Raw genomic sequence first — 72,089 nt, forward strand, 5'->3', positions numbered from 1 at the left:
TCACAGACCAATGTTTTTAATCAATGCATCAAAAAGAAAATTGGTAGTTATAAATGATCGAACTAATATTAAATTAGTATGTGAATTTCATGAAACTCTACCTGAAAATACAATATGCAGTTCAATTTTAATTGTGGATAAATCATATATTTATGATGTAAAAAATGAAAGAGTGATAGAAAAATTTTAATAGGAGAGAATAATATATAAAAAAATAGACTACGTGTAGATTGTTTTTTTAATTTCAAAATTTTGGTTTGATGTTAGGTTTATTTTTTTTCACATGTGTTGACTGCAATTATTATTAACTTCTAAATTAAAAAGTCCCCAAGGCAAGGTATGGATTCCACACTCGAGAATACACCTCTTGTCGTCGTGTGGATCCAGGGCTACTTTTCTTATTTTATTCGTTGTAATCTCATGGTTTGAGCTTTGTATTCTATTATCCTCTCGAAGTATCCTCGACTGTGAATGAAGGCAACAAATATAATCCTGGAATGTTAGTTTGTTTTCCACGGTATCTTTGCACGTTCCTTTTGCTTTCTTCGTGACGCTGCTTTCTGTTCTGAATGTATACATCTTCGAACGCGAACCAGCAAACTCAACAATAATATTACCGTTACATTCATCTTTTAATTTGCCGATAACCTTCTTGTTGCGGGAAGGAATTCCAAATCTGTTAGGTTGAGGGTAGGAAGAAGTGTCGAAATACCCAAACATGGAAGGATGTTTAAGATCTTCGTAAAGGTTAGATGTTTGTATGTCATAAATAAAACTATCGGTGTCCATGTACAAAATTGACAGCTTATCATTATAGAAGGGTTTCATAATATTATAATGAAATTCGAACATGTACAGTTTTGACAAGTCGAGAACTGTTGCACCAACGTAAATAGGTTTTCTGAATTTTATTAATTTTATATCTAGATTAAAAAGTGTTAAATTCTCGTTGTAAATTTTTCGCGATTTGAATCTAGGATTAGATACCAATTTTCTACATTTAATGTTATCTGAAACCAATTTTATGTCTATATGCTTTCTGACGTTCTCCATTGTTTTTCCATAAACGGCATTATTCATTAGTTTATAAAAATCTTTATCTAATTCTGAAATGGCAGCTGTTCTGTATCTCGTATTGGTCTCAATATAACATTTTAACCATGAAGAGTGTTTGAACTTGAGAATTCTTCTCACATTTACTACCTGAACACCTTTCCCAATCAAAAACCGGAGACTCTTGTATTAGACGACATATCTCTCTTTTCTCTCTAAAGTTAACATAAGCTTGCTTTGATTAGAATCAGGTGGACATTTAATTTCGGGAGCCGGAGGTAAATCGGAAAAAGTATCATGCAAATTATTTGGAAATTCAATATCTACCTCAATGAACAAACCAAATTCACAATCATCGAAATGATTAATATCCATTGAAATATGATTTATCCACTCGAATCCTCCGTAGGGAAGTTTTTGTATCATTGCGAATCCATAGAGATTGTTTACGTCAGCGTATAATATGTAATTCGATGGTCGATTTGCATCGTATTGATTCCCAGACATGTGAATATTGTTTGCCTTTGCGTGTCTCTGCGAGCATTGAACCATCCCCCCACGTATCCCCCTTTCTATAAAAAGTATCATGTCCACGTCCGATATCAATTCCAACTTGATCCTGGTCTGGAGCAACATAGCAGACCACGCTACACCAGGAAGACTGTAGAAGTATGCTGGATCTAATTTATAAATATTTATTGCTGTTTTTCTAAATACCTGAAAAACATTAGCAAGTATTGTTACGTCTAATTTGAGATATGCATCGTGATAATCGCCGAGAGTATTGCATCTGAATTCCTTCCATATTAATTTCGCATGTTCGTATTCTTCATTCGTAATTTCGGTTTTTTTCAGTTGACTGAAGAATTCTTTTTGAGGTGGGAGAGTGCCATCGTCAAATTTAGATTCATCGGTTACATATTCATAAGGATAAATGCCTTTACGTTTAATCAGTTCTACGTGTATGTTGGGAAAACTAGGTTTTGTAATTTTAAATTGTTCGTCAGTAAGTTTACTCGCTAAAGCATCGAGACTTGCCGATAGGAATCTAAAAGAATCTAGAAACCTCATCTCTATGATTTCATTCGTTCCTGGAATTTTAACTTTTTTACTTATAGAAATATAACGTTCTTCGTTTTGAGCAAGAATATCTATTTTTTGCATATCGTATCCAAGATTTCTAATTAAAAAGTGGAAGTCGCAATTGGATCCATTATCAAAAAATATTGGTACGAATTTAGGCTTTTGGATCTTGAGGTTGCAGGTGTTACAGATTCCACTAATGTAGTTTCCGGTGAAATGATTATGGTGAAATACTTTCCGATTCTAATCCGTGAAGTGTTGGTCACACACCAAACACGTTTCAATGTTATTGTAAGATTGAAGTTCATCGCTAGATAATGGAAGCATTGATTTCGATTGGCATAAGAGACTGCCAATTTTCTTAACCTCCTCCACCATCTTTTTAAAAAAGAGTTCAATAACATTCGGTCCGCGATATATATATGGTTTATCTATCCTATCCTGCCAAACAACAACATATCCAAAACTATTTGGATCATGAAGCTGGTACGGTGTTGTGGAAGAAAATTCGGGATCCGGATCGCAATAAGACAATGGTTTGAGAAAAGCCTCAAAGTCTGCAATGATAATGGCTGGATGTTCCAACAAGGCCTTGTGCATTTTAAATTCTTCGAATTCATTTGCTTTGAGCATTAACATGCGAGCCGGTCTGTTGACTCCACAGTAGATTTTATGTTCAGCAAGTTTTTGTTTGGCAATTTCTTGATTTTGGAAATATTGGTAATTACGTCGATCACGATCCTCGAATACGGTTAAACACCTTGGACAAACTTCGATGTGTGCAGGATGCTTGGTTGTTTGGCTTCTGACTAAGCGGGAGAGTGACCGAATTAGCGTATAATGATGAACATTATCGTCAGCAATAAGAAGCAGATTGATTTCCACGTCTTCGTCATCAACAATATTAGTTATCCTAACGGGATGCACAAAATGCTTAACTGAACTATACGAATATACATTTATAGCTAATCGTTTTCCTTCTCCATTTCGTACCCTGTTTTCAAACTTTGTTATGTCAGAAATAGCAACAGGGTATTCGATGCCTGTCATAGCATATTCAATCTCATCGATATATTTCTTATAGTGACTAACCTGTTGCGGATTATGTGAACAATGAACCGGGTGAAGCGCCGCTAAAATGCACCACATAAAACACTTATTGTCGGTGTTATGAATATTCAGCATGGCTCTCTTATGCTGAATTTCTACTGGAAGTGGAACGTAGCTGGAAGCAGAAAAAGGTGTAAATTTGTTTACATAAGCGATTAATCTGTGAGGACTTCCGCATAAAGACCAACCCGAACCCTCACCCTCGAACTCGTCGTGTTTTCTAATCAATTCACTAGTAAGATTAGAATAAAAAACGTTCAAATTATCAATGTCTGCCAAATAAAGAACTTGGTTTTTCGTTTTGTGGAAAATAATATTTCTTGTACCATTGGTTTTCTCATATTTACAGATTAGATCAATATATACTTTTATGGAGTTGTTTTCCAGTTTATTTTTCAAAATATTTATGATAGATGTTTTAATTTTATTCAAGAAACTAGAAATATCACAGCCTGGTTTCGAAGTAAAAACAAAATAACAGAAGTTGGTTGTTGAATGCAGATCTAATCGGCTTTTGGTCATTAGACGTCTTAATTTGTTTGGAAGTAGAAGCTTCAGTTTCAGGATGATCAATTTTTCTTTTCAATGTTCCATGTCCGGTTGATGCCTTGCAAATTTTCATGTGTTTACTTAAATGTGCAATGCAAATTATTTTTTCGCATTGAGGACAAGGCTTAGTAGGTAACAAACGATTTATTTTCGAACCTGTTTCACTACATCTTGCCCTATGCTTGCTAATATTAGTTTTGGAGATTGATTTCCCACAAATAGCACATTCGATGAAATTGGTAGATGACATTTTTTTTAATATGCTTTTCTAGAGAAAACGCAAATCGAAAAAAATAAGTAAATAACAATAAGACGCACAATCGACTCAAAATTCAATGAAATAATTACAATAATTGATAGAATGTAACTTAAGAAAACAATAGTTATATTTATAATAGAATTTTTCAGCTCAGGTATTTATATATAAATTTTTTCGGGAAAATACAAAAAAAAACACGCACAATTAAGTCAAAATTCAATCTATGTGAAAAACCACTTAAATCACCTTCAAAATAAAATAAATATTTGTACTAAGTATAAAAAAATAATTAATAATTACGATAAATTTTTAGCTACGTTATTTATATAGAATTTTTCCGAAGACAACAAACAACATCTAATCACATCAAAACTAAATCGGATCAAAATTACTATAAAAAAAACACTTGAAAAACCTTTAAACTTGAAATAATAAATAGTACGTAGTTTTAAAATAAGTTAAAAACTTAGCTTTTATCAAAAAATAAGGAGCACTGCAACAACACCTCCGTACTCTTCAAACACTCTCACGATACTGACTAATCTGTAATGCGAAACCCGTTTAAATAGCCTAAGCGCAAAACCATGTTGAAAAACAGAAAACACCACGTCAGATACAAGTCATCATAACATTACGTAATAACCTGTTTGCATAAACATGATGCAACAAGTTAACTTCTGTACCATTGTAATATTGCGTAATGTTATGTAATAGCCTGTTGCATAAGCATGATGCAAGCAATAGTTTACCCTTATAAAAATACAATAAAAGGAAGCTTAATATGAGAGCATCACAATATTATGTAATGTTACGTAATTTAACTTGTAAGAAATTATGACACTCGTATCAAGTACGAGGTGAAAAAATCACAGATTTGCAATAGTATAAAATCAACAAAACCATCGTCAAAATACGTTTACCACTGTGGTTAAATTAATAAAAACCAATAGACCTCGACACTCGTACCAAGTGTGAGGTAAAAAATCACAGATTTGCAATAGTATAAAATCGACAAAAACATCATCAAAATAGGTTTACCATTGTGCTTAAATTACTAAAAATAATAGGCCTCGTACCAAGTGTTATTCTGAATAAACCCAATTATACTACTTAAATCATTACACAGTTATGTAAAATACCTGGAAAAGTCAGGGACTTTGCAAATTGGGTGTGAACCCTCATCTGTATCAACCCCACGCACATATGTTGGTTGCTTTTCGTAGGCTATTTGAATTGTTTGTTTCTGCATACATGTAGTCTACCCATATCATACAGTTTTTCTGTTCGCTCTCTGACAGAAACAAATGTCAGTGTCAGCTGCAAATATTTGACATGTGGTTGTATACATATAGGTTAGAAAATGCTGTTCTTCAACATTGCGTAGCAAAATGAGCAAATTTCTCTAACCACCCTCTCCCATACAGCCCTCCACCCCCACACACACCCCCACACACACATATATATATATATATATATATATATATATATATATATATAATATGAGAGAAAATTTATGAAATTTCCCCTATGGGTATGCCCCACCCCTCAAAAAAATCCTGGGTACGGGCCTGATAGGAATTATCACATTCATAGAAATGCTTCATGTAAAAGAATCAGACGTTGCAGAGAAAAACCCATTTACTTCCAATATAAGCAGACGAATACCACGTAGCGGGGCCGACACCAGCGCCTCTAGCGGATCATAATGCAGAGGAACCGGCAGAGAGCGCAGAATCCTGCCGTTTTCCAGGCGCTGTACCTTGGTTAACATGGCGTTGTCTTTCTTTTTACCTTTTTGTCTCTGACTACTAGCGACGAGATTAACGAGTATTGAAATGACACGCTGTATTACAATTAATAATAGTTAATATTAACACTAATAAACATAAAATAATATAAAATACATTGGAAACGAGTCTAGAATTTTCTTCTCTTTTTAAAATTTAAACAGATGGAAATCGTGAATGGTGGCCAGCACGCCTTACCGGGATTTTTCTTTTAAATGTAGTGCGTGATGAAGGATTGGATTTATTCTTCAAAACGTCAACAATATCGTTCCATGATGAACGCGGGGATCTTAATTAAGGGATGTAACTTGCCCCTCCCGAATTATTATGAGATGGTAAAGTCAGCCCCGAACGGGCCAGGTATGAACACAAAGCTTTAGATTAAAGCAGATACATATTTCTGAGCAGGATCTGGCAAGGTCTGCCAGGGTCAATATTTCTAAACCGAGCGGATATGCTACGATATATTTGCTCAGCTTAAGAAGAATGGGCGTTTTTCGTGAGTGTCCCTTCATCGATTTCATCATATCATCACTCATCCACATCACCGTGATTAAGCAAAACGGCAGAAAAGCGACGTAATTTAACAAAAAAAATTTAAAAAATAAACATCCAAGAATAGTACCTATTTTAGTTTAGAATACATCGAAATTTCAGACTTTCTTCAGTTTTCCGTTAATATCGAAAAAAAATTCTGTTCAGTTACGTGATTTTATTATTGTAATGTTGATGGTGTTATTTTAGAAAATTAGTCCAATCCACATTTCTCCAATTCTCTCTCTTTCTCTCTCCCTCATTTCCCCTCTCTCCTATATGTTTCGGCATCTCCCCTTCGTTTTCTCGGTTTCCTTCTCTGATGGATCGGTGACCAGGATCGATATCGCAACCGAAGTTTCCAGATTCGAGTCTCGTCTGGACATGGGTGTTCTTTGCGAGTATCCCTGCATCAGTTTCATCTATTCATCACTCATCTTCATCGTCGCCAATGTTGTATCTTTCTCTTTTCCGCTTTCCAACTCTCCCTTTTTCTCATCTCTTTCATTTTCTTCTCTTTCTTCATGTATTTCCCTTTCTTTCTTTTCCCCTCTGTCTCTTTTCTTTCCCTGTCCATTACCTCTCTTTGTTTCTCTCTCTCTACCTGTTTGTGCTGTCTGAAACATCACAGCCTGGTAAGCAGTGGCGTAAATAACACCCCCGAGAGCTTGGGGGTGGGGGGCACAGTAAGAAAGAAAAAATAAGAAAGACCGATAGTTCACAAAAGTTTCCCTTTCGGCGTAAAAATATATTTTCAATCAAACATATTATACTTTTATGCCCCTAGAACTACTCGTATTAATCACTAGAAAAGTATAAAGTAGATTACCAGATTAGAAGAAAATCATCATTAGCTGAATAGTTGACTTCCCCGAAGGGTAGATGACATGCGAGAAAATGCGCTGGCAATAAAGTAAACAATAAATTTCAGACTATGAAACGAATCAAAGAAAGCTTCATCTTCTTAGTTCTTAAGCCGCACGGCCCTAACGGAACACACAGACAGGCAGTTGGTGGAATCCGCTACTAATAGTAATATAATTAAGCCTTGTTTCGATATTAAAAACACTAAGTTGCTGACCAAGGCAGATTTATTAAGAAATATAAACACTTAACAAGTAACGTTTCAACCCTGTATCAGGGTCTTCCTCAGACGAATAACATTTCTTCGTCTGAGGAAGACCGTGATACAGGGTTGAAACGTTACTTGTTAAGTGTTTATATTTCTTAATAAATCTGCCTTGGTCAGCAACTTAGAGTTTTTCCGCTACTAATTTCTGGAAGAAATATGAAGACATATCTTGCACTATATCTACAAAAAATTGTTTGTTTTCGGAATGTAGTGTCCACTGAAACCAAAAGATTGATTGATTGAATTGTTGTTTGAAGTCCACTTTATGCACAGTAAGGCTAATCGGGACTGGACCTATAGTTTAAAGTGGGATCCGAACCACTGTGCCATGTGCCTCCACCGGGAATCGAACCCGGGACCCCTTGATTACAAAGCAACAACGCTATCACTGCGCCATCGGGGATGCCCGAAATCAAAAGAAGAAAGATGTCGAACATCAGCGAAGTTGCAGAATTCCTCTCGATAGAAAACAAACGTATACACTGCTTATATGCTGTATTTGACCCTCTGGGACACCTTCATCAGCTGAGGTCATTTTCCAAGGTAAAATTGATAAACAATTACTTGAGAAGCACAATGACTAAGTGGACTGGCGCTATTAAGTATCGAAAGCAATCGGACTTCTGGACTTGAGAAAGCCAGCTGAAGAATTTATTTCCATTAAAAAGCTCAGAGGACTGGTAATGGGCATTTAACAGTATCGTACTTTTTGTAGTAAGAGTGTATTTTCATATGTAATTATAATATATAATTTATTACCGTTTGTCTGCTGTCTATACTTTCATACCAAGTTTTCCACTGATTCAAATGACATATATGCATTTTCATATTTGTTTATACCTAACATAAATATAGGCGTGAAATAATATTTTTATAAACGAAAGATTAAAAAAAAACTAATAGGGGCGCACAACTGAAAGTTGCGGGGGGGGGGGGGGAGCAGAGTGTGTTAGTTACGCTACTGCTGGTAAGTGTAGTCTCCTCTACAATCAGCTTCCAATCCTCACCGTTCTCTAGTCCTCGACAACTTCATACACTTATCTCAGTCCAATTCCCTTTCATTCTTCTCTGATGTACCTTTCTCTTAATGTTCATTTAGGTGTCTGGCCTTCTGCCATATTCTCCACCTATTTTATAGCCATCCATCTTTAATTTGAATTGCAAAACTATCAAAAACTACCTTCCGTTCATGTATCTATTTTATCTATCTTAGAGAAGTGTCATACTACCGATCTCGAAAGTACAGTAAACGGATGTGTTTCTATTTACGCAATGGCAATTACAATGAATTTATAATGAAGCCAGACAGTGAAAATGGAATTATTCAGGGGGAAATCTAGCGCAGACTGAAAGACTAATCAAATACCAATTTGATGCAGCATCAATGATTGGGACTGGCCCATTCATTATTCTGTCGACGTCCCAACCGCAATTATGAACAATGAATGAACAATTTTGGATTCAAGCAATTTTCCAGATGAAATTGCACAAACACACTTATACGAAATAGTGCGCACATGCGGGGATGCATTTAATGTTTTATAACTGGTGCGAAATGAAATGAACCAATGAGGAATATAATGTTTTACAAATGGAAAATTTAATATCCCTAAGATATGGGTCATTCCATGTCAGATCGACTAATTTCAGAAAAGTTTCCATGTCATAGTTTTGGATTTGGATGAAATTTGGCACTCTGGTTCCGTCACGTCTGGAAGGTCACTAGGAGTCCTGGTTTTATTTCCTGTACGTGTTTGTCTAATTATTATTTCAGTAAGGTGTCGGTGTGGCTCTTTTTCAGTAGACAGTTTAGTGACATTTTCATGCATTTGATTCATTGTTCGACAAATAAAGAAAATACGGTCAAAGGGGGACTTAATTCCCACCATGCCTTCTGAACGCGTCATCGATAGAATAAACTTGTGTTCAATATTGTGACTCTTTTTACATTCCATTCCTTTCAACTATCCAAAATCCTCTCTAGAATATCTGAGGGATAGAGACCTTACTTGCTCGAGAACCTCACTGATGGCCGACCCTCCTCTTTGCATAGAGTGCTACACTAACTTCTGGTCCACAGGGACTCCCTAACTGTCACGATGATAAACGACTAGAAGTGCAGAGAAAGGAGAACACATTTTGTATGTAAAGGTCAAACGTCTGCCGCTGCTCGAAAGCGCAAAGAACAAAAGAATGTTAAGCGTGAAAATGTCTGACGATAAATACCATAATTAAAAGTAATTATTCCTTTATGCCGTCTGTGCTGGAATTGGACGCAAAAAAATGACTAAAACTGAGAGCGCTGGCAAATGTCAAGTCACAAAGTTGTTGCAGCTATTTTGCAGAAGATGAAAGGACTACCTGAAATCGTGTTCCTTTCTCTCTCTCTCTCTCTCTCGCTCGCTCTCTCCCTTCCCATCTCCCTCCCTCCCTCTGCATGTGTTCTCTCCCTACCTTTCTCTGTTTATCTCCTATCTCTCCATGACTACATCTCTCTCTATCTCTTCCCCCCCTCTCTCTCTCTCTCCCTCTCTCTCTCTTTCTTTGGCCAGTAAGGGCTCTAACCTACAAGATCGCAGGCGTTTGAATCGTTTAATCAAATTCTCAGTTTAGCATTCAATAATGCATTTTTAATGCTCGAGTCTTTTATATGCTTAAGTATATGAAATGTATGGTTCAAACTCTTTCAGTTTCGTTAAGCGTTTAGAGTTAGTTACTCAGAAGGGATTGTCCCTGTTCTATTTTAACACATACTCTCGAGACCAGATAAATGTCATATTCTTAATTTTAAGTAGTATTTTGTGACAGCATTGTATTGGAGGTAAATTTTTAACGTATTCTTAGAAATTAGATTTCATAATATTCTATTTAATCAAATAATGAGTTACTTACCAAAATCTTACTATTTATTTCAATTAAATTAATAATACTAATAATAATAACATAATCAAAGAAATATTGATTTCGTTTCAGAACTATTGCCAATGCCAGAATCGAAGTCCTCAGGTCAACTAGTCTTCAGCCCTACAGAACAACCTTGCGAGAAGTGTGAGTAATACCATCTAGCTATATGTTGGGAAAGAAATTATTGTTATTCTTTTAGATAGCATCAATAGTTGTTCTTAAACGTCCATGATACAACATATTGATTTAAATTAAAAACCATTTTTGAACAATAAGGAATTTGCTTATAGGGGGCATTATAAAACATTAATTCAAAAATTATATAGAGCAAATTTGTTCCAACCGAAAATTTAAATGCTAATTTCTCTCTACATTTTAATCTTATAAAACTAATAAAATAAAATTGAGAAAGGTTCGTTTGTATTTCATTAAGAATTTTCATACTTAATTCATTCATGATACACCGATAACAAACATAAATGTCTAGAACATAAAATACATATAGTGAAAATGTATCCCGATTTCCCTCCAACATACGTACAGTGCATGCATTTAATGTGCAGTTCTGCTCCTTCTTCAAAGCCGGCCCCCGTGGCGGAGTGGTTAGCACAGCGCGCTACGACGCCAGGGGTCCTGGGTTCGAATCCCGGGTAAGACATGGATGGTTGTTTGTCCCAATGAGAATACAGAGAAAATTAATAATTAGAGAAAATTGATAAATGTGAAAATTGAGAAAAATATGAAAAACGGGGCATACTGCCTATATGTTAGCACATCGCGCTCCGAAGCCAGGGGTCCCGGGTTCGAATCCCGGCGTAGGCATGGATGTTTGTAAGTGTCCATCCTTAAATTTCATCATATCATCACTCATCCCCATCTTCGCAATTAGTCAAAAGTGGCCCAAAATGTAAGTAAAATAAAGCAAATCAATCATGCCCCTTCTTGAAAGTGTGGATAATTATAATTATTACCATGATGTACATGCTCTCTCTTACAGCATTCTTATAAAACTGCCAAACTTACGAGGAATTGAGCCCGGAGCTTTCGATAACCTAGCAGAACTTCGAACCATGTAAGTACTGGAGCTAGTTTCCTCCTAAACAATGAAGGCGCGCTAAAATTAATGGGTATTTTATCTGGGCTAAAATAGCACTTAGGCCTGTATTTATTTATAGTTTTTCTTGCTTTCTGAGGTGGGGGACTGAGTTGGGGCATCCGCGTCCTTTCCACCTCTGTTCCTAAATGCATATTAACATCCTTCAGGCTGTTTATAAGCAAAAATTGGCATCAATGAGTCCCACTTATTTAACTAACGCATTAAATAAACATTTCACTTTCACAATTTGACAAAACAAATCTGCTTCCTTAAACAGCATGCATGCGAATTTTTACTTCCTTCATTTATTGCTGTTAAAAATATGTTAACTTATTTTAGCTCTGTTTTTATCTCCTATTCTCAAATTCCATTATGTTATTGTCAACAGAGGGCTCTGTAGGTATAAAAATTGTATAGCATATGTTATATGCACTAATAATGCTTCCTAGTTTTAACGCTAGTGTTAGCTAATCGAAGTTTATTTACGGAGCGAACCACAATATGCCAGGAGAACATCAATTAATCATTTGGAAAGCATAACAGGCAAATTTGCAAAAAAGGTGTAATCAATTATTTTTATTATTCCGTTATAAAATATAAAACTATTTATCCGGTATGTTAGTTTACTCAATCATTTTTCTGTTCTTCCCAACAGATATGTGTATCAAGCTCCAGCGCTGAAAACACTAGAAGCACAAGTCTTCCAAGTAAATTTACCGAAGTTTAAAAGTCTGTAAGTATTGCGGTTAATTTTGGATGGAAGTAAGGATTGTTTTCAGATGGTGTTAAGGTATTTCATAGTAGTTTAGAGAAGTCAAAATATGCCAAGGGGAATTGTCTACAAGCTGCTGCTTTCTGCTGAATTCTGTAGCTTGCTCGAGACTCAAGGCACAGTCTTATAGACTTTAATTAATGAGATATGCATAAAATTTTCACTTATTGAAAGAGCAAAGAGCTACCATGTGTTGAGGATGTTCCTTATCATTGTTTTAACCTTTACGAGTCTCATTCATAAAATAAAGTTAGTGGTTTGAGTTTTGTTGAAGTCCACTTTTGTGCACAGGGTAAGTGGACTTACATTTTATAGTGGGTTTCAATGAATTTGTTTTTAAGTTCACTTTATGCACAGAAAGGTTAATCGGAACTGGACCTACAATTCAAAGTGGGATCCGATCCACCATGTGCCTCCACCGGGTGTCATGTGCATACATGTGTGTACGAATGTGTGTAGTGTCTGTATGGTGGGGGGGGGGGGGCGAGGGCGTGTAAGAGTCGCTCTGCTTGTCAATAATCGACCTGCGTGGCGGAGTGGTTAGCGTAGGACGCTGCGACGCCAGGAGTCCCGATGAAAGACGTGGATGTTTGTCTTGCTGCATTCAGAAACTATAGAGAGAAAATTAAGAAAATCTGAGAAAGTAGATATTAAGCAAAACATAAAATATGGAAACTGTAAATACAGTAATTGACATTAAAAGAAACAGTCTGACTGTTACGCTTGAGACCTGGGTTCGATTCCAAGTAACGTGATCAATATCCGTGCAGGACCAGCTTTGGGGTTCACGAAACTTCTAACGGAATTCGATACCAGGGAGTAACGCTGAGGAGACGGTACAGGGGATACAGGGGGCTGGACAGTCGTGCCGATTACATCACCTCCGCAAATAGGCCGAGATCATAAAAGTTTCCACTCTCCTTATGGACCTTCTTGGAACGTTGTTTATTGTATTTGATTATTGTTATTTAGCGTCACATTTCTTCCACTTCTAACTAATCGCGACGACGAGGATGAGTGATGAAATTAAATTTGATGAAGGGACACTCACAAACAGCAAGGTGGGGAGAGTTTTAATTATGAACCTTTTACGCATATAATATTGTCGGTAATGTACATGTTAACGATGTATTTAATTAGCAGCATTGCAATAATCTGCCCAAGAAAAATAAATATGTTCACTTTATTTATGTTTTATTTTCAGGCGGATTGTACATACAGGGTTAGAAAAAATTCCAGACGTGCGAGACCTAGTAACAGACTCCATTTTGCATATTGTGTAAGTATTCTAACTCTAACTAACTAACTTTCTAACCTTCTTAAGGTTTATGGCTGCAGCAACACAAGCCTTCCATCTGTCCTTATCCTGGGCAAGATCATTCCAATCTTTTCCATCCTTACCGAATTCCATTAGGTCCATATCAAAGTTATCGCTCCATCTTCGTCTTTGCCTTCCTACAGGTCTCTTACCATCAGGTTTCCCAACAAGAATCCTGTAAACTGTTCCTTCCTCTCCCATTCGTGCCACATGGCCTGCCCACCTAAGTCTTAATTTAATCATTCTAATAATATTAATTAATAAAAATTGTGCAGTTGTAAATTATGTAACCTCCTCCACTCACCTGTCTCCTCAGCCATTTTAGGTCAAAATATTTTTCTAAGGATTTTATTTTCAAATACTCTTATTTACGTTCCTCTTTTATTGTAGTGGAGCAAGTTTCACATCCATATAATACTACAGGCTGCAAAACATATTCAGTGCATTTACTTACCTGTGTATAATTCTCACACGGTTAGTGTTGCCCACGGGACGAGACGGGACAGGCTTTTAAAAATTCGAGACGAGGCGAGATTGATCATATGTCCTAAGACAAACAAATATTTTCGAGACGAGACAGCATTTCCACGAGACGAGACAGGCCAAAGTCTCGTCTCGTGGGCAACACTACACACGATAATGACATCACACAAATTATATTTGTTTAAGAACAGATTCATGAAAAATAACTAATTATGTGTTAATCTGATGTGTCAGCACATGATGCACTCCTTTTTATTATTACTTTCAGAGATTTGGACAACAATGAGATAACAAAAATTCCAACATCAGCAATAAAAATCAAGGCTCTGGAGCTGTAAGTACTATAAACTTAGTAACACTAGTAGTTTTATTATTGTAATTATAAGGCAAGAATTACATATGCCACTCTTATGTATATCATTTAAGCCAATGGAAATGTGAATACAACACAAAAGCGTCCCCTCACTGGCACTCGGGAGACCCAGGTTAGGATTCCGAGTTGGATGATGTCATATGGGAAATTTTCCGTCAATGTCCCTGTCCTCCCTACGTAATTAAAGAATGTTCGGAAGTGCTTAAGTTCCCACTCCACACTCTTTCCAACCTAGCCTTAAAAACATCAAAACTTCCTACAAGATGGAAAACAACAGAAATATGCCCGATTCCGAAGGCTGCTAATAAGACAGATACGTGTATATGAAATTTCAGGCCAAATTGCGAAGCTATAGGCTCCTGCAAAACTTCTAGAGCAAATAATAGATATACAAACATATATATTCTCACGTCAGACCTATCGCCGGACCCTGCGGCTGAGTGGTTAGCACATCGCGCTGCGACGCCAAGGGTCCCAGGTTCGAATCCCGCTCGGGCATGGTTATTTGTGAATGTCCATTCATCAATTTCATCATTTCATCACTCATCCCCATCTTCGCAAATTAGCCAAGAGGCACAAAACGCGAAGTAAAATACAGAATAAATCAAATCAAATCAAGGGTCAGACCTATCCTCTCTGCTCAGCAGCATGGATTTGTACAAAGCCGCTCAACTGTCATCAACCTTGTTGAACTAACGAATTACATTGCATATAGTATAGATAACAAAGGACAAGTTGACGTTCTATATACCGACTTTTCAAAAGCCTTTGATACGATTCACCACGACACCCTAATGCTCAAACTAGCCAATATAAGCCTTTCACCTCCACTCGTACGACTGCTCGATTCGTCGCCACAGGTCCTCTTATTACACAGCTAGCTCTGGAGTCCCACAAGGATCGAACCTTGTCCCCTTATTATATTTAATTTTCTTTAACGACTTACCAGATGTGCTCACAAACTCTGAAAAACTTATTTTTGCCGACGATGTAAAAATATTTTTTAAAAAATTAAAAACAACGGTAACTGTGACCAATTGCAAGAAGAACTTGATCAATTACTTAATTGGTGCGAAAATAATAAAGTTAGCCTTAACCTCAAGAAATGTAAAGTAGTTTCATTTAGGCGTAACAGTGTGGAAATTCTAAGAGTGAATAGCTTTACCGATCTTGGAGTCACTTTCGACTAAGCTTTCAATCACACATTGCGCTTATCCTCAGCGAAGCCCATAGAAATTTAAGATTCATAATGAGAATGGGCAGCCAATTCAGAAAGAGGGAAACTTTCTTGTTGCTGTGCTATGCGTTTGTGAGATCGAAACTGGAATATGCCTCGATTGTTTGGGAGCCTCTAGTCAAGAAAGAAATAGACAAAATAGCACCTCGGGTAACACGTTGCGTGAAATGTTGAATGTTCCGTCGCTCGAAAAAATAAGACAAATGCATCAACTGACTTTCTTATCCAAACTTGTCAACGGAAAATAGATTCTCCAGCTCTACTCTCACAATTAAACTTTTATGGTCCAAACGCTATTTTAAGACCCAGAAATAATCTCTTTAAAATCTCGCATGGAAGAACCAACATAGTTGAAATGGAACCCCTGAGGAGAATGTGCAAGTTGTTCAACTCAGTGTCTAGTAATAACCCTAGTATCGATCTTTTCAGATTTAAAAGTCATTGTATTTTCTGAACACTGTAGCCTATACAAACAGGACATAATTAAGTTTGGTATGTTCATAATCTCACCCTAAATTAGACATTATCTATATTTTTGTTTAACCTTATTTAATATAAAATACTGTTTCAATTTCACTGTCGTATGTTTATCATTGTGTCCTATATGTGCAATCTATTACACTACTATTATTTACATGTATATAAGCTGATTACCTCTGTATAACAAATATACAAATATTACATAATCTCTATAAATTCAAGCAATATATGAAATCAGTCATGTTTATAAGTATGTTGTAGATTGAAATGTCATATTTCTCACTTGATTTAATATTATTTTTGTATTACTTTCTTGTTTACATAATACTCTGTGAACACTGTAATTGGGCATGTGCCTGTGTATTCGAAATAAATAAATAAATAAGCGGCTCTGAGTCTCACCCAACATCTCATGACTGGGTACGTCGGAGGTAAATGCAGCAGAAGCGTGGTGCTGATCACATCTGCTCCACTATGGGCGAGATGGAGATTGTGTGTGATCCTACTTCTGATCCGCCTTCATGTCCAGTGCACAGGGGATATCTTTACCATTAGTCCATGCTTTATACTTTCTAGCCACGGCCCTGTTTATAAGTACAGTGCGTTCCTTTTGGCTCTGTGCCGAGATAGCGCGTGAACAACTTTGAACAACTCTTATAGCACAGGTTAGTACTCGTTATGCAATATAAATATATGTCTACATGCTAAAGATATGTGCGTAAATAAGCGAAGCGTTGTTGGACGAAAATGCTGGCATCTGCGCCATGTCATGCTATGTCACGCGCTATCTCGGTCCAGAGCAAAAGCATGCTCCCATTAGCAATAACTAAAATATATAGCCTATTCCAACATAAGGAGTAAGACATTATCTACGTCACTAACTAACTAACTAACTAACTCCCTAGCCTTCTTAAACCCGAAGGTTCATGGCTGCAGCAACACAGGCCTTCCATCTTTCCCTATCTTGAGCAAGTTCTATATACTCTTTTCCATCCCTATCGATTTCCCTTAGGTCCATCTCAACGTTGTCCCTCCATCTTCGTCTTGGCCTTCCTACAGGTCTCTTACCATCAGGTTTCCCAACAAGAACCCTGTAAACTCCTCTTTCCTCTCCCATTCGTGCCACATGGCCTGCCCACCTAAGTCTTCTTGATTTAATTATTCTAATAATATCTGGACATGAATACAAATTATGTAGTTCTAAATTATGTAACCTTCTCCACTCACCTGTCTCCTCATCCCTTTTAGGTCCAAAGATTTTCCTAAGGATCTTATTTTCAAATACTCTCAATTTATGTTCCTCTTTCAATGTAAGGGACCAAGTTTCACATCCATATAATACTACAGGCAAAATTACTGTTTTGTATATTTTAACTTTTAGTTTCTTAGATATTAAACGAGAAGACAAAAGTTTAAGAAGAGAGAAGTAACATGCATTTCCTGAATTAAGCCTACTTTTTATTTCCTCTTTAATATAATTTTCATTTCTTAATATTACTCCTAAGTATTTGAATTTGGAAACTGGTTCAAACGAGTTGTTATCAATAATTAGATTTTGATTATTACCTAACACATGGTTTCGGACTGTAAGCATATATTTAGTTTTCTCTTTGTTAACTTCCAAACCTATCTCTTTAGCAGTTTTGAAAAATATTTTAGCATTATTCTTAATTGTATTCACATCATCCCCCAGTAAGTCTACATCATCTGCATATGCTAACAACTGAGTCACACCATTTAATTTTAGTCCTTCTTTAGTTTCTTTTACCTTCCTTACAGCATATTCTAAGGCAAAATTAAAAAGCAATGGAGATAATGCATCTCCTTGTATTAACCCATCATGAATTGTAAATTTGTCAGACATATTAATACCCACAAGAATTTTACTTTCTGTCTCACTGGTGCATATTTTTATCATACTAACAAGCTTCTTAGGTATTCCAAACTCTACTAATATATTATATAATTTATCTCTTTTGACCGAATCATATGCTTTTTTGAAATCAATGAATAGCTGATGGACATTTTGATTATATTCCCACTTTTTTTCAAGTGTCTGTCTGATGTGAAAAATTTGATCTGTAGTTGACCTGTTACGTTTAAATCCACATTGATAATCACCTATAATTTCATTAGCATATGGGGTTAGTCTTGTTAAAAGAATGTTAGATAATATTTTATATGTTGTTGAGAGTAGAGAAATTCCACGGTAATTATTGCAGTTCATTTTATCACCTTTTTTAAACACAGGAACAATTATGGATTCTTTCCACTGTTGAGGGATTTCTTCTTTATTCCATATTAAACAAATTATTTTATGAATTTGACATATTAATGAATTTCCACCATATTTAATTAACTCAGCTGGTATTAAATCAATGCCAGGTGCTTTGTTATTCTTTAGCCTTTTAATAGCATCTTTAACTTCAGTCAAGTTAGGTTCTGGAACTAAAGGTTCTGCTGTGTGTACTTCATTTACTTCTGATTTATCTCCTACATGAACACTTAAAAGGTCATTAAAGTAGTTCTTCCATCTATTTAGAATATCACTTGGGTCAGCTAGAAAATCACCGTATTTATCTTTTATCAAGTTTACTTTAGGTTGCCACCCCTTTCTAAACTCATTTACACCTTTATATAAATCTCTGATATTTTTATTTTTGCTGTTTGTTTCAATTTCGTTGATTTTGCTTTTCAAGTAATCTCTTTTTTTACTTCTAAATGTGCGGTTAACTTCTCGCTTTATTCTATTATAATTGTTTAGATTTGTATCATCAGAGTTATTTAACCACCTAAGTCTAGCCTGATTTCTTATTTCTATTAGATTATGACATTCATAATCAAACCATGGCTTACTTTTTCTCGGTTTATGGTATCCTATACTTTCTTTAGCTGCTGATTCTATTGCATTACGTATGTGCTCCCAATTCTTATTTACGTCTGTTTCATTTATATTTTCATCATCATTTAAATCCTGCAAAACATCAAATCTATTTGACAGTTTAATTTGGTAATCTTTCTTAATTCTTTCATCAGTAAACTTTCCTGTATCAAATTTTAGAACTTTTAGATTTTGTTGCTTATGATTTATCACTGAGAGTCTTTCTCTTAATTTAGCAATTACTAAATAATGGTCACTGGCACAGTCAGCACCTCTATGTGTACGAACGTCAATTATACTAGTATGCCTTCTCTTATCAATGAGAATATGATCTATCTGATTATGAGTTTTACCATCTGGAGAAGACCAGGTATATTTATGGATATCTTTATGTTTAAAAGTGGTACTTTTCACAATTAAATTCTTTGAGGTTGCAAAAGTAATCAATCTTATACCATTATCATTACTTAATTCATGAAGACTTTCTTTACCAATCGTGGGTTTAAATGTCTCTTCTTTGCCAATCTGTGCATTACAGTCACCTAACAGAATTTTCATATCATACTGAGAAAATTTATCAAAGACCTGTTCTAACTCTGTATAAAAATCATCTTTAGTATTAGCATCTTTATCTTCCGTTGGTGCATGTATGTTTATTAAAATAATTTTACAACACCTACCCTGTAAAACTGAATATGATATCCTATCATTAATAAATTCTACTGTTTTAAGAGCTGAGGTAATTCTATTATTTATGAAAAAGCCTGTTCCAAAATTATGATTTTCAGTACCACCATAGAAAAAAGTATAATTTTTAGTTTTACAATTCCCTTCTCCTGGCCACCTAACTTCCTGGACAGCTACTACATCTAATTTATACTTAACTATCTCATTAACTGTACACTGAAATGCCCGAGGCCGGTAAAGGCTTAGAACATTCCAGGTGCCTAATTTAATATCCTTATTCCTAATGTAGATCTTATCCTTAGTCCAGGGACCTCCCAAAGTAGTCCCCACCCGGAGATCCGAACGGGGGACTATTTTACCTCCGGAATATTTTACCTTGGGAACATCCATGGCCTTATATTTCTGTTTCTTGACATTTTCTTTTTACAGTGCAGAGTTGTCAGCTCTACGCCTAACCCCCAATATGAATGGAGGAACTATTACACAAGACAAACACAAACACATTAGACAGCACAATTACTACACAAGACAAACACAAACACATTACACAGCACAACTACTACACAAGACACACACAAACACATCACAACTATGATACAATATAAACACAAACACACCACAACTACTACACAATATAAACATAAACAAACTATACACCACAACTACTACACAAGACAAACACAAACAAATTAGACAGCACAACTACTACGCAAGACAAAACAAACATACTAGACAGCACAACTACTACACAAACATACTAGACAGCACAACTACAACACAAGACACATACATACACATCACCGATACTACACAAGACAAACAGAAATACATTAGACAGCATAACTACTACATAAGATAAACACAAACACACTAGACAGCACAACTACTACACAAGACAATCCCAACCACACTAGACAGCACATCTACACCTATTAATGGAATAAAATAGTTATCACTTGAACAACAAAACTTAAATGTTTAGAGATGTTCGGAAATTAATGAAAATACAAAAAATGCTAAAACATGGTAAGCAGTCTCATTTTTAACAATATTTAATTTAGTATCTATATTTTAACGTGTTATTTATATTTTTCTTCCATGGCACTGCTCTATAAAGAACGAACCACTATTTATCACCTAATTAACTTTGACAGAGCTTATGGTTCTGGTTGAAAGGCTAGATGGAGATTTCTCACTGTTATTCGCACTCTACCATTGCAAATTAGTTTGGTTGGTAAGAATTTTTTTGCTGCCTGAATGGCCTACCTTTGACATTATTTTTTAGTAATACTGGGCAATTGGGGATTATGAGCCCCACAAACCCCATTAGGCAAGCAACTTAACAAAGGTTTCTACAGTTTGAAGTACGATATACTCCATGTCTGTCTTCCTTCTTTTAGGCTTATCGAAGCCTTCAATGACAGAAAGTTGCCGGTTTCTTTCACTTGCTTTGCTTTTCTTCTCCTTGTGCCTCTCGCTTCCATTTTGCTTAATCATGGAATCCTTCCCCTTCATGTTATTTTGCTATTGCAGTGATAACAAAATGATATTTGAAGCATAAAGTCCTGTAGAAGGAAACTCCCGTGCACGATCAAATGCATTTACTGCATCAGAGAATAGTTATTCTTTATGTTCGTGAATACCGTATTTACTCATGTATAAACACTTTTTTCCAAACGTTTCGCCCCCAAAAACTGTGGTGCATATTATGCACGGAATAATTCAGACAGCCAACATGAAATCGTACAGGGTCGTTCCATGATTTTGGGACACTTGCACTTGCATCTACGTCACAGTATATATAAATGTAAAATAGGAATATGTTATGGTGCTACCATTTCGAAACAAGACTATATATATTCCCTCCTTCTAACCAGATTAGGAGAAAGGGAAATTCCCGTTTTATCTAATATGGTAGACAGGTCATAAATCATCCCATCTTGTGTTGCGACGCCGTTAAGGGCCTTGCAATCTAATCAAGGTGCCTCGAGTTCGATCCCGATGGATGATTAGTTCTGATTAGCCCATCTGAGCATAAAGCAGACTTAAAACAAACTTTGACTTTGATAAGCAGTCAGGCGAAACCGGAATACACGGCGAAAGGATGGCCCGCCAACCGAAAATATCCTTCACCTTCAGCTTATGAGATATCTTGACCTGGTACCTCAGATCTCCTTTGCTTTTCAAAATCCCGAAAGACTCTTATCTCCCTCTCAATCCAGTGCAATGTTGAATATATGCCAATGGGAAATATTTTAACACCACATCCTTTGCAGATTTGTTAAAAAATTGTAAATTATGTGAGATTTGAATGGACTTTATAATCATGGTGACTTGACTTGGTACTATTCTTGTTTCAGGTTGAGTATTAACTACAACAAGATCAGAACAGTTGAGAGTCATGCGTTTAATGGTACGCAATTGGGAAGGCTGTAAGTATTTTGATCCATTTTTTTTTTCCAGTTTTTTCATAATTCATAAGAACTGGCTGAGGTATAAAAATAGTCCTTCCTACACTCTACCAACGTTTTCTGTATTTTTTCGACAGAACTCGATTGATTTGCTCCCCCCTGGCGTAGTGGTAAGTCGTTACCTTGTAATCAAGGGGTCCCGAGTTCTATACACGGTGGATCCCTGTTTAAACTGTAGGTTCAGTACCGAAATTTAACTACTCGTATCTCCATAAATACACATTTAAGCGCTTTAAAAGTTTTTGATATCAACTAAAAACATGAAATGTTTGCGCACAAAATAAAGATTTCCAAAAATTCGAGAGATCTCGTGTACCAGATCTGAACATATTTGATTGATTTAGATATTGCTATTCATTCATGAAAATTTTGCTGAAAGATATTGCATTTTTCATTGTTATTTCTTCCTATGGGAAAATACTTGACATTTAATTGTAAAGAAAATACGTCCGCAAGCTTAAGCGTGCGGGGCAAAATTAAGCACGCGTATTTATAAAATCATAATTGTTAGAATTTTAACTTAATTAAAACTAATTGTGAGTCGTAAAAATAGTTATGCGCAGTGCTCGAAGCTGAAATTGTTAGGTGGGGGGATGTTTGCTTGAGCCTTGGGGCTATAGCTAGGGGGATGGGGTGCTTCCATGTTTTAACATGGGGCAATAGGGGGAGGTGCTTTGTTTAATTCTTCCTATGTGGGGGAATATTATCCCGCTGCAGTGGCGTACGCAAGGGGGGTTACGGGGTTTAAACCCCCCCCTTGAGCTTGTGAAATATGAAAAATGCTGAAAAAAATTAAATGACCAATTTTTCACAGTCAAAGATCTGGGACAATAATATTACTATTACTACTTCTAGTACTACTACTACTACTACTACTAATAATAATAATAATAATATAATAATAATTTGAATTATTATTTCCATGCAGCATGGAGAAAAGCACAGCATTCCAAACACACGCGTCATTCAGAGTGATGTCTTGAAAATAACCACTAGTTTATGAGGTTAGGTTAGGGTAACTATGATTTAAAAGAGAAAAAGGTTTTTTCTATCTCAGTTGCAACAATGTTCAACACACTGGCGTACGCAGGATTATTTTTTCTGGAGGGCTGGAATAGTAAATGTGGATAGCAAATGGCTTCGATTTGGAGGGCAGTATGCATAATAAAATATTTCGTATTTTTGGAGATTTTCAGTCTATTAAAATTGTATTCAAAGACAAAAATGGTAATCGGGATTCACTTTAAAAGAGGTTTCGCATTTACACATTTTGATTTTCTTAAAGTTCTTAACGGATTTTTATTTGAAAATTCTGATTTTATCAAAATTTCAGTAGGGGCTGGAACACCGTCGGCCACCCCTCTACGTACGCCAGTGTTCAACGAACATGTATTTTTTTTGTGTGTGAACAATGAGAATTAACTAAATAAAGTTATTGGTACGTTGTAAGAGGCTAATGTATAGACAAAGGCTAGGCGGACAAGAATAGTCACCAATTCATCTTCCCATTATATTGTTTACCACAGCTCGTTTGAATGTCTCTCTTTAAAATGTCTCACTTTGTTGACTAGACAATTATTAAAACAACAATAAGCTTAACTATTGTAAAATGTTTTGTTGGTAAGAACAGCGAGATAATCCAGATGTGAATTATCGAGGACCTTTATTCGGGGTGCTATGCACAGGGGAACACTTTACCTTTACCTTTACCTTTATTCGGGGAAAAAGCCGGAAAAAATTCAACCAATTTCGGGAATCGAATCCGGATCTCCCGCGTGATTGTCACTTGTCAGACGCTCTACCGACCAGATCACCGCAGCTCCTTGGATGAGTTCCATACTTTGATTATTTCAATTTATTTTAATATGTTTTCTTGTATTTATGGATCTTCTTCACCACTGAAATGTCTCACCTCGTTGACCAGACAATTATTTCGTAACAAAGAAACAAAACAATGCTCCCAGGATTTGATAAAAATCGAATGACTAGAAAGTAATTTCGTTCTATTGCTTTCATAAATACTATATTTATGTAGATCTCTACTACTTAATAGTAGTAGTAGTGGTATTTGTAGTATTATTAGTATTAATTCAGCTAATTAATTAATTATAAGTATTATTAATTAATTGTGATTATTATTATTTAATTAAAGTATAATAAAACAATGGTAATGTGAATTTGGAAAAAAGTTTTAGAAATAACACCCCCCTTGATGAAATCCTGCGTACGCTACTGTCCCGCTGCATCCCCTCCACTTTGAGCACTGGGTCTGTCCTTGTTTTAACGAATTATACGGTGGATTCAATTCTTTACTAGTGAAAACTAGAATTAAATCACGCATATAGTTAAAACTATTGCTTAGTGACTTAGCCATACTTGAAATTAATTTTCAAATAGGTAAACAAATCCTAAACCAAAAAGTTATATTATAGGCTAAATACAAAAAGATCCTGGTTCTGGAGCGTGTTTAGTGAAAATCTGTTTCAAATATAGTTAAGTTACTTGAAAATAGTTTTTGACTGCCTATTTTTCCATGCTTCATTATTGTCATTGTTATTTGAAGGTACTTCGGAGGAGGAGGGGGTTCGAACCCCCCTCTTTCTGGAACGCTCGTATCTTGAAGCTTACTTGACATTGAAAAGATTTTCTCGGAATATCCACCAGGTGAGCCCTGGAAAAGTTTTCGGCATTCCGAGAGCCTACGTCACTCTCATCTTGTAGAAGGGTACAAATCCGTCCGAAAACTTTCACAAAACATCTCTCCGATAAACCCAAAACTCTTGATCACAACTCGCACATGAGTAGATTGCTGTTGTGAGGAGGAATGTTTCTGTGGCCAACTCTTTCAAAGTTTTCATTTTTTAGTCCATAAAATGTGCATATCTTTGGGATTTGAACCGTTACTCACCTTTTGCACTATTTTACAGAAGCCTCAAAGGGAACAGACTCTTAACGAATTTACACCCAGAAGCCTTTGCGGGCATCAGAAGTCTGAGAGAGCTGTAAGTATTTTACAAACAAAAACTGTAAATATTTTAAAAAATTCCCCTTTCAGTCCAAGACGTATGAGTAAGTGGAAGTAGTGACTTGTAACGCAGTATCAGTTACTTGTCCTATTAATTAATTTTTGAAACGAGTAACTGTAACTCCGTTACTTTTTCAAGGTAACCAAGTAACGAAATTAACAGTGCATTTTAAAGGTAATTTTGCATGCGAGCATTGTTGCTTGACTTAGGTCAAAAGGATACTCAGAATTTTCTAACCTCTATATTTTCATATTTAAACACACAAGGTTTATTATAATTGAATGAAAATTAATTTTAATATGAGATACACATAAGTGAAACAAATGAGCAACTTGCTTGCAGTTCCGTCTGGACTCACAGCCAGTATAATTCTCTGTGGAACTTGTGTCCTATCCATGTGTGTTTGTGGTTATCCTTTCATCAATTTAATCTTGTCATCATTCATCCTTTTCGTCGCGATTATCCAGAAGTGGCAAAAAGCGAAGTAAAATCAAATCAATTCAATCATCACTTGCACTTCATATAAGTATTAAATTAAAATATATATATAACTCTGCGAGTTATATCTTATCTGGAATAAAGTAACTATAATTCGGTAACTTTTCAAAATGAGTAAATGTAATTGTGTTGCTTTTTTAACAAAGCAATTGTGCCTGTACTTTAACGAGTAACTCAGTTACTTTTACTGAGTAACTCAGTTACTTTTAATGAGTAACACTTTCAAGCCAACCATATTTGTTCTGATTCTTCCCAAGCCTTTATTTCTTGTCAATAATAATTATTAACCTTATTAACCCGAATAACTTCAGATTCCATGACCATACCTCCCTACACTGGATATGAGGGCAGGGTTGGAGATTGTACATTGTGTTGTACAACAGGAATGATGCCATGAAGCAAGCATGGAAAGTTTAAACTACTTTCTCTAATGAAAATTTCCTTTAAGTTGCCAACATGATAAATATTTTCTAATTAGCCTATGTAAGAATTAAGAATTGTTTTTGTAAATTAAAATAATAAGTGAAACTTTAAATTCTCATATTTTTCAAATTACAGAGATTTGTCACAAACGTCCATTACACAATTACCCACGAGAGGGCTACAGGATCTCGAGTATCTTCGCATACAGAACACTGAAACACTGAAAGTTTTTCCATCAATCTACAGCTTTCAGGTAAGAAAACTTCAGAAATTATTCCGAACATTTTAAAAAACAAATTAACATGTTATTATAGTTGTTTGAAACACATTTAACAAGGAGAGTGAACCTTACTGCCAAAACACATTTAGCAAGGAGAGTGAACCTTACTGCTAAAACAAATTTAACAAGGAGTGAACCTTACTGCCAAAACACATTTAACAAGGAGAGTGAACCTTAGTGCCAAAACACATTTAACAAGGAGAGTGAACCTTACTGCTAAAACACATTTAACAAGGAGAGTGAACCTTACTGCCAAAACACATTTAACAAGGAGAGTGAACCTTGCTGCTAAAACACATTTAACAAGGAGAGTGAACCTTACTGCCAAAACACATTTAGCAAGGAGAGTGAACCTTACTGCTAAAACAAATTAACAAGGAGTGAACCTTACTGCCAAAACACATTTAACAAGGAGAGTGAACCTTACTGCTAGAACACATTTAACAAGGAGAGTGAACCTTACTGCCAAAACACATTTAACAAGGAGAGTGAACCTTACTGCCAAAACACATTTAGCAAGGAGAGTGAACCTTACTGCCAAAACACATTTAGCATGGACAGTGAACCTTACTGATAAAACAAATTTAACAAGGAGTGAACCTTACTGGCAAAACATATTTAGCAAGGAGAGTGAACCTTACTGCCAAAACAAATTTAACAAGCAGTGAACCTTACTGCCAAAACAAATTTAACAAGCAGTGAACCTTACTGCCAAAACACATTTAACAAGGAGAGTGAACCTTATTGCCAAAATTCACAAGAGAGTGCGCATCGGTTGTTAGCATTTAGTTCTAATATGATTCCTGAAATGTTCAAATATCGTAAGAATTTGGAATTCTCTTGTATTATATTTTATTTTGGAGAGAAATAGGGTTTTCATATCATGTACAAACTTTTCAGCAGTGGAATGTTTCTTTTTTATCAAAAACTCACATCTGAACGAATGAAAAAAAAAAGAGAGAATATATACTTTCCTATACAAATCTTCCAGCCTGGCCAATAAAACATTCAAAAGTATGTTATATTCTCCAACATGTCAGACTATATATTTTTAAATAACGGTGATTGTACAATAAGCAATTGTTATGTGTTTTAATTTGCGATATTCATTTTCATTTATCCAAAATATGTTGATTTTCAAACGTTTGTGAAGAAATGAAAGTGTCTTTTGGTATATCATCAGTATTCTTGACTCGAGAAAGTAAAATGTCACTACCTACAAGGTTAGCCACCTCTCTTATATAAATTAAAGTACGCGTATGTATATGTAGTTGTTTTTGATGATTATTTTCTATTTTTATAGCACATTAAAGAGGCGTGGCTGACCTATTCCTACCACTGCTGTGCATTTCGTTTCCCAGCAATGCATGATCCAAAGGAGCATGAGAGATATCAGGTAAGATCAACACAATACCTTTGCTCTTTACTCCAGTACTGTTAGTTACATAGGCTCCATTTATGCTGTCATGTCTATTTGTATATACTGTATCTCTCTGTCTCTGCGCTCGTGTGTCTGTAATTGATAGAGAGAGATAATATGTAGTAGTGAGAAATAGGGGAAGGTAAGATGAAAGAGAGAATGGGAAATAGGAAGTGAAAGAGAATGAAAATGAAAAATAGAATCATAGGAAAGGAAGATTGTTTTAGAGAAGCGGTTCTAAAAAAAATCAAACCACGGAGCCTTTTCACCCAAAGACGAGGCTACGGAGCCCTAAGATTTTTTTTCTATACCCGTCAAAGCAAATCTGTATACACATGTCTACAGCCAATTAGAATTCGGGAATTACGTTTCTCAGAAGTATTGGGTTTAGCTAACACATACGTTAAAAAATCAATTATTTCATAATATGGTATCGAAGAAAGTGCTCTTGTCCAGATAACAGTAAAAGACCTGTTTCAGAAAAAAAAAACCTTGTGTGTGAACAACGTTTGTGCGTGTGTTTTCTGTATCGCATATATCATTAAATCATAATAATAAATATGCCATTATAATTTTTTTCACTGTTGCTGAAATTTAAAATCTGCAGTGATATGGTAGAGACGGCCATATATTAAAATATATTAAGTAGCTATTCATTCTGTTACAGAAGAAAAGACCTACCTATCTATCTATCTCTCTCTCTCTCTCTCTATATATATATATATATATATATATATATATATATATATATATCTGTGTGGGTGTGTGTGTGGGTGTGTGTGTGTGTGTGTGTGTGGGTGTGTGTGTGTGTGTGTGTGTGTGTGTGTGTGTGTGTGTGTGTAAAATAAAGAGACAGGAAGGTCACTCTGCTGCAAGAATTAAATACTTTTAATCCAATCTTATATTAATTATTCAATTATATGTTTTAAGATAACAATTCAAAATGTGTACCTTTATTTTAGTTAGATTCATAGCTTTCTTATCCTGGATTTGAATGAAAAAAATACTGGGTCCTGAGAAATTGGCTAGCGCTTGAATTATTTTTTTGTTTTGTCTACCCCTTCATGTAACTTCATTTTAAAACCTTAGTACTACGTAAGAGGGGTAATACAAGTTGTTGCCATCTGACAAGTTGCACATTAAGTTGGTGGGCTGTGAGGACAACTAGTACTATTCAATGACATGGCAGTGACTGTGGGTCAACGAAACCCCCATATCCTCTCCTTCTAGGGAATCTATGGCATTGTTCTTCCTTTTAACTCTTACTATGGAAGAAGTAGGCAACAAGCCAATTTGCTTGACACCAGTACTCGAAGTGGAAATTCCTAGCTGGAAGAATGCTTGATCGAGCTTGGGGGTATGTGGGCGGATGAGGACAATGCAGTAGGTTGGGGGATGCTTTCTGAAAATATTCTTAACGGGGGGATAACATCCTCCCGTATCCCCCCAATCCCCAACCCCTCTTCCAGCACTGCTTTGCACGTTTACCTAAGCATTGGATCAGGGAAAATACCTCGAGCTCCTTCGTCAATAAAATGACAATTGCACCTCGGCAGTTAAATAGAGAGATCATTATTACGAAGTATAGAATATAGTACGTAATCCAGAATTTTTTCCACCAGCAAGTTGCATGTTAAGTAGGAATAGGTGGGGGAAAATCGTGCTATTTGTTTTAATCTGCAGGAGAGAGATGCAACAATAACCATATTATTAGTAAAAAAAAAGGTTCTTGTTGCTCCAAGAGATGGCACTCTATGAATATCGTAAGTTTTGTAATTAATGTACCGCAAGTATTAATAATATTTCCTCACATATTTACAAAGAGTAAAGTTTTCTTAATTTTTATCAAATGTGCTCGTCAAAAATTAATAATAATTTTATAAATTATTTTAGGCCTTTTATAAAGCGTAGTTCTTAAACTATATCTCGAAGATTATCATGGTAAGAGGCAATAAAATCACAATTATATCATGACAAAAAAATATATTTTTGGGAGGTGCGGAATTTGGAGTAACCATTCCAGATTTACACCCAATCAAAAATATTGAGGAAAAGCTAAAGAAAGAAATGTATGGTTTATGGTGACGTGGAAAATAAATTTCAGGATTCTTATCTGCAATTTTGGATATACCAATACTTTTTATACACGAAAAACAATCATATGAAAATTGCGTAATCGATTACCATACGCTCGGCAAGAGGGGTCGTTTTAGGGTGTTTTGAAAATTGTGTATGTGTGTGTGATCGATCTAGCCAGGTTTTAAATTTGATTATGTAATTGTATTTATAATGGGTGTGACTTTGTTTGGATTTTCCATTTTCAATTTGTGTTTATTTTATTATACGTACAATTTGGGTTAATGACGACGATAAGAATGACTGACTGCCAGATGAAAGTGTTGAATACTCACAATGACGTATCCATCCCCAGGTCAGGCCTTCGGTGGGGAGAGAGCGGGTCGACCTCTCGATGCTCTCGGCCACCGAGGCAAAGATTGACTGATTTGATTTATTTCACTTCACTTTTTGTGTCGCTTTTGGCTAATTTGCGAAGATGGGGATGAGTGATGATATGATGAAATTTATGAATGGACACTCAGAAACATCCATGCCTAGGCCTGGATTTGAACGCGGGGCCCCTGGCACTGAAGCAAAGGGAATGGTGCCGTAAGGATTTACTCCCGTTTCGCCGAATGCCCCAGAGACAAATATCTCACCTAAGCAAAATTTTCTGCATAAACTAAATTCTCGTTTTGTCGAATCCCTTCTCGCCGAATATTTTGAAGGGAGAGAATTTTCCCTCCGCTGGAATTTTCAGAGAGGAAGCGAAAAATAATTTCAACGAATTCGGAAACTCGTTCTACATTTTTATTGGTTGACGAAAGTGAATCTTAAGTTTACTTCCAGTGCGTCTTTTAGCAGGTAGTTCCTTCTTAGCCAGTGTCCCAACCAAGTCCTTTTCTTGAATATTTCCAGGGTTTTTTAATTTTTTTTTGTTACTTGGTCTGGTCACTTCACAAGCTCAATTCTTTGCCATAGCTAAATTTCTAAAGCATATTTTCGTAGCGTCCAGGTTTCTGCACCATACAATGATACACTCCACACAAAACACCTTGTTAGTCGCTTTCTTAGTTCTTTGTCCAAAAGTCCACAAACAAACTTATTTTATTAATCTCACAGTGGGCATTCAAGTATTCACCGTCCTCTCGTATTCTCTTAGTAAAGCCATGTCGTCCGCAAATCTCATACATTTTATTCTTCTTCCTATTACAGTTCGTAAAGAAAAAATAGCGACACTATCTCGCATACGGTTTATAAACGATATATTAACCAGAATGGAAGTTGACACGAATTTGTGATCACCATCACAGTACAACGTATATTGCCAATAACCACACGGTAAACAAACATTAACAGGTGCAAAACAGTTCACTAGTATTTGGTAGTCCCTCCCTTGCCTTTCGTCAATACGGCCAATCGTCGAGGCATGCTTGCAACAAGACTACGGCAAAGTTCAACTCAATGTCATGGAACCAAGCCCGGACGATCTGACCTATGAGTTCCAGCCTACTCGAAAATATCTTGTTGCACAGTTTTCTACCCATAATGGCCCACAGATTTTCAATTAGATTAATATCCGGAGGAGTTAGGTAACCAACGGTGTCTTGGAATATCCATGTCCGTGACCCCCTGATTAACCACTCGTGATCGATAACATGATGCATTGTCATCCTTGAGATGTAGTAGTCCCCAGAAAAGTGGTCCATGGCTGTTACCAGTACTTTGTGCTGTAGAATGTGATATTTTCGAGAATCAACTAATTCTTCACATATCTCGATCCCTCCGATAGCTTTAACTGTAAAGCAAGCTCATACCATTACTAACCCAGAGAATTTCTGCATCTCAGAAATACAATCATTTTGGAGTTCCTCGACGTTTCTTAACCACAACTTCACACCTGCATCATTTCCTAGAATGTTAAATATCTTTTCATGTGAGAAAATCACGTGTTTCCACTCATCTTGAGTCCAGCTTGCGTATCGGCTGACAAACTCACGACCTGTGGACCTGTGTTACCTGCGGCTTCTTACGTGTTTTTTTTTCCCTTGGTAATACCCTTTTATTGCACTGGTATGATTGAGATCAATTCTAAGGTCCGTTCGCAGAACAGACGCAATTTGGCGGGAACTCAGTCCTCGATATGTCAATGCTGTTGTTCTTATGTTCCGATCTGCTCTAGGCGACGTTTTCTTCCTTCTGCCACAACGATATCGGAGAGACGATTTGTGTTGTACATTCTGTTTTTTAATAACTCTGCCTGCCGCGCAATTATGAATTTTCAGTATTCCACCAATCTGTCTCATGGATTTGCCTTCACTCTGCAAAGCAAGGGTTTGCCCTTGCTTACGAGGTGAAATGTCACATTTTTAACATATTTCACTCGTTCACACTTTCCAGACAGTAAAAATATTATCACGTCACACTGTCGAAATAATACAAGCTCACCACAAAGTCAGTTAACGCCGATAAAAAAGATCCTCCCACACACTTCTTCCGCCGTCAAAATAACTGCTTTCACAGAAAGTAAATGGTTTCAGCACCAAATAGAGGGTGTATTAATGATACAGAAACAATTAACTAGCATCGCTCATGGCCGAAGATGTCCCAAATAACTCAAAAGTATTCTGCTCTCTTTTTCTTTTTATACATGCTGATATTCTATGAAAATTGCTGTAAGGATGATGTGTCGCTATTAATTTTTTACAAACTGTATTAGCCCCCGTTGTATTCTGGAGAAAGTTATTTACCAATTAAGCAGATATTAAAAATTGTAGGTAATCGGCAGCGTCATTGTGCCCGAGTTCTCCCTTTTTTCCAATCCTTTTATTATATCTGTAAGCTTCATCTAATTCACTCAAAAAAAAAGTCCTTTCTCTACTCTAGGTATGTTTCGCCACTTCTCTGTTTGTTTTTGCAAGAAATTCCCTCCTTTCAAAATATTCGGCGAAAGAGGATTCGGAGAAACGGGAATTCCCATTTCGCCGAGAATTTTACTTAGGTGAAAAATCTGATATAATGCGTCTCTGGGCCATTCGGCGAAACGGGATTCTGCAAAACTGGAAAACACGGCCGTAAACAGATGCAAATGATACGTCAATCATGCGGCTTCGGAATGTCATACGTTTGTGTATCAACAGCGGTTCGAACCCGGTTCTTGGCATTCGGTGTCCATGCTTAACTAAACCAAACTATCTTCATAACTATGCCGACACTAATTAATTCATCTTCTGTGTGTTTGACAGTTTGAAAATACAAAGCTTCAAAATTTGGAAGTCTTTTAATGTTAAATTTAACCATTTTCTTATGTTGTAATTTTCTTCGAACTGTATGTATCGACGTGGTTGTGCGTGCGAATTAAGTGATAGAAATAGAGAAGTGGAGGAACACTCATCAACAACTTACTAAACTAACCAAAGTAGAAGATGTTACGTTCTACATCCTCAGTGCCAGTACTTTGATTAATTATTTGTTAAGGAGTTTCTCTTTCTAATTTATCAATCTTTCTTGCTTTGCTAGTCTAATTATCCTAATATTAAGTATACCTTCATCTTGCAGCAATTCAAATCATCAATTGAGAAGAACTGTTCACAAGTTGTGGCTGCAACGACGTTCACAAAACTCACCAAGCGAAGACGAAGCACGGACGGCATCTGGGAACAAGATTACAAGTGGATTCACAATGAGGATCACGTGGAAGAAACAACCCCAAATCCAAAAGGGAATTCCCCGAGACAACAGGTCTTCCACGGGCCAGGTCAACCGGGAAAGTTCAACCAGATACTTCACTCCCCAAAGGATGCAACTACCTCGCACAAGAATAGCTACGAAGCAGCTGAAAGTGGCCACGAACAGAAGTCTTCGGACTTTGGTGAATTCCATGCGACCCATATCGCTCTCAACAGCACAGTGTTGGAGGCCCAGTGTGGCACAATATCCAAGAACTACAGAGATGTGATGTGTTATCCAATACCAGATGCTTTCAACCCGTGTGAGGATATTATGGGTACATCATGGTTGAGGGTTGCCGTATGGTTTGTGGTTGTGGCGGCGGTGGTTGGGAACCTTCTGGTGATGGTTGTCCTGGCAAGCAGTAGGTTCAGGATGACTGTTCCCAAGTTTCTCATGTGCAACCTGGCATTTGCGGATTTCTGCATGGGGATCTATCTATTCATCATAGCTGCCATGGATCTGCATTCCATTGGTGTATATTTCAACCATGCCATTGATTGGCAGATTGGTAAGATTTGATTGTTGGATTCTATCATTTATTTTTAGTTTAGTGTTTATAAAATGAGTTGACTTAGAAAAAAAATCTAGTAATGTTCTGAAAGGAAACCAAGTATCATAATTATAAAGTAGGTTAAAATACATAACGTAATTATTAATTAAAGCTGCCGCAGCACTATTTGCTAAAGACAAGGTAAAGAGTTACTTCTCCCACAAGCTGATACTGAGCTGTGTATCACTGGTGTTTGTTCAAGGCGAAGAAGGTAATCACTGATCACTCCCCCGCCCCGAGACTTCAAAGCAATACATCGCTCTCCTCTCCCTTGATCTCTAAAAAAGGTGATCGGTCTCATATGACATAAAAAATTAATTGACCACGCGCAACAGCATAATCTTCATTACACCTAGAAGACGAGAAAAAGGAGGAACATGGATCTGTCGCTACGACACCTTTCCTCTCAAATTTTCTTCGGCAGCCGCCTAAAATTTTTCTCCAAGACTTAAAATTATTTTGCTTCTAAATTTACAATTTCGCCGAAATAAAAAATAACGTCGTTTCTCCATCTCTTTTGGTTAATCGCGATTATGAGGGTGAAACACAATGAAATAACCAATTCAAACACTTTCCAAACTTTTGGAGCTAAGATTATGAGTCGACCACTAAACAATTTTGGTTGCATATGTAGTCCCCTCCCCTTAAAAGTGTCCTTAAAACCTTCCAAATCCTAAATTTAGAATAAATGTATGCAAGACTTCGATGGGCAGATCATGTGGCATGCATAGAAGAGGATAGAATGCTCCTTGTTAGGAAAGCTATAGAGGTAAGAGAACTATGTGGGTCAATGCTAAGGTGAAATCAAAATGTTGAAAAGGGCATGAAGGAAATTGGCAAGGATTGATTTTGTCCAGGATAGGGACATTGTTGTGGTAATAAACATTCGAAATGCCATAAAGTTAGGACAGCTCGTATTAATATACCTATTACAAACTAGTGATGGGCTGAGATAAAATTTACATACGATAACTGATATTCTACCGATCCGATATAAAATTCCAATGTTCCTTGAAAAACAGAAATGGTTCATTAAACATTTTATTGATTGTTGGTAACTAGCTAACTGCAGTGGATTTTGTATTTTAAACTACGCACTTAGACATCTCCAAAAACCACAGCATTGGATTATATGCACAGAAATATTAACAAACTGGCAGAAGTTTGTAGTAGGCTATATTGTCTCCCTGATAGTAAAGTGGTAATGTCGTCATCTTGCAATCAAGGGGTCTCAGGTTCGATACCCAAGTGGAGCTACGTATAGTGATTCGGACCCCATTCTAAACTGTAGGTCCAGTCCCGATTGGCTTTTCTGTGCATAAAGTGGACTTAAAAACAAACCCAAGAAAGCTTTTGCAGTAAATTGCAAGCTATTTCAAGAGAATATCGGATCGGTAATATTACCGATATGCCCTAGTCGAAACGACAGTCACGCATTTTTGTTAAAATTGATGCATCTGCTTATCGATCTGTATGTGTCGGTAGGATATATCGAATCGGTAATATTATCAGTAATTCTACCGATAAATCTGTATGCCTGTATCGGTCGATCCTGATAATTACCAATTAATTTGTAATCCCTAACATAAACAAATACAAACAACGAAGAACATACTACTTTTCATGTTCAATTAAAGTATTTTTCTTACTCGTAGGCCCAGGGTGTCAAGTTGCAGGTTTCTTAACAGTTTTCGCCAGCGAGCTGTCAATCTTCACATTAACTGTTATAACCATTGAGCGCTGGTACACCATCACTTATGCTATACACCTTAACAAGAGGCTAACTCTGGGTGCTGCAGTGAAGATCATGTTGCTGGGATGGACGTATGCCCTTACAATGGCAACGCTTCCTTTGTTGGGAATCAGTGGATACACCAAAACCAGGTGAGCATTTTGTGAAGTCCGTGTTAATGTATTCTTATACGCAAAAAGGAGAATTGTGGAACTTTCAAGAATTTTAAGTATTCAGGGAAACAGTGATCAAAGTGCTGAAAGTGAATATCAGAATGGGACGGTCAAGGAGGATCATTCGATTTATCGTGGAAAAATCCTCCTTTCTCTGGCTTTTGATATTCTTTTCTCAGTTTTAGAATATTCTTGTTCATGCTTACTTATTCTCTACTTAATATTTTTCCAGTGCTTTGCCTTCCTTTTCTATCTCATTTTCTTCTTTATCTCTTTGTCTCTCTCTCTCTCTCTCTGTCATGATTCTATGTTGCTTTTTTCCCTTCTCTTTCTCACCCTTTCTTTCTTTCTTTACTCCTATTAGTTTTTTTCTCTCTTTTTTTTCTCTCGTTTCTGTACTTCTCTTCCCTTTCTTTTTTCTCACTTCTGTATTATTATTACTAGAGCCCGGAAGTTTGGCCTTTTTTTATTTACTGCATATATTGATAAAATTTTTCCGGATATACGTTTTTTATGTTGTTTCGAATGTTTTAGAAGCCTTTTCATTTTGCCTATTTTGCCTATTTGGAATCCCACTGCCTATTTTTAATTATAATGCCTTTTTCAATGAAATTTGACCATTTTCTTAAAAAAAATGTTCGCATTTATTTTTCTTCCGTTTATTACGTGAATAATTTTCGCCTTATTTAAGTAATATTGAACTCACGCATGTTTCAACATTGCTGAAGGAGAAAAGTGTGAGAAAAAAGTATTTCATGCTGAGTTAGGATATTGCCTTTCGGTCAACATTTCCTTGTGCATGATTGACTGCTGAAGTGGAGAGGTTGATTTCGAACACAAAGAAGATATTTCTGAAATCTCCCTCTCGAACCCGAAAATTTCAGGAAGTTACGCCTGAGCTTAGTTTTCCTCCGCAACTAGTCTTGACAAGATTGGGAACCTGGATATCAGCAGCTATATATTATGCTAACAACCTTGAAAAAATCAGTGAGGTGATCGATGCTCATCCAGAAAATTCGTGAAGTGAAAAACTCCTGTGCTATTCAGAACCGAAGAATGAACTGTCGTTTATTTTTGCACATTATGGTGCATTGCCAGAGACAATTACAAAGCTAGAAAAAAGAGGTGAGACTCTTGTAGCATCCATGAAAATCTTAGAGGATCTATGCAGCAGATGATGGAAGTGCCAGGAGAAAAGGGGTCAGCTGTTGCGGAAAAGTGCAAACGGGTAGTGAGTGCAAATAAGGACTTGAAACAATTGAAAACAATTTGTGATATTCTAAAAGATGAAAATGCTGTTACCAAAATGAGTCCAGCTACATTAGCTTGTTCTATGTATGCTCCAATAACTTCTGTCGAAGTAGAAAGATCATTTTCTATTATGAAAAACATTCTCTCTGACAGACGACTATCAATGAATGTTGAGAACTTAAAAAAACACCTTGTAGTTATGTGCAATCAAGACGGAGAAAATTGAAATGCTCTTCCCAATGTAGATTTTAACCAAGACTACTAGTCTTGGATTTTAACATGTTGCCAGAAATTATATATAAAAGTAAGCGACTTCCAAATGCGTCATTTTTTCGGTTTATTTTGCCTTTTTTTTATTTTTAGTGCCTATTTTCCACATTATAAATGCCTTTTTGCCTGCCTATTTTAACGAAAATAAATGCCTGAACTTCCGGGCTCTAATTATTACTCTCCATATTTCTATCTGCCACATTCCTTTATTTCTCTCGATTTCTGTTCTGCTACGTTTCTTTATTTTTTCCATTATTTCTATCACTTTCTCTCTGTGTCGGGTTTTTATTTCACTTGATTTCCCCTTCTCTCTCATCTATTTCTCTTTCTCTTCGTGTCTCTCATTTCTTTGTTTCTCTTCTCTTTCAGTTCTCTTCCCCGTATCTCTCTCAATCTCAGATTTATCTCTCTCCCTTTCTCTTGCTTCGTTCCTCACTCCTTCATTCACATTTTCCCTTTCTTTTCCTATTAAAACGGTTCTTCCTTCTGAAGACACTTGAACACGACATATTCTATTTTATTTTTTATTTGATTTTGCCACTCCGTGGAACATTTTGTGTGGGTGTCTATGAATACTAGAAGTGAGATTTCAGAGATATCCTTCGTTTTCATATTTTGACAAGTTTTAAGCAGTTGTGGCGATTAGGGGTGTGTGGGGGGGGGGGAGGGAGCGACAGCTGCCACTTTTGCCCCCGCAGTATGGTATTTTAATGCTAAGCCTTGTCTACCAAAAAAGTGAACTGTCCTTGCCGCCCTCCCCTTTCCCATTTTGGCACCCAATCGCCGCTACTGTTTTTAAGCGTTATGACCACTAAGAACTAAGAACAGTAAATTGAAAGTGTTTCATTACAATGATAATAAAAACAAACACGATTTCTGTTTTCCACAAAGATGTAAAATGCAAACATTAGTACAGTTGTCACTGCCCCTTCAAAATATGAACAATATTGAAAATTGATGAATACCACAATCACAAGTCCTGTCAAAAAAAGTTATTTCATCTTTTCAATTTACAGCATATGTTTGCCAATGGAAAACGAAGACATGGCTGACGTAGCATACCTCATAACGCTCCTCATCTTCAACGGAATTGCCTTCATCATCATCTGTGCATGCTACGGGAAAATGTACTTCTCCATAAGCGGTCACAACGCGGCAGCCACCCACAGCGACATGACAGTCGCAAAGAAGATGGCGCTACTAGTCTTCACTGACTTTGCCTGCTGGGCACCGATCGCCTTCTTTGGCCTAACAGCAGTAGCTGGGTACCCACTCATCGACGTCACAGACTCAAAGATCCTGCTGGTCTTCTTCTATCCACTGAACTCTTGTGCGAATCCATACCTCTATGCCATCCTGACCAAGCAGTATCGAAGAGACTTGTTCGTCATACTGAGCAAGTATGGCTTCTGCTCCCAGCGAGCCACGGTATACAAAGGTGCGTGTTCGGGAGGTAACACCGTACCTCGCGTCGGCAACTCAAATTCGGGACCCAACCACCGCAATTCAATGTTAACTCAAGTGACTCTGAGTTCGGTGGATTCCTCTCGTCACTGGAAGAGAAAGAGCAGCTCTGGTATTGAACTCACGCCGCACAACACGCCGCCCACCCCAACCACCACGGTACACACATCAGCAGAAGAACTGAGCAGGAAAAGCATGCTTCGTTCACCGCCGCTTGGGATCATTCCTGAAGCCTCAAAGCAAACGGGGAAAGATCAAGAACATAACTTACCAGAGAATAGCACACATACCATGCGAGCAACCTCTACAAAGCTATGTCAATCAACAGACTGCATAAACAAAAAAGACCATGACCTTGTACAACGCAAAACAAATTCTACGTTTTCCTCCCCATCTTTGGAACTGTTACCTTTGCGTCCACATTCCTCAAACCCTGTCATTAAGACTATATTAAACACTAAGACGTCATCATGCGAAAATCTTCTACATGCGTAACACAATATTATGTAAAATGGCTATTTTTTTCTCATAGTTTATTTTTACGTCAAGTACCTGAGTGACTGTGAAGTCACTGTCTAGGATTGCCACAAGACTGATCACATATTATAAAATATTACAAGTATATACATGTCCAGGAGTATTTGATTTTGTTTGTTTTCAAGTGTACTTGATGCTCAAATTGAATAATCGAGACTGGACCTACAGTTTGCAGTGTAATCGGAACCGCTGTGAAATGTGCCTGCACAGGGAATCCAACCCAGGAATCTTTGATTAGTCAGTAAACTGTCGGACAGTAATGTGTTACCTTTTCGGTACTGTAGTAACCTATTACCGAAATTACAAGAGCAATTGTAACGGTACTTTGTTATTTTGCGTTACTTTATATGATTTAATAATCAAAAATAAAAATATAATAAAGTTCAGAATTGGCATTGACGAAAAATGCTTTGTTCTCTTGTTTTAAACTTGTGCATGTAAAGTGATACACGTGATATTTGTGTATGTAGTTGAATGTCCTTACTGTATACTGTATGAAAAAGTAACGGAAACAGTGATACGTTATGTTTGGATTCAAAGTAACGGTAATTTGATTGATTGATTTGGTGTTTTAAGTCCACTTTATGCACAGTAAGGCTTATCGGGACTGGACCTACAGTTTGAAGTGGGATCCGCACTACTATGTGCTTCCACCGGTTATCGACCCCTTGATTACAAGGCGACGACGCTACCACTGCGCCATCGGGGAGGCGCTGTAACGGTAACTGTACAGTGTTACTTTTTTATGGTAACTTACCCAACTCTACCCCGTAACATAGTGCCAAAATTTCTCGTACCATTTCTGCGAAAGTGCGGTGGGTTGTGGATATGTTGTTCCATTACCTTATTTGTAAGGAAAACGCATCTCTTTTTCCAATCTTATCTACAATTCCTACTAGATTTAATGCATCTAGTTCCAAAATAAATATATTATACACAACATAAAAATTTGAATGATAGAGCGTTTAATATATTGTTAAAATAATGTGTTGTAATTTTTCTCCACACCGTGCAAATTTGGGTGAGTAAAAAAGTCACTAGGAACAGAGAGTAACTATACTCACATTATTTGCACACAATTTGGAAAATAACTCGTTTGCCCCGTGAACGATGAAGCTTGTCTCCATCTTGGTCTCGTCTCGAAATTCAAAAATCCTTCATGTTCTCGGTATCGTTTCGAGTATCGCCAAAAAAAAAAAAATAAAAAAAATAGAACAAACTAAGAACATTAAACAACACGTCCGAGTCCGAACTTTGTATTAAGTCTACTTTATGCAGAGATAGGATAATTAAGACCTATATATTTTGCAAGCAAACACGTAAAGAAAAACTTACACTGTCTTCAAAATACGTATTGTTCCATATATTATCGTTGAAATATAATATCTATATTCAAAATTAAACGTACTAAATGATCCTAATGGCATATACAAAAACATTCTGATGTGCTCTCCCGATGGCGTAGTGATAACTTCGTCGTCTTGTAATCAAGGGATCTCGGGTTCGATACCCATGGGAGCCTATAGTCGTTCGGATCCCACTTTAAACTACAGGATCAGCCCCGATTAGCCTATATGTGCATAAAGTGAACTTAAAAACAAAAACATAAAACAAACAAAAACATTCTGCCAAATTCATTTTCTAATAACATTTATGTTTTATAATAACATTAAATTACTGCCTTGTCAGCATATTGAATTTTTATATAATGGAAACAAGGTTTAATGGTGTTATATTCAGATAATTGTTACAGCCTCTGTGACACACAGCTTGAAAGACTGGATGTTTCGAAATATTCCTGACAGGCTTAAATTTCCATCCAAATTAGGTGTCAACTTACAAATTTACAAACGAACAGTCAATTTATGCAAAAGGAATTTCAAAACTAGTTCTGTGCTTGAAAATATTACGAACTTGTGCAACTGCGCCACTGCTTCAGTGTGCATTGTAACAACATACTAAAAGAAACAATGTTAATCTTGAATTGCATAGGTTGTTTCTGCATTGTTACTAATTGCAAAATGAACACAGTAAATATTCATTAGAAATGGTTCATTCGTTATATTAATTGGCTGTCCACAAGAGGGGAGCGTGGCTTAGCATTTCAGAGCTTTTTTACGACAAATAAAAATAATGTTTGATATGTGAGAAGAGTGATAATATATATCAATGACTTGCCAATAGAAGCTACATCATCCCTTTTTTTGGTAGTTCATTGTTATAAAATTCCTCACTATACTGTCGTATCTTTAAATTAAACTTTTATTTTTAGAAAGTGACAATTATTATTTCTCTCCATAGATTAGGTGATTTTCTTGCACATGATAATCTCAGGTCTTTTGTTACTCAAGTAAACAAACACGCAACATAAAATGCTGTTGTATAAGATGTAGAGGTTAGATCTTTAGGAATAATGCAGATCTTAATAAAAAGTTGAAAGCATAAATTGTTATTTGGTTGCATAATTATTGTATTTCAGTTTATTTTTCGCCACTTTCCTCCCCTTTGGTGTTAATCGTGAAGATAAGGATGAATTGTGATTAGATGAAAAGGATGATGGTAAAACTGGGAATCGATGTCAGAATTTTATATGGTCAAATCCAACCATTAATGGTGCCGAGACGGGACTTGGGAGCTTAATGGTTACCACTATTGTATCGGCTTCTCAATTACATGTATTTCAAACACGGTATTTGACTTGTCTGTAAAAAATCAGTGTATTTGATGTTCTTTTGTAATTCGAAAAGCTTATCTAAAGTAGGAATTACTGCCATACCATCTGCCAATGCACCTTGTACAAAATACGCTAGTGCACATTGATTACTTAATTTGTTATTTTTCTAATTGCAATGTGTAATGTAAATATTGGTACACCCAAAGGCAAAAGAAACAGTAGGCAAATTGTCCATCACCATCTTCATTCGATCTGTATTACACAATGTGATGATATGAATTGAAATAAAGACGCCAACATCCTGAGGGCAATACCTGTTTCGAATCAACAAAATTTCACTCCTTAAAACAACCAGGATGTAGAAAAAAAAAGTAATGAAAATAGCGATGGACAATTTGCCTACCATTATCTTTGCCGTTGACTGTACAATGTTAAAAATGTTATCTTTAGATGTTGTGAAACCGTGTGACAGTGTGTACAACTATCATGTCTCATTTTTAAGTTATGCGTTATTTACGAAAAATAATTCATTAGGAGCTCTGTATGTAACATGGTGATTGTTATATTGCCATGTCTCGAAACTGTCTCATTGCAGTACAGAAGTATTTTGTATCTTGATCTTATTTATTGTTAACTCCTCTCCAAAAAAAAAAAAATAATAAAATTTTATTTTATTAAGAAAAATACGTCAAATATACGATACAGACTGTTTCAATAAAAAAAAATTAAAACTGGTTCTTTTTTCTTCAGTATTATATCTCCTTACAGACGCATTAATTTATTTTAATAGCAACATTCTCCGCTGTTATCGAAACAGGGCGATACAAAAAAGGTGGCAGATGTACTGCTTAATAATAATAGCGGAGTAGTTAGCACATCGCGCTACGACGCCATAGGTTCCGGTTACGAATCCCGGCCTGGGCGTGGGTGTTTGTGAGTGTCCATTCATCAATTTCATCATTATCATCACTCATACCCATATTCGCAAATTAGCCAAAAGTGGCACAAAAAGCGAAGTAAAATAAAGCAAAGCAATCAAACAAACTTGTTGCTGTTTCGGCTCCCCCCAGGTGTCAAAATCTGAACGTGCCTCCCCTTAATAAAAATATATAAATGACTCTGACCATGCAAGAGCAACACAAAATCTATTCACGTGTTCATTTACTGTTGGTACACATACAATTAATGAAAATATAATTTGTGTGATTAATAGAGGTGATGAACATTTTTTCTAATGTCTATAAGCTGGTGTCAATACATTCAGCGATACGATATTCATGAGATAAAAATTATAAATATCTCCAGAAATCGTCTTGAGAGATAGGCGCCAACTCTGAAAATCAGGCGCCAGGAAACCACCTACTATAGTAATTGTGGATACTATAAGAAGCTGAGCCAGCCCCTGTGGCGGAGTGGTTAACACATTGCGCTACGATGCCAGGGGTCCTGGTTTCGAATCCCGGACTGGGCTTGGATGTTTGCGAGTGTCCATTCATCAATTTCATCATATCATCATTCATCACCATCTTTGCAAATTAGCCAAAAGTGGCACAAAAAGCGAAGTAAAATAAACAAATCAATCAGTCTATAAGCTGAGTATCACCGTATTCAAAACATCTCTAAATTACGTGAGAAAGCGGGAAATGGGAGGTTGGGGGACAAAGAGTAAGGGATTGTTACTGATTCTATTGAATGTTCACAACGTTGATAAAAAAATCATTTGCTAACTTACGCTGTACTGCAATTTGAACTTAGAATCTTCAAAGTTTTGTACACTAAAACTTAAAAAACGGTAATATTACAGCAAAAGATCACAGTCGCCAAGCTGAAATTTTTAGTCGCCATGGCGACCTGGCGACCGGAATTTTTCGAGCCCTGAATATAGGCATCAAGGAAAGGTGGATAATAGATGTTACAAACAGGCATATAGCAAAGTTTGGATTTCTTCACTTAATTGTAATTGTAGTTTAATTGTAATTGTAGTTTAATTGTAATTGTAGTCTCTCCTAAGAACATGCTCAATGTCCAAAAGCATTCACCAATGCTTCCATCTTTAATCTTTCTCTTACAAAGCAACAAACTTTCTTGTATGATATGCGTAGCATTCACTTGTGCCTTGTAGAGATACATTCAGAACATCAAAATTATGGAAAACTTCACAAAGGTTGCCAACTTCTGTACAAAGGCACCATGAATGAAGCTTTCAGCATTGGCATTCTACAAGGTATATACGAGTGCAGTTCCTGCCCGAGTTCAATAAAACGAGGGATGAGATTGCGATTGCAGATGGACAACCTCCTGAGTTGCAATAATACAGAAGAACATCCTGATATTTTTTATTAACACGTTTTAAATTTTCAGCAAGAGATTAATATTTTTCGGAAATTGTCGCGCCTCCCCTGCAAAGGGAGGCGCGCCGCACAGTTTGAATACCACTGAGTTAGAGAGTAAAGTAAAGAAATTGTAAAAAAAATCTTCAAATTTTATACAATTTGTGATGTTTCTGATACGCACATTCGCGAACTACCCGCTTTCAACAATAGTTTGAAGTCATGTAGTAGACACTATTGCTATTTCAGTTATTTTATGTTGCTTTTCAACCTCTTTGGTTAGTCGCAACGGTGCGGACGAAATAGATTATGATGGATCAAGCACAACGATGCAACCACGTCTTACACGGGATATAATCATAGGAACTAACACCCCAGCACGGTTAAGCGTTAGGTGGCATTTTCCCTCCAAATCCCATAGCTACATATAAATTGCTGCACACAAATGAATGTTTACCTTTATTTTGAGTATACTTGAACTGTGTACCTTGTGTATCGACTTTCCTTACACTCCTCTGTTGTGACGGGTAAAATAAATTGATTGCACGTTACGCTGCATGTGTGAGAATCAATATTTGGCGGCCACACGCACGTCCAACACAGGCTTCATACCAGTGTACAGAGGACACATTTTCTTGGTTAACGTCGCCTGTTTCTACAACTAGGTTAACAGCGACGGAGGAAGCGAAATAACGCTCATTGGTTGGCTACATTATTTAATTAATGTAACACATTTGCACTACAGTTGAAGAGAAAGCTGGAAATTAAGAAGTGCAAGAGAGAGATAGAGATAAATAGAGGGAGAAAGGAGGTAGAGAAAGGGGGTAGGGGTATAAAAGGTGCAAGAGAGAGAGAAAAGTCGTAGAGGAAAAAAAAGAATAGAAGAGAAACGCATAGAAAGAAAATACGAAGGGGAAATAAGGAGAATGCAAGAGAGAGAGAGAGAGAGAGAGAGAAGTGGCGGAGAAAAAATAGACAATATAAAGAAAGAAGGAAGGATTCGTAGGTAAAGAAAGAGGGAGATAAATAGAATAAGAGTGAGGAAGAAGAATAACTAGTCGTGATCACTTAAGCAGAGCCGAGATGAAAATTTTTCGTCCACCCTTGGATGTGTGGCTTACCCAAAGATGTTCATTTATTTAATTTAATTATTTATTGTTTAATTTTTGTTTAAAAAGCATGATGTATAAATATAGTTTTGTTATTAATTACCATTTTGTTATACAGATGAGCGAAAATGTTATGTTGAATTAATGTGATGTATAATTAATTATAATAATATTATTGCTGATGTAAAATTGTGCTACATAAATTTATGACAACGACAAAAATGAATGTAAATAAATAAGTGGCATTTAGTGACGTCCGAGTTTTCATTGAATTTATCAAACTGTAAGCATATTTTGCTAATGATGATCCGTTGAAGTTTTAGCAAAAGGGCTTGTTTCAGATGCACCCGAATGGAATTCTCTGCCGATGCCACTGTTTCCCAAAGTAGTCGTGGAGACTTGTGCACTGACTTGCTTCATAGTTCACTCTTATAATTTTTTCACCTAGAAATTTGGAAAATGAAAAATAGAGTAATGTAGTCAGTTTATTCTTTATGGGCCGAAATTCATCAGTTATGGGCAGTCTTATTGGGGCAAATAAACATTTTCGCCCGAACGCGACATTTTCCGTTCGTCGGAACGAAAAAGTAGCGAGGGTAATCAAACACATGAGAACTGCCATCTCATTTCTTTTCGAATCGAGTGAAAGGTGGATTTATTTTATGTATTGGAGAGTTACACAGAAAAGGCGGAAAAGAAGATGTCCTGTTCATCCCACCAACTCTGTTAGATTTCTAGATGGGACATTTCATAACCTCTATGTAAATACCGACTTACAAATTTCAAGGATTCAAGCTAGGCAAGATTTGGTTCAGGGCTTATTTCTTCTCCACAGGAAATCTGGCAACAACCCTTAGGTAAGTTTATAAAAAGTAAAATTTTGATAAAGTGGAAAGTTTAATCCACAATTAGAAAAGTTCAAATAATGAAACTGGATCACAATTTTGAACCCTTATTTCATTTTAAAAGACTTGGGACTTAACAATTCAAACATAAATAGTAATTCCTTCAGAATTATAATGATGATAAACAAAATATTACGAACATTGAATTATAAAAATGATTGCAGACACTTTTATAACTCTCTCGAAAACATCACTTTTTTGTCATAATTGTTTAGTTACTTTCAGCAGCGCATATTAGGTTCACATTTTCAGATGCCACTTCATCACAGTAGCTTTACAAAAAATACTATTTTCTTACGGCACGAAGTCCCAAGGAGCAGTCGTGTAGGACCCAGTGGAGTATGCTGGTTCTAACGAGTGGGTAATCTCCGACCCTTGATCCTCAAACTCCAAAAGTTTCCGTGCAATTTATGTCAGGATCTATATTGGATTTAGGAATATTGTGTCGGAATGTTTGTCTTATTGCTACGACCACAATCAATTAATTCTCGTTATTGCAGTTTTATATACGTGTAGAATTTCAAATAATAAAACAAGACAGTATTATAAAGCTATAAAAAAACAACCTGTGAAATATAAAATGAAAGACGTGCACTAGTGACATACAAACCCGCAATATTAATTTAAGTGCAAAATTCAGCTTACTCCAGGACCCGATTACTTGTGCCGTACCACATCCAAAGCACGCTGTTTGTCCAGTTGCACGTCAATACGTGTCTGTGCAAAAGATTGCAGCTTAACAAAGGAAGTTATGTGACTTTTGGATTTTTCATGTTTGGCACAAGCGTTGCAAAGATTACAGTATCCGCCACGCGTCCATACATTCTTTTCAGCCCCGAAAAGTAAGCACTGCCAACAAAAAAGCAAAGCTTATTAACACTTATACTTCCTGTCAACCATATTATATATGATTATAATCATAGCATTGTTTTGTCATAATTTGCTTGAGAAAATGCCTCACATATTCCCGATTTTTGTCTGTGTGTAGAAATAAGTTCAAGCGATGATACTGGCCTACCTGTATTAACAATTTGCAACTTCTCCTGAAAAGATCTTGTTCCAAAAGGTTACACCAGCAAATCTTGTATCACATCCATTACAATTTAACACAGCACTATCATGACAAACACTTTCACCTAAATAAATAATAAACACGAAGCACAGCACGAAGCCAACGACTACACGCATTCAGTTTCACGCGCCAAACTTCTGTTGTTGTGTTCCTGGCTCAGAATAAAATTCCCTATGAATGATAAAAAAATCCCTTTCCGAGCTCGAAATGACAGGTTTTAAAAGTTCGAATCATTGCAGGCCAGAGCCAGAATTTTATTTCGGGATGGGGATCATCCCTTATTAGCAGCCGCCACATAAAGTTGAAACAGTGAGGTTAGAAGTCCTGAAGATGAATCTCAGATTATTACAACGTATTATGCAAAGTGTTTATTCCTGCTAATGAAGTAAAATTAATTACCACTATACACTTTTTAAATTAGATATTTGTAAGATTTCGGGGAGGGGGGTTTCATCCCCCTGAGTCCTCCACCTGGCTACGTGCCTGATGTGTTTTTTCGTTTTATGTTTAAGTCGTTCATCTTCATCACTTTTAATCTAAAGAGGCGGAATATAGCAACATAAATTAAGTAATATATATAATTTATTTTTGATATCTTTCCCTTTAAAAAATATTCAGTTCCGTGAAGGAAGTATTCTCGCTGATTTTGAAGACTAGAGAGGAAAAACAATTACTATTTTTGTAAATACAAGGATGGGGGGAGTCAGCATATAGGTGCTTTAATTGCTTAAGCTTTGAATTTTAATTTAGTTTGCTTCATCTTCAATATTTAAGCTTTTTCCTTTTGATAAATTTATGTTCAAGTAACAGAAATCACCAAGACAGAAGCAAATGTAAAGTGAAAATTAGCGTAGAATTGGTTTGCCCATGTTATTCCATTTTCCTGTTCTTCGCACTCTACCGGGTATGTTTTCCGTATTCAGTGGAGGGAATGGTAAATGCTCTGAAGGTTGAGAGTGCGACCGGTGGACTCTCACAAGAAGGAGGTTACCCTGGCCACGGAATCACCGCGCCTGAGAAGCAGTGTTTCCTCCCTCTCTTTCCTTTCTCCTCCCTCCTCGCCAAGGGTTGTAAGGAAAGCGGGAGGAATGACGTCAGGGTGAGATTCCCTGAAGTCATTCCACCGGCTGGAGAAAGGTTCCCGGTCATTCAGCGGCAAACGGTTGGAAGCATTCGCGCGCTGGAAGCAAAGAAATGTATGCATCGAAATTGGTTTGGAAGAATATTGCGAAGAAATGTATACATTTTTTTTAAAAAAAGAAATACAGCCGGGTCATCTGCGATTACCTAGATGACCCCGAGTATACGCCGCTGGTAGGACCCAGGACAGAAATAACATAACCATATCACGGTTGGCAACAATGGCGACTAAATCAGTCGATGGCAGAAAAAGTCACGTTTGCATAAATGGATCCATTAGTCGTCTTGGGTAAGGGGATTTGTCACCTGTGTAAGCAGCAGTGATAAGGAACCCACCTTGGACAAAAGATATCTGAGGAATGCCACAATACAATGAACATTACGGGAAGTGCCATTGTGATACAGAACCCTGATTCCCCCCTATACGACGCATTTGTGTTTAGCATGAATAGGTCTAACATGCTTTCACTTGCATTTTGTGTGTGTGTTTTTAACCTTTCTTTGTCTCAAAATTGGGAAGGATGATGTCATGCTCTAAGCTTAGGCAAATGCCAGGTCACCGCCATTCCTTAACGAACCATGTTTTCCTCCACGCCCTGATATGTGATCCCCACGCAGTCACATGACGAGCAGACGGAAGGTCACAATGGTAGCTGGAGATCGGAAGGAACATAAACACTGATAAGGGCCAGCAGCATAGGCTTCTGTAAACAAAATCGCCCACACGCAGAACCACCAGCTCTATAAGAAATATAAATGTAACAAGAATCTTTCGCATTCGCAGGTCTGTGCAGTGGCATGCTCAGGATTTTCGAAAAGGGGAGACGTTCTTTCAGCTCTCATTTTCAGAGGCGCAACCACGATTTTTTGTCTGGGGGGAGGGGCAAGTACCAGTAAAAACGTACCAATAATAATAATAACAACAACAACATTAATAATGGCATTATTATTACTAGTTGTAGTAGTATAGTTCGACCACAAGGAAAAAAACCTTGGACGAAAAGTCCCCGCGCAGCTTTCCCTTCAGCTCGGGCCATAAGAAAGCATGGTCCACTCTCCCCCGCACCTCCTCGCGGGAGTACGATGCACAGGAGTCGCGGGTGTGCGCAGGTTGTTTTGCTTGTGGTTCCACTATAGTATCAAACACGTTATCCTCATAAATTACGCAAAGAGGGGGTAGAAGTCGGTGCTAAAGCATTTGTTTGGAACAAAGTTTTGAAATATTTTTTCAATACCATCAATTTCACATTAGCTAATAATGGAAAACAAGCACAAACAGTATTTTTCAATGGCAGAAAATGAATTATAAATGCATTCCGAAGATTTTTTTTTTGTACACACGTATAACATGTATATAACTTTCATGTACAACATATGTTTTACACATATGCAACATGGAGCAACATAAAATAAGGAAATACATATGGAACATGCTAACACTAAATTGTGTACGTATTCAAAGTTTACATTATACAACACATGTTATTTAAATACATTACATTACAGAGAAGAAACAAATTGCGAGCGAAGCGAGCTAGAAAATTTTTAGATTCAATTTTTGCAATTGAGAACAATATTGATTTAATAGGGCACAAATAATTTCACTGGACGCCATGGCATTCTCTCTTTTACATTTTTTTCATTAAGATCACTCGGCATCCATGGCCGACTCCCGCCGCCCCCTACCTACGGCTCTGAACTTAACGAAAATGAGAAAAGTAGGTATTGCGAGCGAAGCGAGGGAAAAAAAATACGAAATGTATTTTTATTTGCATAAAATTTGAAATCGAGGTAGATAATTGCTCCACTGTGGCCCATCCAGGTGCCCTTGGCCATCAATATTTGCCCCCATTGCCCTCCCTAGTATTGACTTCCTTCGAAGGTTGGTGAGGGGCAATGTCCCCCTGACCCCCCTGTGGTTGCGCAACTGCTCATTGTGACACCTTTTCCTGCCTTTGGCTTTTTTCCTTAGGAATAGTGGGCCAAGAGGGGGGGAGGGTATGATCCCCACCAACCTCATTTGGCCTGTCACTGTTTGTGTGTAGTACACCCAACAGCGAAAGAAACAATAGGCGAATTGTCCACCATAATTTTCATTCGGTCTGTATTACACAACGTGATGATAGTGAGTTGAAATAATGATGCCAATAAGCAGAGAGCAATATCTGCTTCGAGCCAAAATAGTTTCATTCCTTAAAACAACATAGAATGTAGAATAAAAGAGTAATTAAAATAACGGTGGACAATTTGCCTACAGTTATCTTTGCTGTTGACTATACACGTACACCCGCCCTCAGCAACAACTACGGACACTCAATGGTAAAGTGGTGACGTCGTCGTCCTGTACAATTTTTTGTAATCAAGAAAAATATGTGAGGGAGCCGTGCCGAATCTATAAACCGCGAAACCCCGCAGTGCGGGAGGGCACCGGGAATTAGCACGCCTTTAAAGGGCCCTGGCGGCAGAGCAAAGAAGAAAAGACCACCGGAATATTGTAGGGTGAAAGGATTTGTTCTTCAATTTAAGTTGACTAAGATGCAAAACAGAAGTTTTCGGTTAATATCTTCTGCTTAGTGGTCCATGCCACGAACTGAACATGCATTACTTTCTAACCACAAGTGCTTCTTCCATAGATCTGTGGTGTGGAACTAGGACTACTGTACATAAAGAGGCGAGACGGGTCTTACTACGTATAATACAGGGCAATTCAAAATGAATGGTGCAACTTTACAGTTATTATGACGTTACTATTTATAATAGAAAATCAGGCAAGGCATCAATATAAAGAAAAAAAATCTGGAAGTTTTATTCCCACTTAGCGGGCTTATTCCGCTTAGCCGATGCTCCACCAGGATCGCCAGTGTCGCAAAATGACTAATGACCAGTAGAAGGCGTATTGTGTGTTGGAGCTATCGAGAACTTATTCAATCACAATGGTGCAAAGACATTTCCGCATGCTTTTCGGTAGTAATGCATATGTTTCACCCTTCCGAAAGATTTGCCTAAGTTACACCTGCGAATTGTTAGTGTTTTCCAAACCGTTGACAACGACTTGCTGTCTCTTGCATTGCAAGTATTTGATTATCGTTTGGACCTTTTCCGCGTTAAACGTGGTTCCCATGTTGAATCTTTATAATGTGGGTCATGTGAGTAAAACTTCCAGAGTTCTTCTTTATATTGATGCCTTGTCTTATTTTCTATCATTAATAGTAACGTCATAATAACCGTGTAAAGTTGCACCATTCGTTTTGAATTACCCTGTATATAGAAGTTCAACACGAGGGAGCAAGGGACGGAAACCCCGTGGATAGAAAGAAATTACTACTTATTTTGAGGGTTCTAAAACCTGATTTACTTACCTAAACACTACTGTTCACGCAACCAAACGCATGAGAAAGATAGCAAAAGCAATTACAAAAATCTTGTTAAACAGATATTGGTCCATTATCAACTGAAACAGCTCTCAAAAGTGATTTATCAAAAAGTTTCATCTTCACATGATTTTAGAAAACTTTTCTATGAAAAGTACAATATAACTCTACCTAGCTCTCCACAGGTGTGCAGACCGTGGAGGAGTGGCTAGCACAGCGTGCTACGACGGGTACCGGGTTCGAATATGAGCTGGGCATGGGTGTTCTATGTGAGTGTGCCTTCTTCAATTTCATCCTATCACCATCTTCATCGCCGCGATTAGCCAAAAGTGACAGAAAAATGACGCTAACAAAAATCAAGTCAAAATTTTCTAAGCTGTGAAAAAACTTGAAAAACAAACTGAGTAACAGTAAAAGCTTAGACATGTCCTTTCACAAGTACGTGTATTTTGTGTATGGAAGGGACCTTTAGTAATATTCTGCGGGAGGGCCCAACATTTGCGGCGGCACTGTGAGGGAGGGAGGCCGCAAGTTCACATCAGCTGACTGGACAGGTCCACTGGCAAAATATGGGTGAAAGGGATAAACGTCTGGTGTTGCAATATTCAAGCTTTACACGTAACAATATTGCCGGTTAAACACGTTAAGAGGATAGTCAAAGAGTTGTATAAAGCCATCACAAACAGCCGAAAGCGAGCGAAAATAAAACAAACCAACGCTGAACGGTCTGAAACCTACATTGTCGTCTCACGTACGTTTACAATTACACCTATCTTCCCTTTCGTGTATAGATTTGTCCTCTCGAGCTAGTCTCACCTTCCGCGGTCGGACAGTATATAGCTTATGTGATTATTACAAATGTATAATTGATAATTTTACCTTCTGTAATTGGAGGTTTATGTCTACTGAACGTCGATAAATGGGGGTTATAATAAAAAATAATAATAATAAAAATTGTTTTCAATATATTACGTGTGGGAATAATTTTTAAAGATTCCTGTGACTCGTAACACACTATAAGGGGAAAGGGAGTCACTTTCTGAATATTAGATTTTACCTCATATCGAAAAAAAATAGTAGTCAGCTTAACGCGAATAATAGAAGTCCCAGGTCCGAACTCTGTTTAACCTTTTAGTAGGTAGGTGGCCAAATTGTACAAAAGTGGGTAGTGGGGTGCTTACGACACCCCCCAGAAAAAAAAAACAGTTATATTTCTAACAATTATAATTGTAATATATGTAATTTTACATTATTTGTACGGTTGTAAGATTCCGAATAATGAAAATAACTGAAACTTTTTAAGGACATTTTTATAATTTTCCTTTTTCCTTCTATTTTATAGGGACAATTCCTTATTTTATTATATATTTTTTTTTTACTTTTCCTTCCAAACAGAATACACAATAGTTACTAAAAAGTAGCATATGCATTAAACAAATGTACGAGGATTGTATTCCATTTCGAAGAAAAGAAAAGCCACAAGTATTGCAACACTCGAACAAAATAAAGTTTAAAACAATACGCAAGTAGGTAGGTGGGGTGCTGATAACATCCCAGAACGCGGAGCTCTTTGTTATTGTGGACCAGCGCACTACAATCAGGGGACTAAAAGACCTACCCCTCAAGGAGTAAACAACATGAAGGTAAGGGAAAGATGAAGTGTTGCCAACTTATAAGACTATTTTTTTTAACAATTTTTAGACCTGGGGTGTTGTGGACTACCCACTTAAAGGTGGCATAGACATATCTTTGCGTTATTTGTCCCATCATCCAGTTCATAATTCATACTCACTGTCGCGATTTACTCTGAGGTAGAGAGAGAGATTTTGTTACAAGGTTATCGTATAATTAAAAAAAAAAAGCAAGTTCCTGGATTATCGAGAAAGGGTATGATACTGTAGCGCCCTCCGAAAATATGGGAACTACAGACTTACAAGTGATTTCGGCCACTGCTCCCAGGTCAGAAGTACAAACAAGGAGGTATATCAGTAGTGCCCGTGTTCTTTTTCTCCTGCTCAGACCTTTTCATGTTTCACACACCATAGTGGAAATCCGTTACCGTTTGCAATACTGCATTTTTGACACTGATAACAAGATATGAGTAATGCCAAGCTCGAAAGTATCTTTGCTGATGTCAACGTGTTTGTCCTGCACTGCAGAGTTAAGGTACCTGATTGCCTGAGAAAGATTATAATTCATTCACTGAGACTAAACATTCACAAAAACTCAGCACCAGGCCTACTGGCATCGTTGTAGCGTTGTCGTCTTGCTATCAATGACTCCCCAGCGGAGGCATATTGCAGAGTGCTCCATATTCCACTTTAAACTGTAGAGGTCCAGTCCCAATTAGTCTATCTGAGCATAAGGGGCTCCCCGATGGCGTAGTAGCAACGCCACTGTAATTTAGGGTCCCGGGATCGATGCCCAGTGGAAGAACATAGTGGGTAAGATTCAACTTTAAACTGTAGGCTCAGTCTCGATTAGTATATCTGTGCATAAAGTAGATGTAACCTCTATCTGAGTAGGCAAACAAACAAATCCAGGCCAACTGAGGGCTACGGTCGGGCACATTTCGCAGAATCAGCTGCCCCCTTATACAGACCACAAGGCTACTGTTTTATCAAATCTCGCTAATCTAAGTTCAATAGGAGTTACTATGCGTGACATAATAACAACCACATTGTAAAAAAGAGTGGAGACCATCCAACTACCTAAGAAAATATTGTGACAATTTTTTAAAGTGTTACTGGTGGTTATAATTAATGTGATTGTAATTATTCAGTTTTTAGAAATATATGTATGATGCACATGATCATTATCTACGAATTTTTATACAAGAAGAAATGTTGAAATTTAAATGTGATTTTTTTTATATGCCTCAATGGTTAATGCTGTACTATGCGACTAAAGTCACAGGACACCCTTTATTTCAGAAACGGAATGCTCAATGAAATATGTGAGTACCCCACCAAAGAAGCAGTGAGAGGTCATCAGTATGACCGCAACATGGGATGATGGGAACCATATTGAAATCCACCGTATTTGATTCACATCAAGATTTTCAAATGGCAAGGGGCTCTCCCATACGGCGTAGTGGTATAACGTCGCCTTGTAATCAAGGGGTTTCGGATCTGATACCCGGTGGAGGCAAAAGTGGCACTGTAGGTCTAGTCCCGATTAGCCTTACTGTGCATAAAGTGGACTGCGTGCACAGACTATCTGATTAGTGGGAGCAAAAGCCTTCATGAAAGTTCAGTCGAAAAATAAAAATCTTATTTCATCCCACTGTTTTAATTTTATTGTGTGTGTGTGTGTGTGTGTGTGTGTGTGTGTGTGTGTGTATTAAATGCAGCAATATAGAGGGAGTATGTGAGTGTTAATAACAAGAAATTTTCCATAGAACGATGCGGGATCGTTTAATAATGGCGATAAGATTCCATTACACTAAATTTCTAGGTGATAGTATAATAATATTGGGGCATGAATGTCTTGAAGGGGATGACCTCCCCTTAGCAAACGAATATAAACCTATAAGTATATATTTCACATGAATAATTTGATTTCAGTCACAGTAATTTACACTAATTATTATAATGGAGATGCAGGGACGTGAAAATTTCAAATTCAGGTGGTGTTTTTCAGGGGGGAAACACTAAAATCAGGACAATATGTCTCGCTTGCCCCTCCGTGGAAAAAATCTGCGGACGTCCATGATTATGGGGTGCAATCAGGGGCGATTCCTCCATGTAGGAAGTGAGGAACTTCCCACAGTTCATTTAGGCTTATTTTCAATTCTCTACTTTTTAGGAGTTTCATAATATAATGCGAGTTACAAAATTATGAACGAAATGTACGTACAATTAATTGCCTAGCTTAGCTACTGTCAAGAGTTGACTGATGTCGCTCGCTCCAGCCGCAGTCCAAATACGATGGACACTCTATATTCCATGGGACACACAGGCTTTGCTGCCCCGCCTGAGGAACCTCGCTGGTATCACTACAAATATATGGATGAGGAGAGGGAGGGTCAGGGGGGAGGTTACGTTTGTTAAAGACCCAGCGAGGAAGAACCAAGTACAATTTGCAGCGCAATCTTTTCTAGCTACATGAATAAAGCACAAAAAAGAAAACTATTCAGTATTCTTTCGGTGCTACTATTACGAGTACATCTTATCTTTCCACATTTGACACCAAGTTATAAGTCGAAGGGGGAATATGGCATGCAGTTTTGCTCGCGGATCTGACAAATGCTTACTCGCTTTCCTGGAGCAAGGAGCGGGCCAAATAGAGGCGATCCAAGCGACAGCTCTTCCGATAACAACAAAAGAAGAACGGAGATGCAGGCTGATTTGTCACAAGCTAGTACTTCTAGGGGGCGGCTGAAGCATACTCAAAGCCAAAAGCGATCCGCAAACGACCCGAGATAATAAGGACGTGTATCCCTGTAGGGAATCGAATGCAAACCCCTTAGATACAATTCTATCGACTATTATATCTTAATGAAAGTGGTGGATATAATTGTAAATACAATTTTATCTTTTAAAGTGATTGCTGAACGTGAAAGGATTCAAACTTGTTCACCATATATTAAAGAGTATAGTCAAAAAAAAAAAAAAGTAGGCAAATTGCTCATCACCATGTTTATTCTTTGTTTCCTACAGCGTGGGGTTCAAGAACTTAAACGAATTACGAATACGTATAGGACAATATTGGTTCTTTCATAAGTAGAGTGGATTGCATAAGTATTACCATGTCTTTCTCTTCTCTTTGTTTTCCGCAATGAGAGCTTCAAGAAAAAAACGCCAAACAAGCTGCTGATGACCTCTGCTCCAGCATACGTAAAAAATAAAATCCTTAAAAAAAACATTCAGGATGCAAGAGAAAAATTAATGAACATGGTTATGGGCAATTTGAGGAGCAATATTTACGTATTCCACAGTACCATCTGATTCCAAAACAACACATGGCTACCAACAGGACTCGGAAAGAGTGATCTACAAGTAACGCAAAACTTTCAAAATTAGAATCCTTTCACCTACCTTTAGCGTTGACAAAATTGGATGTAGCAGCAATAGACACACGAACGTTCGATTTTCACATACAATTAGGGTCATTACGATCCACTGCATTGGTGTTGTGGGTATGTCGTTCCACCGTGCTGTCCCACATAACCTAATGCCTCCCCTCCGTACTGTGTCCCGGTTGACCTTCCACTCACTTTATTACCAGGTTATCTTTCAAGTCCACTACTGCTACGAACTGTAGCCTTCCCAGTCACCTCTTCTCTTGCTGAATTGCTGTCTTCGTCTACCTTTGGACACTTTCGGCAACAAACGAACAGTGAGCTCCAAATTTTGACCTGCACAATGTCCGTGAAACCTCTGAGGAAGCTTTCATACTGAAGTGACAAGTGACAAACGACACCACCACAAAGTACACTCCAACGGAATTGGCACCTTCCCATGCAGTCCGTGACAATATAGTTACTGAGCATGCGCGGTCAACACCGAATCTACGCACGATGTGTACTTTTTGACATTCTTTGCACTTGCGTGTATAGTTTGTTCCAAAATGCAACACCGAGTCGTCCACTTCGTTGATTTGGTTCAATGTAGTAGTGTATTTGGTGTCTGCCCCGTTCGCACTACGTTCTGGAGTGGTGTAGTGCGTGGTTTATGGTTACGTAGTACACGTCATTAAAGCAGCAGTCAGGCATTTCTTGAATCTTCTAAACTGGATCACTGCTTTTCTTGTGTACGTCTACTTGGTTATGTTGAACCACAGACATATATGTGGTTGAACACAATTAATTTCCTTCACCAGCCTGACACGAAACGTAAATCTGCACCACACCCGGTGTCAAGAAGTGCAGGGCATTAAACGGAGCCATTGAGAAAAAAAGGACCCAGTCGTAAGGGAGATGTGCAACCTATCGTGTCACTCCGGTACGAAAGGTTGTATTACTGAAGGTTTGGTCCAAAGTAGCATGTTTTACTCACTTGTCGGTTGTCACTTCGGCAAGAAGAATCACCGGCCACCGTGGCGAAGTGGTTAGCACATCGTGCTACGACGCCAGGGGTCCGGGGTTCGAATCCTGGCCTGGGCTTGGAGGTTTATGAATGTCCCTTGATCAATTTCATCATATCATCACTCATCCCCATCTTCGCAAATTAGCCAAAAGTGGCACAAAAAGCGAAGTAAAATCAATCAAGAAGAATCACTTGAATGCTCTAGAAGGAATTCCACAGACGTAATTTTTTTTTTTATAATTTGATATCATGGCGGTCTTGTCTTATGACAGGGGAATTGTCGAAAACAATTTTGCTTGTGTGGGTTACAGATCGAGAGTAGATTTACATAAGTACCTCTTTAAATAATATCATTAAGTTGTTCGTTCGAGATGATTCGATGACGGCAAATTTTCGCAGAGCCGATGAGGTTGAGGGTGTATTGGGGCATTCGAATTTATAAATTTGAATAATACTAATATTGTTTAACTTATAACAAAAATACTGTGAAATCTATCCACATTTTTCATATCACTTGCTTGTGCATAAAAATAAATATCATCAAGTATCTTGCAATCAAGAGAACTTGTATGCATTTCTCTATTGGGCACCCATGTTAGTCGGTCCGATCAGATAATAAACTATTTATCAAGTACCGATTAGCCTATTTATGCATAAAAATAAATTGAAAACACCGCAAACTTCACTATGTAAGTCAAGAATTCAGTATAAAATATACGTCACTTGTTTTTTAAGACTTGCTTGTTACTTCTCATTGTTTATTCTCCATTGTAATGGACTTTCACATCTCCACACTGTAACCATTCAATAAAGATCAAAATAAGAATGGAGGATTCCCAGTCACCTCCCTTTGATATAATTGTATTTCACGTCACAAAAAGGAAGAAAAACTCACTCATGTTTACACATAGCCTACATGACTACCACGAATTGAATGTACACCTAAGTGCCACTATTTGATACAGTTTAGAAGTAAAACTAAATATGCCTTATTATTATCCCATTTTCCTATTAATGGAATGCAGTAATATAGAACATGTTACACCCTATGTAAAGTGAAGATGCTTGGGTTAAGGGGGGTGGGGTAAGTGTGGAGATGGCAATTGATGTATGTAATCATTAAACTGGTTTACCACACCTCCCCTTCACTACTGACATATCCTCTTTCTAGATAATTATTTTCTTTTGAGACAAAAAAATTCCCCATTCATTTTAAAAATCCTTTTACATAAACGTCAAAATGAAAATTAAAGTTTATAGATGAACTTAAAAACAAGTACAGTTGTTTTCCAAATGTAAAAGAAAATACTTGTACGATGTCCTTTTTTTGACTTCCCAACATCAGGTAACCCTGTCAATAAATTACAATTTTCACTTTTAAAAAAGTGGTGGTTCCCGTTTCAGTTCTGAAACTAACAATGAACTTTCACTTCATATAGTGCAATTACGGATACTGCAAACAAGGTACACCTGAAAACAAAATAATGGTTAGAATAATCTAGGAACTACAAAAAAAAGTCATATTGCTAAAATATTGTCTAAACTGTACTATGGTTGATTAAAAAAATTACACACATTGAATAAATGTATAAAATTATTATTCACTCTTTAGTTATAGGCAAGGAAGCTGACATTTTCAGCTTCTACTTATCACAAGAGTTCTAGAGATTGCATGCAATCATTTGTCTTTATTCATATACAATATCATAATTCAACATGATAGCACTAAAACATATTTGTAATCTTAAAAAAAAATTCAAAACTCGTTTTTTGCGATATTTTCAAAACAAGCACCAAAGTAACCTCACTTAAAAACAAGCAGATTATTATAATACTTATCAAAAAAGGAAGCAATCAAGCATGCTTGCTCCTTACATGAGACGTTAAAATATAGCGTTTCAAATGAGTACATTGTAATTTAAACTATTTCTTTCATATTTTCTTGTGCATTCAGGAATATGCAATACTAAAAAAGAAAAGAAAATATTAAAAAATAAAAATTTCGTAACACTTACTCTAAACTAATACTAAATGGAATATTTGGTTACTTCTAAAAAATGAAGAAAAACAATACTTCAACACACTATAATGTGTGCGTGTGTGTGCGCGCACGCACGTAATGTTTAATACTGATTATTTGGCCAAATGCATACTGTGCATACTGTAAAGCCAAATAACAATCACAGATTATTTTCTTTTTAGGATTAATTACTGTCATCAGTGTGTATGCATCTAAAAATCTTTCTCAAGCAATGTGAAATTACATATACATCAACGTTTTTAAATGTAATCAAGTTAGCCAATGATGCTATCCAAATATAAATGTATATTTTCCACATCTCAAGTCAATAATCTCCCATAACATTGTGTTTATATTACATAGAGAAAACAAAAGACACTCAAATTTAAAACTGATAAAGGAGAACAGCGTACAAGATACAAGCAGAGAACATCTTCTTCTTCTTCTTTTTTTTTTAAAAAAAGTGGTTAAACATACTTCATATGTTTCGCTATTTTGAATTGTGCTTGGTCTTATATCGACTTTTCTCAATTTCACTGTAGATAATTCAATTAAAATTATCAGATGATTACGCTCAATATATATAGGCCTAATTAGTTAAGTACATAGGTGTTAGGTGCATCCAAAAAGTTCTAGGAGGACATTTAATTTTTATAATTTATATATTCAACTGGTGTCATTATCGATCGTAAAGTGAAGGGAAATAATTATATTGAAAAACTTTTATTCAAGAAAATAATGCCTGAAGGGAGTTATAATTCCATAGCACCTGTTCGATGCGCAATGGAAATAATAGCCTATTTGCCAACCCCTGATCATAAAATACAGATCGACAAACTTATCATTTAAAAGACGTGAAAGTAAATACATACATTTGTATGACACCGATTTTTGTTACCTGAAGGAAGAAAAAAGTTTCTTCATAAAAATATTATTCATATACACATCTATGACTTGTAAGGTAGGTGAGCCAAAGGTAGGACATAGTTAAGCTTCTAGGGCAATTTACAAACCTCCAATGAAAGATACATTTATGAAATTTTAAGAAATAACTCTCATAACTAATTAACATGTACCATTTAAATTTTTGAAAAATTGCTTGTAGAATTACAAAACCGTTACATCTGTACACAAGGTGGCCCATGGGTACCTAAAGTTGCCACTGCTTACAGTTTCGTAGAAAATGTTACTTGTGCTCAAGGAAACATACTTATTCATGTTTTTATAATTTATTACAGACATTGTTAATCTTAAACCTTGGATTGGTGACATGCATTATGTACAGTAACGACGCATAACCGACCTCCGTGGAAGAGCAGTAACTTATTGACCGACCCTCGTATATACAATGATTTCTCCAAGCGTCCATCTATTGGCATTTTGAATTTGAGTTGTCCTAACATTGGGGAACATTCCTGGAAAAAATATTCTGAAGTATTTTAATTCCAGGTTGGAGTAAATTTATTGCAAATTCCACCCTACTAATTGTTTTCGAAATAAATAGAAGAAACACTTCCGCCAAAAATTTATCACTGAAGTATTTAACATATAAACCCAACATATTAATAACATTTAGTGATTCATGAAAGTCTGTTCTAATTTAACATTATTAGGTAATCTTTAATAATAAAACATATTTTAATTTGAAAAAGAGTGTAAATTCCAGAGGCGACTGTAACACGTTACCAAGGTGACCTGCCATGGGCCACCTTAGGAACTCGTCTCTGGACTACGTTTTTCAACAAAAATAGGTATCGTTCCTTTGACACAAAAAACATCTTTACAATGTAACTATGTGATCAAAAATATAATTAAACGAGCTTTCAAAATGTGTATAAAATATTAGTATTCATTAATTTCAAGGACGTACACACACACTTCTTTTCTGACTTACCTTAAAACAACGACAACAATCTGCTCGATTCCTGACACAATAACTTACATAAAATGGCTGCTGGCAGCCCGAAACAGTTCGTTTTCTGCATAGTGCACAAGAGGGAGACTGGGTACAGCGCCATTTGTTAACTTCGTGCAATACTAATATGATGTTCATAAAGTGGGCCACCTTGGGAACTATGGCCAGCTTTGGTTCACCTACCTTATCAGAAAGACGGTTGGTTTAAATTATACATATTCATTCATTCAGTAACTGACTGAAATTAACATGTACATTGAATCACTATGATAACACTGTCTATCTCCATAGTAATATGTATCCATACAAGTGTGTTTGAATGATTTTCCCTGGCACAGGTTAATACTTGTTTTGAAATTAAAAATGTGACGATCTATCCACATTTGGCCACAAATTACTCTACAATATTTAAATGCCGCCATCATCTGAGTACTCTGTGTACCAATAAACTGAGTTAACCTTATTTGAAGCATTATCATTTTCAATAGATTACATGATATAGTATTTTCTGCACACACCTAAACGTACAATGTTTGTACGAACTACATACATTTCAGAAAAATAGCTATTGAATAAAATATTGTTTGCAATGCGCAGGCATGAGTTCATTAGAATAAATAGCTTCTTCCATACCTTCCAAATACAATTGTAGGGCTTTTATAGTGAACCACATAGGACGGGTAAAATTCATTGTCACAGTATTTCACATACACTTTGGATGCATTGCCAACGGTTGTGTCTCCCATGTGTGGTAACTTTAAGCCTGAACATCCCGTGCTTTCTCCCCCATTCATAATTTTGGCCAGAATTAAGGCTCTATCATAGAGCGAAAAACTCTTGTTGCATTCCAAATTAGCATAGCTTGGATACGGGGAAAAGCTCACTCCTGACCCAAATTTCACTCTGTTGGCTTGTCTCCAGTCGAAGTTTCGTCTACAGATTGAATCTGCGTTGGTTCTGGACGTTGCGTGAAAAAGTTCCATTTCTCTGGCGAAAGGGAATCTGTTGATTATTTCCTCCTTCTTGAGCTGGTAGCAACCCCATAGGCATGGGTTCTGAATTCGGTATATGGAGACAATCTCAGCTTTCTCCAGATTCTGTTTGACTTTACTCTCCACCCTGGAAAACTCACTGGAGTATTGTGGGAGTTCTATTTTTAGCATCTCTGTGGTAGGTGCCATGTAGTCCCATGTGCTTGGCTTGTGGTAGCTCAGTACAGTCTGAACAATTGACATCTGTAAATGAAATGTAACATGAAAAACGTGTGTCTGTTCATTTGTTTTTTAGATAACAATTAACATTTTTATTGAAAAGTAGGCTATATATTTACATTAAGAGGCCAACATAACAGTTTTATGCCGGCCTCGGTAGCCGAGCGTGTTGGGTGGTCGGCTCAACTCGCTTTGATCCGGAGGTCTCGGGTTCGAGTTCCGGCGAGGGCATGGGTGTGTTTTAATGTCGGCAACAGACTTGTAAAGAAAGGACATGTGCAAAGAACCTTAGTGTTGACGTACCCATAAAAATAGCGAATATTTACAATATTTAACAGTTTTATTTAATTATATACATAAATGCTAACACAAATCGCAGGCAAATAGTTTTATTTTTTTGTTCTTGCTACAATATATTACTTTTTAAATTTAATTTTGCAATAATAAATAAACACATAGCACGCCGTGCTTTAGCAATAATGCCTTTGATCATAGCCGTTCCCGCTTTCACAATACAGACTTTTCATAAGCTTTCCTTGCGTACTTTACTGCAAGCCAGTGTTAAATAAACTCAAAGACTTTAGAATTATTTTCCCCTTTTTCTTTGGACTAGAGGAAGATATTTCGAGGAAAACTAAATATCGTACATATCAATATTGCCTGAAAGTCGTGTTTACGTCTTCAAATTGTTCAGAATTCATTAAACAACATACTGGTATAATTGTCATATCACCTCGTTATTTTGAAACTCTTTTTAGTAAAAATATTAACAATACTCATAATTACATACTTAGTATATAGTAATAAGTAATGTGTTTTGATGTCTCCGTTCATAGCCCCCCCCCAAGGTTGATGGTTTAACGGTATCAGCCCCCCCCCGCCAAATTTGATGGTCTAGAACATTTCAAATGTGTATTTAAAGTCAAGTTCATGTTGCACAATTCAGAGTAAACTTTACAAGAGAAGCAAAATAATACATTAGATTTTCTTAAGCAAAATTATTTGAGGGGCTCTGACCCCACATCATTAACATTTGGGGGCTCGAGCCCCTCCAAGCCCCATGGAGTCGGCGCCTATGGCTACAGGCCTGGTAATATGACTGTAACTCGTAAAATCCGATAGCTCTCAGGTAAAGTAGGCAAAAACTAATTTGATTTTGCCCTTCAATTTTTTTGCGCATCGCTAGAGGTGTGCGGGATTCGAAATATATTTTGAATATGTTGATATATCTGTACTGACACCAGGAAAAAAATACCTGTATGCATCCCGATTTGGGGAAATAATTTCCTCATTTTCGGGACCCCGGACAGGCGGGAAATTGTTGGAAATGACACTTTTGTGAATTCACAAAGATACAGCCACCACCGGCAATAAAATAGGACACCTAGATCCTTAAATACTAACTTCACTGCAAGCCGTTGTGTGTGATACCTAACTTTATGGCGATGAGTGAATTTTAATAGCAAATTTTCAATGGTAACTTCAGCCGCCGTAGTGTTTGGCAACACACATAACGGACTGCAGTGAAGTGAGTATTTCAGAATCTAGCTGTTCTTTTCTATTGTCGGTAACTGTACATTTATGACCATACCGTGACTCGGTTAGGTGGTAGAACAGCCGCAGGATGAACCTCGCCCTTTAATAAAGGAAAAATTGAACTGAATTGAACTCGTAACTAAGGTGGTAAGATTGTAAAAAGAAAAGGAAAGCACCTACTCTTTGACAAGGAGTAATGTGTAGTGCAGAATTGACAGACGACAGAATCGATTCTTCCCTATCTCCCAATCGATAAGCTAGTCTGTCTGATAACCTTGCTTTCCAGCATGAGTCAGCGACTCTTCAAAAGTAAGTTTTGACTTTGTATGTGTTTCCCTTTCTTTCTGCTAAGTGTCTAACGCCATAAATGTTCTCTTAACACTGGACGGTTTTATTCGAAGAAATGTGTCCATAGCCACATTCATCCGAAAACTTTTGTTCAACGTCAGCTTAGGCCTCCCCGGTGGACAGTGGTAGCGTCCTCGCTTTGTAATCAAGGGGTCCCGGGTTCGATACCCGGTGGAGGCACATGGTGGTTCGGATCCCACTTTAAACTGTAGGTTCAGGCCCGATTAGCCTTACTGTGCATAAAGTGGACTTAAACCACCAACACAAACAAATCAACGTCAGGTTGAGCAAATAATTCTCTCGCTACTATCTACATATTGCGATTGAAAAATGCTTATCGTAGTGTTGTTAAACGGCACGGAGAATAAGTACATTTTAAAGTCCTTACATGAAACCAACACATCATTTGCTGTACTACGTAGACATTTCAGCGAAAAATCTTCATCATTTAATGTATCTTAGTATCTACCACATCACCGACATCACACATAAAAAGTAAAAACCGCAGATGCCTTTAGCGGATCGCGTTACGACGTCTGGGGTCCCGGGTTCAAATTCTTTGTGAATGCCCCTTCATCAATTTCATCAAATTATCACTAAACTTCATCGTCGCAATTAGTCAAAAGTGGCAGAAAAACGACGCTAAATAAAAATCTAACCAACACATAAACAAACAAGAAAACATTTTAATATATATATATATATATTGTGTTATAAAATTAATAATTATGTATATCTATTCTTTTTACGATCAAAGTATTCAACCAACCTGCTGAGTAACGATGATACATTTTTGCTTTGGTTTGTGGCATTGTATTTTGGTGCTTTGAGTGTTGCAATTATTTTTATCATCATAAATACCTGTTAAAATCTTAAGTACAAACTTGGAACGTATTTCTAGTTTTTCTTCAGAGAATACACGCAGAAGTGGAAGGAATTAGTTATATTTGCTAAATCTAACTTTTCAGTTCGTTCGAAACTGAAGACGGAGCAAGTTCTTGCTGTGAAATCCTGCTCGAACCTCGCTTCAACAATACACATGGTTTTATTAGTTTCAACAACACATATGGTCTTATTGGTGAGCGACTTCCTAGAGACACTAATATTCCGCCTACCCTACAAAAGTTAGAGCGGAAGAGAAAAGCACTTTTCGACTCCAGACGCCCAGAGAATTCTCCAGGGAAAGAATTTCACCCGCAGTAGGCGAGACGTGCTTACATGCGATTTATTCCAGTGCTGTTTTCAACGTGTCTTACGCTTCGCCTCCAGTGGGCGTTCAGCCTCGAATAGGTCGAAACAGCATACTCTACTAGCGTTGCCAGCTGAAACGAAATTTACCGTTGAAGTAAAAAAACAATGTCTTGGGTCCAATCTCTACATATCTGATTGCTGCCAAACCATATTTAGGCAAAATAATTGGTTGTGACGTAATGGATGGACGAGATCAAAAACTGTAGTCTTCGTTTTAAAATGAGTAAGCTATTTCTTTACACATTTTATATACATTCGCGTAACGCTTAGAGAGCATGATGCTTCTGTCTCCCTTACAAAATAAATACATTAATTCGTTACATAAACACTTCGGAGTCGAAGAACTGTTGTGTGATAATCCCAAGCATTCCGCATTGGTAGATTAAGATAAGAACAGATATGAATTTGAGATAAGGGAATGGACAACAAATGAGGAAGTAATACAAAAATGCCTCCAGAGAGGGAGGGGGAAAGGGGGAGGGAGGGAGAGAGAATACAATGAAAGGGACAGGAAGATAGAAAGAAGATAGGCGAAAGCAGCACGAAACAAAAAACGATGAAGAGGAGTGACGGAGAAAGACATAAAAAGGAAGAATTAAAAAAAGGAGGAAGAAAGGAACACAAACACAGGAATCGAGAAGGGGGGGGATGATAGGAAATATTGGGCCTACAAAGTTCATTCAGTTTAGACAGGAAGAATGATCAGGTCTTGGATTGCATTTTTACACGAGGTGTGATTACTAGGGAACGGAACTTTATGTGCCAAAACACTCGGAAATATTTACTTTTTTATGTCATAAATGTTGAAAATATGTGATAAAAACAGGAAAATTTGTGACAAAATAAAAAAAATAAAAAATTAGTGACAAAAACAAAATCTTACATGCATTTTTAACACCTGAAATCAGTTTCTAAATGCTTACCTTTTAGTGAGCTATTTTTTAGAAAAGTTGCAGGGGATCACCATAGTTTTTCCAAATTCTCCATTGTAAATCTGTGACGATTATCTCTAAAAAGCATCTTATATTGTGAGAAAGATCGCTCCACGTCACAAAAAACAATTCTTGCATATTTGAAGCACGAAATGCCACTAACGGTGAAGTTTTCCAAAGCTTCCTCTTCCTCTACTACAACTTCCAAAACACGTGCAATTTGGCACAAAGTTTGAAAACCTTGGTGTTTTCCCAAAAATGTCTGTACATTTAGACATTAGCACTTGTGCGTTAGATCCAGTGGGGGTAATATTTTCCCCAATAGGATCGTAGGCGAGGCGCCAGAAGTATGCCAGCGAGCGTGTTCAAAGACAAAACAAACCCAACACTCTCGATATGAAAGAGGTGGGGAGAGTAAATAAACATTTTTCCTTCGTGGATTTCGAGGTAGCTTAGGTCACTGAGCGATTTTATGTATTTAAAATGAAAATTCGGAAATATGTATTTACATACGGAAAACTGGAAAATATGTGTTTTTATGTAAAATAAAATTTGCTGTTGACATATAATGATCAGAATTTTGGTAAAACGAGGGTCTCTATCTTATCGCAGAAAAAAACATTTATTTACCTAAAGTTCCGTTCCCTAGTGATCACCACCAGCCGCAAATCGAATCCTGAGCGAGCAATGGCTGTTTCTCTGTTCTTACATCGTTCAATTCATTCTTATCGTAGTGATTAGCCGAAAGCGAGGACAAACGACGCAAAACATTAAAAAACACTGTAGGTGTAATCCGCAGGATTTTTCCAGGGAGGGGCAAGCAAGGTATTTCTTTCGAGGGGGGCAAAGGAGGGATATTTCCTCTCAAAAAACACTGCTTCAGTTTGAAAGATCTTTCAACACACTTATAATAATTAACATAAATTACTATGACTGAAATAAATTATGTGTGAAATATACACTTCTTAGGTGGACATTCATTTTCTGGGGGAAGGGACGTGGTTCCCCCTTGCCCCCCCCCCTTTCGGAAGTCCATTGGTATAATAGAATATCTCTCGCTATTTTATTTTCAGAATCCCCAGTACGCAATCAAGCGGTCCTGTGTTTCGTACCAGGTGCATCATAGGGTTGTTCGGATCTAACTGTAGGTCCAGTAACGATTAGCCTACTTGTGCATAAAGTGGACCTAAACAAATACTTCGCTCAAATCAGCTGTTCGTTGTCAGTTCAGGAAAATAAAAACTTGACGTAGAAATCATCATGGTGTATGCCACGGAAGAAGCATTGTATGCAAATAGCATTATCGAGAAAGTATCTTCATTATATGAACAACAAAACATTATGACTGACCTTTAGTTATTCCAAATAATTAAATAATTCCTTCGTTGTGGATTTGGAGCTCCGACACTCACATACAAGCAACTGCGAACATAGAAGACCGACAAGCAAAAATAGTGTGGCACAACGCAATAAGCTCGATACCTGAGAGCGAGATTCCTTTCTGCACGTTCGAAAACCACGCAGTGTTGCCAATTAATGCCCTTGAATAATTTCGTCAAGGAAATATATACAAAGTGTAGATTTAACTCAATTTGGTTAATCCTAATTTCAAACTCAACGGGTCCATCAGCTAAAAATCGTGTAGAGTGGGACACATTTGTAATAAAGATGAATTACGAATAAAAGATAAGATTAACCAATTTGCAGACTGTGGCGACATCGCACGAACACGTCGTGTACTAGCAGAACGTTCTGAATTAAATACTTTTCTAAAAAATCTATCTTAAGTATAAACAAAGTAGAAAAAATATGTAGATTAAATGCGACTGGAAACACTTGCTGCTTTATATTGATTTATGCCCAGATTAACAACAAAATTACCTCTCTGTACGTGTTGAACGCAACGCGGGGAAGTCCCTAGTCTCGCAAGCACGAACAAGGTAGCCACCTATGTGATTTGATCACCGCATTTGGTGATAATCTTCTGATGATTACAAGAATACATTTACCGAATTGACAGAGAATAAGAAATACTGCAAATATTTTTGTGATGTACCAAGAAAATAATTTATACACAGTAAAGGTAATATCCTAGTTTTAAGAATTGAGAAGTTAAGTTCAACTGCTATGTTTTAAGAAGTGAGTTCAACTACCGAAGAATGGATTTGTTCCCAATTATTGAGCGGATTGATATTATACTGTTTTCTGCAAGATAATGAAACCCCCACTTTTCGGCTTGCCTCTGCAGGCCCGTAGCCAGGATTTCACTTCGGGAGGGGCCAGTGGAGCAACCACGAATTTTTGTTTGGGGGAGCAAGTACCAGGATAAACGTACCAATAATAATATTAATAATTTTAATAATATTAATGCTAATAATAATAATGTTAATAATAACAATGTTATTATTATAACATTATTATGATTTATAACAATGTTATTACAAGATTATTATTATTGTTATTGTTATTGATTTGCTTTATTTTACTTCGCTTTTGTGCAACTTTTGGCTAATTTGCGAGGATGGGGATGAGTGATGATATGATGAAATTGATGAATGGACACTCACAAACATCCATGCCCAAGCCGGGATTCGAACCCGGAACCAACATTATTATTATTATTATTATTATTATTATTATTATTATTAGTAGTAGTAGTAGTAGTAGTAGTAGTAGTAGCAGTCAGGGCCGGCGAAAGGGGGAGGGGGGCGAACCGTGCCACCGCCCAGAGCGGCAAATTTTCAGGGCGGCAAAATTTGAAGAGAAGAAAAAAAATAAGCCTATTGAAAACTTGAAAGTTATTATATTATATTATATAACTTGGAAGTTAATATATGCCAACCCAAGGTTTTGAAGGAACATATAAGTAGTCTCACTTTAAAAGCACTGAGTGCCACAAGGTGGGAAAGCGGATTCGATGCCTTAACTCCGTTCAGATATCAAATGAGAGAGATCTATGAAGCGCTCCATCAAATAATTGCCAACAGTAAAACTATCCAAATCGTCGCACATGAATGAGGCTCAGTGTATTGCAAACCAGTTGTGTGGCTTTACGTTCCTTTCCTCACTAGTTATCTGGTATGGCTTTTTACTCCACGTAATGTAATGAGCAAATGTCTTCAAAACATTTATCTACGATGCTGTTAGATGAATTCTTGCAAACATATCAGCGCTTTGAAAAAAGCAGGAGTGATGAAAAATTTCGAAGTTTCTTGGACGCCACTTGGAAGCCTGGCAAGGCCTCCCTCCCTCCACTCGTGGAGGTGTCGGGGGCGGCGACCTGTGAGTCCCGGTTGAAGAATTGGCATCGAATTTAGATATAGATGATCCAAAAATAGGCAACCTGTAAAAATTATCTTCCTTACAAATAAATATTAAAATAAAAATACATTCCGATGTTGTTTGCATTGAAATTTTGAACGCTTCGGCTTGTAATAAAAGGGTCAAGGGTTCGATACCCGGGAAAATGTTGTATTATTACTCTTTTCAGATGTCAAATAGAACACCTATCTTTCTCCTGGATGTAGAACGCCGTTTGAAAGTAATTTTCTATACAAAGCTGACAACAATGTTAATGCTAATATTCGTCTCTAGCAGTCAAATCTCTATCAAAAATGCTGAGTTTTTTTATTAACTTTCCTTGATCTTTCTGTTGAACAACTTTTAATTTTTACTACCCAAATATCAACAAACAACCAAGAAACGTAAGTACGAATTTCTCGAAAAATCAAGTAATTCTCTTCGATTGACCTAATCATTATTTTTCAGGAATTTTGAACTACGCTACGACGCCAAGGGTCCCGGATGTAATTTTTCAACGCTGATTTCAAATATGAAATTTCGACTATAAGATCAAAACTTGATTTTTCGGGAAGTTAGATAAAAATTGGCGGTCACTTGTTGAAAAGGTATGAAGAATCATCCTTTAGTCTACTTTTGTGTACGTAACTTTTAGCAAAGTATTTCTCATTACTATTTTGTGGAGAGAGAAATTTCGGTGGAGGCCATTTTTGTGATATGCAGTTTTTCAGGCAACGTGAGGTAAAATTAAAAATCACTTCCCTCCAGAGTTTTTATATATTTAAGGAGACCGATATATTTAAAAAGCCATAAGGAATATCAAAAATAAAACGACTGCAATTTTTGGTGTAAAATTTCAAAGAGCATAATTTTTGGTTTATAAGTCATAATTAAAACGTCCCCAAATTTCGATGAAAAAATAAAAATCTACAAAATTTGCAAGCTGATATTTGTGATTGCAAATAAAAATATTAATATATATTTTTTGTACTGCCCCGATCAATGTCAGAATTAAAACGATTTTATTGTTAGGGAGTTTCCATGCTAACTAAGCGCGAATATTTCGACAATAGGATCAAAACTTGATTTTTCAAGCTGGAATTGCAAAAATACGATAGATATCAATATCACATAAGGCTCCTATGGAAAAAAGCTCGAACTAATTCGGACACTTCGTTTGAAAGAAAGAAATCAATAAAGAAAATTGCTCGAAAAATCAAGTCCTTTCACCGAGAAAACCTCTGAGCTTCCTTGTTTTTGCGTAAGAGGCTAGCAAAATTTTTAGATAAAAAATATGTAAGTTTTAATTCTGACATTTCGATA

At 36.9% G+C, this 72,089-nt stretch overlaps 2 protein-coding genes across 2 annotated transcripts; one reads left to right on the forward strand and one right to left on the reverse strand.

The window, feature by feature from the left end:
- The first annotated feature begins 10,491 nt into the window (after positions 1 to 10,491).
- Positions 10,492 to 39,581, forward strand: LOC145985587 (lutropin-choriogonadotropic hormone receptor-like). Its single transcript, XM_083119656.1, has 12 exons — positions 10,492 to 10,559; positions 11,409 to 11,483; positions 12,163 to 12,240; positions 13,484 to 13,558; positions 14,349 to 14,414; positions 22,099 to 22,170; positions 25,137 to 25,211; positions 26,292 to 26,409; positions 27,740 to 27,832; positions 33,473 to 34,154; positions 35,852 to 36,080; positions 38,639 to 39,581. Exons 1-12 carry the CDS (start codon positions 10,492 to 10,494, stop codon positions 39,579 to 39,581), a joined length of 2,574 nt encoding a protein of 857 aa, XP_082975782.1.
- A 23,215-nt stretch (positions 39,582 to 62,796) lies between these two features.
- LOC145985588 (protein mono-ADP-ribosyltransferase TIPARP-like) lies at positions 62,797 to 63,423 on the reverse strand. Its single transcript, XM_083119658.1, has one exon. It carries the CDS (start codon positions 63,421 to 63,423, stop codon positions 62,797 to 62,799), a length of 627 nt encoding a protein of 208 aa, XP_082975784.1.
- Between the last annotated feature and the right edge of the window lie 8,666 nt (positions 63,424 to 72,089).

Source organism: Lepisma saccharinum, chromosome 3, assembly GCF_977018435.1.
Source record: "Lepisma saccharinum chromosome 3, izLepSacc3.1, whole genome shotgun sequence".
Taxonomy (NCBI): Eukaryota; Metazoa; Arthropoda; class Insecta; order Zygentoma; family Lepismatidae; genus Lepisma; species Lepisma saccharinum.

Coding starts and splice junctions, on each gene's coding strand:
- LOC145985587 (XM_083119656.1), top strand. CDS start 10,492: ATGCCAGAATCGAAGTCCTCAGGTCAACTAGTCTTCAGCCCTACAGAA. Junction 12,241..13,483: donor TTACCGAAGTTTAAAAGTCT/GTAAGTATTGCG, acceptor TTTTATTTTCAG/GCGGATTGTACATACAGGGT. Junction 34,155..35,851: donor TGCCATTGATTGGCAGATTG/GTAAGATTTGAT, acceptor TCTTACTCGTAG/GCCCAGGGTGTCAAGTTGCA.
- LOC145985588 (XM_083119658.1), bottom strand. CDS start 63,423: ATGTCAATTGTTCAGACTGTACTGAGCTACCACAAGCCAAGCACATGG.